Source organism: Cyprinodon tularosa, unplaced genomic scaffold (genome assembly GCF_016077235.1).
Source record: "Cyprinodon tularosa strain WSP-4 unplaced genomic scaffold, ASM1607723v1 ctg60, whole genome shotgun sequence".
Taxonomy (NCBI): Eukaryota; Metazoa; Chordata; class Actinopteri; order Cyprinodontiformes; family Cyprinodontidae; genus Cyprinodon; species Cyprinodon tularosa.
In genome coordinates this window covers 487,428-559,516 of record NW_024039341.1, presented here as the reverse complement: position 1 = coordinate 559,516, position 72,089 = coordinate 487,428, and the positions used below count along the sequence as shown (strand labels likewise).

The following is a 72,089-nucleotide window of genomic DNA, read 5'->3' as shown; positions in this document are numbered from 1 at the left end:
CATTGTTTAAAGCGAATTATAGTAAAATAACCCAAGAAATACAAAAAGATATAGATAGATGGAATACTTTACCATTGGATTTGAACTCGAGAGTCGAAATTATCAAAATGAATGTGCAAGCGAAACTTCTATATCTGTTCCAGGCATTACCGATAGAGGTGAGTCAAACTCAATTTGATATCTGGGACAAGATATTATCAAGATTCATCTGGGGGGGCAAAAAACCAAGAGTTAAATATAAAACGTTACAGCTACCGAAAGACGAAGGGGGTTTGGGCCTACCAAGACTGAGAGAGTACTTCTGGGCAGCACAGCTCAGGCATGTGGTGTGTTGGTGCTCGCCGGACTACTCAGCAAGGTGGAAAGACATGGAGAAAGAGTTTGGAGGATGTCCAATTCAGAGTGTTATTGGAGATGAAGATAGATATGAGAAGATCAAGAATTATAAAGATCCGATCGCTAATTTTACATTGGAAACATGGTTCAAAACATTGAAAAAACACAAAATAAAGAAAGAAATGAAAATACTTAGGTGGATAGCATACGACACAGATTTTAAACCATTAAAATATGATAAAGGATTCAAGCAATGGATAGGGAAAGGGATTACGGGATGGTATACCCTCCAGGAAAATAATGAGCTGTTGAGCTTTCAACAAATGAAGGACAAGTATAATCTAGATAAACATGAGTTCTATAGGTATTTGCAAATGAGAGACTACTACAGGACAGACATCAAATGGGACACTAAGATGGAAAGGAATAGTGTGATTGGAGTGGTACTTAAATCTATTAATGGAACTAAAATGAAAACCATCTCTACACTATATCAAAAACTAATGAATAGGCATTCTACAAAGTATATTAAAGAGAAATGGGAATCAGAGTTTAATATGACAATTACGGATAAAGACTGGATAGATATGTGGAAAACACAACAGACATCTACTAATTTGCGGATATGGAGGGAGTTTGCATGGAAGAACCTTATACGTTTTTTCATCACGCCTAAAATCAAGAATAAATATAGTAATACAAGCGCAGAGTGTTGGAGAAAATGCGGATTGATGAATGCTGATCACTCGCACATATTTTGGAACTGTCCAAAAATTGTTGCATTCTGGAAAAATGTTTATGTATCTGTGAAGAGGATACTGGGGTATGATATCCCTATGAGTAGCATGGTATTCTATCTATGTAATTTTAATAACACCAAGATTAGGGTAAAAGATAGATACCTGACTAAGATTCTGTTAATAGCGGGTAAGAAAGCGATCACGAGGAAGTGGGGGAAAGAGGACCCCCCATGCCAAGAACATTGGACTGAAATTGTGGAAGAAATTTATATTATGGAAAAACTGACACACAGATTGAGACTGCAACAAGCACAAATGGAAAAAAAATGGACAAAATGGACTATATTCAGGACAACAGAGAGCGACAAAAGTGGATAAAGGCCTTTGAAAATGAGAGACAATAAGGTAATAATGAGTACAAGCCCCCGAGCAACAGTTTTGGTTCCTTTTTATTTTGGGTAGAGGTGGATGTGTTGTGTTCAAGTTCACTGTATATGTAAATAAATGTAAAAATTTCAATAAAAAGTTAAATGTTAAAAAAAAAACAGACTGCAAGCTTCAACTTTTTGGGCTTTGTATACATGTATAATTTTCTTTTCCAGTCACTAAAATAACACTTTGGGCCGGATTTATCAAGATCCAATTTTGCGTGCAGTAATTTGCGCTCGCAAACTGGAATTTTGCGTGAGGGGCTGAACCATGGTTTGCGGGTGATTTAACAAGAGTGATTGCGTAACTGGTGGCAGGCGCATAACTGTTGGAGACACCCTATTTAAATGATGGTTTTGCGCGTTTTGTGGTTTGCGGCAAAGTAGTTTGTAGTTTGTACAAACTAGGGCATTAAGAAATTTAAATCTTACAGTGACACCCCCACCCCCTCCAAAACAAAAAAAAAATATATATATATATATATATATTAGGGGTGTAAATAATAATCGTTTTGTATCGATGCATCGATCCAAAAGTCGACGATCCGATGCATCGACATGTACGCAAGATAATCGTTTCATGTTTTTTTTTTTTTCCTCTGGTCTATTTTTATCCATTTGCTCCTGGGCGTAATTCTCCTCCCGTGCTGCGGTGCCGCTAAACCTATTTTGCCCTCCTACCGCGCTTCCTGGTTATACTCTTACAGCAGTGTGTTGCAGTAAGCTTGACACAGACATTTTTAAATTATGCTCAGTATTTAAGCGTTGTCTGAGCTACACACTGTGGGTCTAGATACGGCAGAGGCGGTGAGGAAGTGGGAGCGAGTTTAGTCCGACGACGGAGGGACATGAGGACCAAAAAGAGCGGAGATCCAGCTGGAAAAGGGGTCCCAGCGATCTCGCGCACCTCGCTCTTCTAGCGGGTCAAACTTCACGAGTTGTTTTCCGCAATTTCGGTCATAAAAACAAAACAAGCCGGCCTCCTGTCTGCTGCACTGTTTGCGGTCAGCTACAATCTGGGAGAGGAGCAGCGGAGCGTCTCTCAAGGGGGCGATGAAGTCGACACTCTGGAGCCTTCTTCTTCTTCTTTTTTTTAATGGCGGTTGGCAAACAACTTATAGGTGCATTACCGCCACCTTCCAGAATGGAGTATGGACCAGACAAACTATTATATTCTCCCTAAAATACCCGTTCTTCTTAGAAAGTTAAAAATACTCCCAAAAACTACATCCCCAGATGACCTTTGAAACAATTCCCTTATATCTAGTTTACTTTTATTCCTGTTTAACTCTCTACGCAACATCTCTCTTTCCTGAGTATATTTATTACATTCTAAAAAAATATGTTGGACAGTTTCTCTGGAGCCGAGGTATTGCATTGAACTCATTACACTGATATTGTGCAGTATTTTTGCAGTATTTTTGATGCAACTTTTCTACTTCTGTTATTTGCTGTTGTTTCTAAAGAAAATGCATAATGATATTACAGCTTTCATTGATTTATTTCAAACTTGAAACTTTGTTTAGCCTGTAAGGTGTAAAAAAATAATAATAATGAAAAAAAATTTAACCGATTAATCGTTTAATCGAATCGAATCGAATCGTGGTGTATTCTTGAGTATCGAAAATAATCGAATCGTTGGGTCAGGAAATCGATACTGAATCGAATCGCCATGATGGATGTGATTTACACCCCTAATATATATACATATGTATATATATAAAAAAAAAAACTTTGGCAACCTTTATTCCCTAAGGTGGTATGTGGCTGAATTTCTACTTCACTGCAGTAAAAAAAAAAAAAAAAAAAAGGTGTTTTGTATTGGCTTGTAGAAAAATGCACATACCAAATGGCTCACAAGAAGTGACTGTGGATGAGATTACTGCGCGTACGCATCCCCGCAGCATTGGCATGTTGCTCCACAGGCGCAGGGGGGAGGTCGGGGTTCTCCGGTAGGGCGTCAGGGCGACATGGCATTTAGAACGTCGGACAGCACTTCAGACAGCACTTCTGAAAAACGAGATTGGGAGATCCCAGCTCTCGCTGCAACCGTACGCTGGAATGACCCAGATGCAAAAAAGTGCAATGTTGCAAGGAGTTTTGTGATATCTGGTATTGCGTGGGTCCTCCTTGTGGCTGGCTCCAAATCCATTTGGAGTTCCCCCAACAGCTCCAAAATGGCAATGCTGGATAAATGACATGTTTTGATGATCGTTTCCTTGTTCATTCCAAAAATATTTACAGGGAGTGAAAAAATGTGTTCTCTGCGTCTCCTTGCTTCATTTCGATGTCTCCTTCTTGTGACAATAACCGCTGCCATGTGTGCGCAATTACGCATACAGACAATTTGCACCTTCTTTTGAAACATGTTAAATATAGAGTCAGATACCGTTAGCAAAATTGCTTTCAGGTTTAATAAATCACTTTGCGAGTGCTAAATTAATATATTTACATGTTCTCCTCCCGCAAGACGCACTTTTGCGTGTAAACGCCCCATATTGCATATTCATAGCAGAAAAAGTACTAAATGGATAAGAGGCGCTATTTAGCACGTTTTAAAGACCAAATCCTTTTAGCACGCTGTTGATAGATCAGTTTGTACATTTTTTAGGGTGCGCAGTGAAATAGCTCACGTTTTTATACACGCAAACCTTTGATAGATCCGGCCCTTTATGTATGTCTGTTATCTAAAACAAACTTGGGTGCATATGACATCTTTTGTAAAACATTTAGCACGTTGTTTCACTGACTAGCATATAACAGTTTACATTTTAGGTTAAGATTTTTGTGCTTTTACTGTAGGAATAGATAGGTCTAATCTCACTGTTTTAGCATCAATAGAGGACAAGCAGTTAAGTACATAAATTATACCTCATGCTAGTGTTATGATGCTGTTATTCTCTCTGAAGTTCTCAGCTAATAGTTGCCCTCTAAAAAGATTCTGTCGAGCTGTGGATTTCTGCAGCAGCTACAGAGTTAACATAAAGCCACATCTTGCTATTTCATTTTTCAGGTGGTTAATAGAGGTTGTTTAGAGCTTGGAATATTATCGCATAGCCTGACAAGTAAATGGTTTTGCAAAAAAAACGGGGGAATTATTAACGGCGTATGTGCATATAACCAGTGGTGGAAAGTAACAAAATATGTTTACTTCACTTGAGTACTTATAACTTTCACTCCACTACATTTCAAAGTCAAATATTGTGCTTTCTGCTCCACTACATTTCAAAGAAGCTGCCAGTTCCTTGTTCCTTTTGGCTATGATTAGCTTTGTAATCTGCTGTTGCTGATTTTCTTTCTTAAGATGCAATTTCAACATGAAAGATAGTAGGCCTTAGGCTGTTGTAGAGATTCATATGACATTCCACAAATTCAAAAGTGAGTACTTTAATACCTTAACCTGAGTAGATTATTGACTGAGTAACTTGTAGTGGAGTAATATTTGACTATGAGTATAATATTTTTACTTAAGTACTACTGTTGAGTACTTAGCCCACCACTTGTCTTGATCTTCGCTTATTTCATTCACCTGCCTAGCTCCACCCAATTTCTCATTACTGTTCATCTTATCCACCTGCTCCTGCCTCTATTTAAGCTGCTTGCTCCCAGTCTTCAGTGCCTCTTCGAGCCTTTGGTGAGAGGTCTCTAGAATATCCTGTTGTTGCTCTGATTGCCTGATGAGGTCCTCCTTTGGTTGCTTGCTCCCGTTCTGATTTGTTTGGCTGACCTGTCTTCAGACTCGCTGGATTCTGCCTACTTACAGTATGACCCTGGATCTGTCTCCTGACCTCGACTTGGATTTCCCTTCGGTACCTCTCCAGATCTCTGATCTTTTGGCTTGGACTCCTGTTTACCTCATCGACACCGGCTTTGGCTTCACCTTCTGGAAACTCCTGCCTACCTTCTTCGGCTTGCTTCTGCTCATCAGCAAGCTCAGCAGCCTTCTTGTTTTGGCTCCTGGATCTCTAGGCAGGGTTCTCCACGTGCTGTTGGAAATCTTCCAGCTGGATTCAACTCCCTCTTCTGGGCTCAGACTGAACTTTAAAACAAGGTTAGTGACTCACACGCACATAATCATCGTCTGTCAGATTTACGTTTTCACTAACCTGAGTTTTTCCCTCTACAGAGATTCTGGCCTCTTACGCTCTAGCTGCTGAGTCGCAGATTCAACATTAAATGTTAAACGCTTCCGTGAATCACATCTGTCTGCCTGCTTGAAATTCTGGGTCCTCACTTGTGGTTCCTGACACCACTGCATATTACGCATACTGAAATTCATACTTGCTATAGCTTGAATCATAGCTGACTGGCAGGTTTTCGACCTCTTCGTTGGCAGATTTTCTTATTTCCAATTGTGTCAAAATATTTTGGAAAATTAAGATACCAAAAAGTCATTAACTTTCATGCTTTGATAGCTAATGGCTGCCTCGGCTCCCTAAGTTTATCCCTTGAGAAGAGATAGTAGCCTTGCACTTTATAGTGCCAAAGCATTGTGAACGTTATGCAAATTCCAGTAGTAAAGGTGAAATTAATCTGTTAATCTGCCAATTGTACACTACAGGTATTTTAAAGACTGCTAGAAATATTTTGCTTGATATGTTTAAAGAAAACATCCACTCTGGAGAATAAGCACAGTCTCGTTATTTTTGCATATTTAAACATTTCAGACCAGGATTTCTGATACATTTTCCTTTCTCTCCCCAAATCATTTTTCATCTCTGCTGCTTGAATACTAACTGTTTGTCCAAACAGATATCTCCTGTGAGTGAGTCATTCGACAAATATAAGGAATGACAGTGCTGACTTTCAATTTGGGCTCAGCTGTTTAGCAGTCTCAATGAAACACACAAACATACGAACACAATGACAGCCTTGCTCTCATGTGCGCACCTGTCCGTGGTTCGGACGTTCACAGAAGAATTCTACATCGCATCGGGGAGGAAATTGAATTGCAGTGGGCTAACATGGTGTGACATGAAACCTCGGCTTGAAAATAGGTCATTTCACAGGTTGTACAGTATTTGAACTGCCTGAAGGGTTATTGCACCAATGTATCAGAAGATGAGACCTGCCTCTGTTTGACAGCTATGGGGGATCTGCAGATGGTAAAGAGAAAAATGTAATTATCACCACAATCCAGATCTGTGTGCTTCTGAGAAGGCTGTTAAGTTCCAGGAATTTTCCAAGCCTAAAACCTTCATATTCTTTGTTTTAGAATTGTTATGGAGAAATGCATATAGCCCAGTCTTGGTTGTTGTGATTTAGGTGCACGTTGAGATTCAGTCTAACTGATTTCTTTTGTTTGTTTTTGTTTGTCTTTTTCCTTTGCCACATTTGAATTATTTAAATGACCAAGCTCGATTTAATATCAGCCAAAGATCATTTGTATAAATACCAATTTACACTTTAAATAGCGATGCTATTCATAATTAAGAAACAGTCCCTGCACTTATGTGAAAAAGTAACTTGTACCTATTTATACAAAGCTCAGCTCTGTTTAATTTTAAGGTTTGAATAAACAAAAATAAAAAATCTAATCTTTCATAGGAACATTTTTTAACGGTATGTGGTAGCAACAACACAAGAATGGTGAAAACAACGAATTGTGGTGAAAAGGGTTGGGCATCAATTGTACTTGAACTGTTCCTGTTCCGATTCCAATTCCTTTTTTGATTCTGGCTCCCATTTATTCTCGATTCTGATTCTTTTAAAAAGAAAAGGAAAATGTAAATTAGCTGGTTAACCTGAGTTCTGTTAGAATGGAATAGTTTAAACTTCTCAGAAAAATTTAATTCCTTCTACACCTACATTTGTGTTAACGTTATTATAAATTATCGCATGTTTTTTTTTGCAGCCAGAATATAAATCTAAAACCTATGAACTCTAATATAATCTTATGAATATTCCTTTCAAAAACATTTTGACATAGGGCTTTATGCTTTAAAACCTCATTAAAAGATTTACACGTGTCCAGTTTCTCATGCTGCAGGTTCTTATGTTTTATAAGACAATTTCATTATTTCATTTACCTAATTCTTACTGTTGTGCGGCGCTACATTTTGTGTCTGACCTGAAAAAAAAGAAGCATAGGCATCCTGACTGAGATTATGTCCTAAGTGTCATTTACTGCACCTCAGTTCCACTCAACTTCACATGGAAGTAATGACATTTACTTTTGTGTAGGGTTAGGGTTAGGGTTAGGGTTAGGGTATAGTGGAACAATACAATTTTGTCCTCAGTCATTCAGTTTGTGGGTTCTTGTCATATGAAGGCGATTCCAAATCAAGTAAAATAAACAACGGATAAAGTTACGCATTATATTATTTATAAGTTCGGCAGATCTATGTCAAAGGGCTTCTTATTCTATCCAGAAAGTGTATGAAACGAGATGGAGACATAAAGACGCAAAATAAGTAGAACAAGAAAGAATAAAACAGGCTCCGCTCTCCCTGCAGAAGGTGGACAACAAATTTAGAGGAGGAACAAATTACTTCAGGAAAACCTACATGGCACAACACCGGTGCAGCAGGTGAAGTATTAGCCTCTCTTTCTGCCTTCGGCCATGCATTACATAATCCCAAGGTCAGTGTCGGACCTAGCCGATTGGTCATTTGCTTAATTAACTTTAAACCAAACTTTTGTCGCATCAGTTCTAAAAACATCTTTAGGCGAACCCTTGTTGATCCCCGAAGAACCACTGAACATATTAGCACCTTAAAAGGATTTTTCAATCATTCTGTTTAATTTTAATCGAGTCTATTTACTCATCCCAGCTGCAGCCAATGGTGTCTTACTTTTTAATGAATAACTTGGTTAATGTTAAATTTCCGGTCTTCATCTTTAGTAAAACAAAATACATTGAAGCCCTTTTTAATTAACCTGGGCCATACCAAACATTTATCACAATAATCAGCCCAATTCAAATTAAATGAACCAATTAACAAACACACCATAACAGGTCAGCTGCTACCCGTTCTGATTACTTCTTCTTTTCTATTATGGTGGATTGCAAGTAACGTAAGGCACATATCGCCACCTACTGTACATAAGTGTGTAGCAACATCATAGCTATCAAATTATAGTTTTTATTGTTGTATTCTGAAGATGAATAAGTAATGCTTTCCTTAATATTTAAATATCCTTTATATTTCCTTAATTTGCCAATATTCCTCCAAGATTCCATTCTTTGCCTGTACTTCCAACCATTGTTCTCAATTTCTCCCTTTCATATTCATACGTTTTACAGTTCATCAATAAGTGTTCTACATTTTCTTTCTCTCCACATTCTTCACAATTATCATTATTTTCCCTCCCTATTAAATATAAATTGATTTCTGATAACGAACTTCCTTGTCTGTTTTAAAAGTGGTGCGCTGTGCTCCTCATCTATACGTTAACAGCTGCCAATCAGCTAGCTAACAGCCTGTCTGCTCTGGATTGAACCGGGTAATTGCAACCTTCTCAGCGCACAAGCGCACTGCTCTAACCACTAGGCCAACACACCAAAGGACCCAGCATATAGGCTGAACAGCGTCTCCATTGGTGCTGTGTTCACTTTCAATTTTTTTCAAAGCCATGAAAGTATACCGTGCTCGTCTGCTTGTGGACAAAATACTGTTTTTGAACTGGCCCAGTTTGTTGAAGGCCCAAATTGGTGTTTGGCCCAGCTTTGTTTGGATAGTGTAGCCTGTCCCACTGGATTCCCCAGAGGGCTTCTGGCAAAGTTATCAATATTATTTTTGTCATGCAGGATTGTGGTAGTGGACAGTGTCTGTTGTTCATACTTCTGATTCTCCCCTTGCACCCCAGGGCCTCTGCATGTTACTGTAGTTAAGGACAAATAGACTGATTAGAAACAAAACACCCTCACCCACTTCTGTTCCCTGGTGAACTACATCACATCTCTGCAACTGAAAAACAACCACACTCCAAAATCAAATGTTGGCTATTTCCTTAAGTTAATGGAGAAAGTATTTAGAAATATTGCTTTGAATTGATATCTGATAACATGGTCTAATATCAAAGTGTATCAAAAATTTTTACTTGACAAAAAATTAACAAAAAACGAAATGTGTAAGGGGCCAAACACTTCTTTTTGGCGCTGTTTTCTGTTTACTGAGGAGATTTGTGTGAAAGAAACAGATGGTGAGACCACAGGTACCTAAGCATACAGGAGTGCAAGCACGTAGACAGTCTTTCTCTCAGTGCAACGTTGTTATGAGGTGTTATGTTTGTATGTGGAGGCAAAAAGTGTCAATGGGTGATTTAGCCCCACCGCAGACCAGACTCCTCCTGACGTGTGAGGTGAGTCAATTAGCTGACTGAAGAAAAAACATCCCTGCCCCCTCTCACTCACAGTGTCTCTTCTTGCAACCAACCAGGGAGCCAGTTAGGTAGCAAAAACAGCTCCTGTCTGCTCTGGATAATGGGAGTCACGGGGGGAGGGTTGCTAGTCATGGCTGGGGGTGGGAGGGTAGTGGGGGTGATGAGGTTGGATGTCAAGAATGTGGCTCATGGTCTGCTCTTTTGTGTGCTTTGTATGGGATGAATAGGTCGTGGCAGGCTGGCTTGCTTGCTGGCTACGGTTCTTCGTTGACTTGTGTTTTAAAAAGGCCTGAAGGCCCCAGCCAGACCCTCTTGAAATGAACGAGTCATATAATAAAAATTGCCAGGTGAACAGCTTACTATACAATCACTATATATAGACATAACTATTTCAGGGGGTTATCTCCTGCATGGCTTATCCTTGTCTCAATAGTGCATACACCTTCCTAATCTCTTCCCTCTTTATTTTCTGTCTGTGTGTCCATGTCATCAAGAGCCTCCTATCAGGATAGCTATTGTTTGCTATACTGAAATGGGAGTCTGTTTTTTGTTTTCATTGCTTTCCATATTCCCTTCCTCACTCATCCCCATTGCCCTTTGTATCCTCAGGCAAGTGCAATGGAAATATGCTACAGTCACACTGCTAATTATTTAAAAGTCATCACCTCATTAACAGCACAGGGAGATAATGAATGATTAATAGGTCATTCTTTACTTCATTGTCATGTTCTCCCACTCCCACTTTCTATAATGGCTTCTTGTTTGACAGGTTTTGCTTGCTGTTGTTGTCCATTTAGTTAATGCACCCCCCCAGCAAAGCAGGGCTGTATATGGATGTTCCTGGAGGTAACTTGAAACATAGCTGGCTTTAAGGCAGGAAGTGAGGTGAAGGGAACATGATTAGTGTTTGGAACAGCAAAGTTCCCTTCAGGCTAGTAAATGCTGAAGACTGGTGATGCCTGGAAACGCAGGGAGTGCACTCGTGGTGTGGACTGTAAATGAGTTTCACTGCATTATAATGTATGCTTAAGATGTAGAGGACTCTGGCGTTTGCATAGTTTGCATTAAGTCATCATTAGCAAGCCTGTTATGAAAATATTAAATGGAATCTTAAGTGTTCATTCTGGGCCTCAGCTTTATTCATTTCAATATCTGACAGACTTTCCTCATGAGCTAAGGCCGCATCTCTTTAATGATTTTTAGAAATTCTTTTGACATGATATCTCACAACAAATAAACCCAAATTAAATCATATATTTCAAATAGCTGTAATGGATTTCCTGCTGATAGGGATTAGAGTTATTAGGAAAAGTGGAAGACTCTCATGTGGTAACTGGGGTTGACTCAGAAAGTCTAACAAATTGTTTATTGATTGAGCTCCTGACCTTAAAGTTTTTACAAGAAATGTCAGCAGGGCATTGTAAAGACAAGACCATTTAGACTGTTTTAAGAAAACATTAATTATCTTCAACTTCCTAGTCTTTATAATCTGACATGAAGAGTAAGCAGATTAGACTACATTTAATGTTTTTCTAACGCACAAACTCTGTCCGCCTCCTGTCTTGATGTTGCCCTTTTAAATCCTTAGACACAAAATCAGGCATAACCAATTTGGCAAATGTGCCATGTCTTCATCCGTAGACATGTTTTCATCAACATTTTGAATTTGTTCTTATTTTTAAGTATTGCATTAGAAAACGTGATGGAAACAACAAAATAATTTTTAATTATTAACTTCAAAAGTAAATAAATAGGCTTTTTTACATTTTTCGTAACTAGCATTTACCTTACATGAGTGATCAGCTGATCTCTGTCGGTATCCCGAATGAAACCATTGGAATGGCACTACTCTCTCGACATCTCCAGAAGGCATTTCCATGCTAGTGCACACCGGCATATTGTATGTGGCAGAAAATAGTTAATGTTTGCAGGTGTATTAAAGAGATAAAATGACTAATATAAGGTTAAAAAAAAAGAAAGAAAAATGTTTTAATGTTATGAGGAAAAATTTCATATTATGAGAATTAAGGTGGAACATTTTCAGAATAGTCACAGTTTGCAGAACTATTTCAGTCATGGAGTAATAGCCAGGCTAGATTATTTTAATAGTTTTTATTCTTTACGAGAATTACACCAAAGGGATACCAAATAAACTCTTATTACTATAAAAGAGAGGTTAAAGTCCCTCTGGTACTGTTTAAGTGTCTGGGTCTATCAGCAGATTTGCTACATTCAACATGGCGGAGGCTCTGACTCATCCGTAGCATAGGCAGACCCCATCCAACAAGGCGTCTAGGAATATAATGTCTAAGCTAGTGCACCTCTACTTCCTGTTTATCAGTGCCAAGCATAACCTAAAAGTATGACATTACACTTAGAATCACAACATTAATTTGTTTCAATTAAACGAATCTTACTAATTCGCGTTTTCTTTTTTAGCATCTGAAGTTTGCTAAAAAATTCATGTTAAATTTACATGGAAACATGTCTATATTTATTCTAAAAGGGAAAGTGTCCTTAAACATAAAGTTCCAGAATTTTGATTGAGGCTTCTTAAAAGAGTTAGTAAATCTTATTTCTGTAGGATGATTTCTGTAAAGTTTGATAGGAGGGCTCGCTGAGCTGACAACTAGCGGTGTATAAAGACAAGACAAACAAAACTGAAACTGAAACTCAAAGTGGATCCTGAACAAAAAATTATATATATATTAGAGGTGGGCTGTTTTGCCGTTAATGCCAGACGCTGATCGGGCAATAAAAAAAATATCACCATTAATCTATTCCCACAGTTGGGTTGGGTTGTCTATACTAATGATGACTTTCACCTCAATATTTTAGTGCGGATGTATATCTGGGGGCGAGAACGAATCAGTCTCCCAACCTGTGTTGGCTTACTGTGAAATTACTACATCAAACGTTATGTGCTGACATGGATGCAGCTATAAGCACAGCTCTATCAGCCAAGCTAACCAATCTCTTCGCTCAGTGGATAGCAGCAAGCTGCAAGCCCATCAGCCATTTGCAACCATACTTTAAAATAAGTGAATTAGGCATGTGTTTTAGATCAAATTGCGTTTGTGCTTGGTGTTGGTTCCATCTGACCATCATTGCTGTCAGATCTCTTCCCTTCACACTGACTAAGAACTTTAGCTTACAGCAGGATGCACCCACGTAAGAGATGGAAAGTGTGACGAGTAACATTAGACAGCCATTTTTAAAGCTTGTATTAGTTAAAAAAAACAGGTGTCCTAAAACAGAGGAATCAGGTCTCGGAGCATAAGTTTAAGTAACATATGGACACAATTATCATTCACTCAAAGAGCATTACTTCAAATGTGTTAGCATTCATCTAATATTGTTTATGATTTAAATTTCAGAGTCATAAACCTGTAGTTTGGGTATTTCTAACCTGTGGGGAAAAAAAGATCATTTTTACCTATCTATAATTCAATGGTAAAGCCTTTTTCCCATGTCTTGTAGATTGTGATTTGTTTGTTCAAAAATATTTCATGTGGTTCTTATTTTTGCTATTTGGAAAAATTGATTGACATAACAAAGATTATAGAAGGGTCCAAAGAGGCCACTTTCAACAGAGTGTACCCTCAAGGGTCCCATTTGAGCTTAACAATAATCAATTAAGAAAAGGATTGTTTTCCCATTTTCTGAACACATCTCTCAAAACGTTTTAATTGCGATATCCATGTAATTCTTGGATTTTTTTTATCTCAACAACATATGCATGTGTACAAACACTCCACACTCTTAATTTCTAATGATTTTGACAAGTAAGTTGACTTTCCCATACAGGCAGATTCAGTTTGTGTACACGACAATGAGATTTTAAATTTTTCCACTGAAACGCCTATTTTTGAATTCCAAAAATTATTTTCTCTTTAAAAAAAATTAATGTTCCCATGTTTGTAAAGTCAAAGACTTTTATTCTAACATAAATTAAAGCAGGTTTAGCCATATGCTTTTTATTTCTTTATGTATAATGTTTTTACTAACAAGAATAGGTCACACCAATAAGAGGACAAGTTATTATTATGGTATTTCTTCAGGATATTTGTTTAGGTTGCAACAAGTCTAACAGAGTGGGACTTTTGGGATTTTCCATTCACAAGAAAATAGGTCATAATAGGATATACACTCACCGGCCACTTTATTAGGTACCCCATGCTAGTAACGGGTTGGACCCCCTTTTGCCTTCAGAACTGCCTCAATTCTTCGTGGCATAGATTCAACAAGGTGCTGGAAGCATTCCTCAGGGAGTTTGGTCCATATTGACATGATGGCATCACACAGTTGCCGCAGATTTGTCTGCTGCACATCCATGATGCGAATCTCCCGTTCCACCACATCCCAAAGATGCTCTATTGGATTGAGATCTGGTGACTGTGGAGGCCATTTGAGTACAGTGAACTCATTGTCATGTTCAAGAAACCAGTCTGAGATGATTCCAGCTTTATGACATGGCGCATTATCCTGCTGAAAGTAGCCATCAGAAGTTGGGTACATTGTGGTCATAAAGGAATGGACATGGTCAGCAACAATACTCAGGTAGGCTGTGGCGTTGCAACGATGCTCAATTGGTACCAAGGGGCCCAAAGAGTGCCAAGAAAATATTCCCCACACCATGACACCACCACCACCAGCCTGAACCGTTGATACAAGGCAGGATGGATCCATGCTTTCATGTTGTAGACGCCAAATTCTGACCCTACCATCCGAATGTCGCAGCAGAAATCGAGACTCATCGGACCAGGCAACATTTTTCCAATCTTCTATTGTCCAATTTCGATGAGCTTGTGCAAATTGTAGCCTCAGTTTCCTGTTCTTAGCTGAAAGGAGTGGCACCCGGTGTGGTCTTCTGCTGCTGTAGCCCATCTGCCTCAAAGTTCGACGTACTGTGCGTTCAGAGATGCTCTTCTGCCCACCTTGGTTGTAACAGGTGGTTATTTGAGTCACTGTTGCCCTTCTATCAGCTCGAACCAGTCTGGCCATTCTCCTCTGACCTCTGGCATCAACAAGGCATTTCCGCCCACAGAACTGCCGCTCACTGGATGTTTTTTCTTTTTCGGACCATTCTCTGTAAACCCTAGAGATGGTTGTGCATGAAAATCCCAGTAGATCAGCAGTTTCTGAAATACTCAGACCAGCCCTTCTGGCACCAACAATCATGCCACGTTAAAGTCACTCAAATCACCTTTCTTCCCCATACTGATGCTCGGTTTGAACTGCAGGAGATTGTCTTGACCATGTCTACATGCCTAAATGCACTGAGTTGCCGCCATGTGATTGGCTGCTTAGAAATTAAGTGTTAACGAGCAGTTGGACAGGTGTACCTAATAAAGTGGCCGGTGAGTGTAGGTGTCATTATCAAGCTGTGAGAGATTGAAAAATCCCAGAGAACATCACTCATAAATTATTGTCATGTGTCACAATCAGAGACTGTTGATGAAATACTCCCTCCATGAACCACATTCCAATCATGTCTCTATCCAAACCAAGACCTTCACACAAGGGCTCCCCCACTCATGGCAACTTCTTAGTGAATGGCAGTTACCAAGACCCCCCCCCCAAACACACACATGCCCCCCTTCCATCCAAAGTCCTTCCTCACCTTTTTCAAAACATTAGAATAAAATCTTCCCACACTGCTTTTATCTCAGCCTTGACTCAGATTTAAAGCTCTTTCATTGCTCTGCTGAACAGTTACTGTTGATTGGTGGTTGAGGAAGGACACGAAAGCCCTGGGAGTATTTATAGAGACTCTCTCATTTACCAGAACAATAACAGCCCTCCCCCACACTGACTGGGAGAGAAAGAGAGAGAGAGAGAGAGAGAGAGAAACTAACTTTTAGTTTCAAGAGCAGAAAATGAGTGCACAGTTTCACCAATTCAGTTGAATTATAAGTTATCTGTCAGAGCCGTGGCAAGGATACACAAAATGATAAAAATATGGAAAACAGACTTCATACCTCAGTGATCGTGTGAAACGTGCAGAATGCCCTACAAACTTTGCTTATTCAATTCTGGTCGCAAAAATTTCCCCAGTGACTTAATAAGCAATGTTTCTAAAGAACCACATGCAACCCAGTGATGTAATGAGTTTTATAGGGGTGTGTTGGTGCTGCCCTTTTTCCTTGGTACCAAGTCATGTTGCTCAGCTTTTGGAAATTCATTTATTCCTTTACGATACATTAAGAGAACTTCAAAGTGCTCATCTCAGCTAATGTTGAACAACATGATGTACCATGGAGGGACTTTTTTTTTTCATTACGCTGAATCATTTTAGCTAGTCATAACTATTGCGCTTTTTTATTAATTTTTTATAATAAACAATCTGTTAGATTATGATTGTTCAAACTCCAACTGATAGATGACTAATGTTGCTGTTAGGAATCATAATTGGTCTCTCGCTTCTTCTGTTTAGATGAAATCTCTTACCATCTGAATAAATAAGATTTAGGCTACATTGTGACACTTCAAGAGGTTGTTTATCAAAATAAATACAGATAAATAAACAACCCTTTAAAACCATATCCCTACCATACAAAAGATATGTTTAGCTTTCATTAAATAAAAATTTAATAAAAAATGGAATCACTGTTCTTGTCACTTGTATGGTAATTTTAAGTGTATAAATAACAGCCAACAACTAAAAAACCGATGATACTGGTCAGACACATTAAGAGAATCCAGGAGTTGCATCTTAAGGCTGATTTATACTTCGAAACTATGTCGTCTGCGTAGGTGTTGCAGTGAACAAAAAGACGTCCCCGCCCCCTCCATAGACACTCTGCTGCACCTCTCCCAAATTGTAGGTGAACGCAGACGGAGCCGCAGACAGAAGACCGGCTTGTTTTGTTTGTACGACCGCAATTGCGGAAAACATCTCGTGAAGTTGGACCAGCTAGAAGAACGAGGTGCGCGAGAATGCTGGGACTCTTTTTCCACCTGGATCTCCGCTCTTTTTCACCGTGATGTCCCGCTGTTGTCGGACAAACTCGCCCTCACTTCCTCACCGCCTCGGCGTACAGCGCAGACCACGCTCAAAATTGAGCATATATCGAAAATGTCTGCATCAAGCTCACTGCGACACACTGCCGCGGGGAGTATAACGAGCCCCATTTACACTAGCCTTTTGAAATAGTGCCAAGAATGGTCCAAGCACAGTACCAAGATAACTGTTGATTGTAAATTAAATGCAAGTGAACTGGACCATGCCAGACACAACTGAACTGGGGCTAAATCTAGTACTAGTTCAACAGTAGGGCTCGGCACTGTTTAGTACTCTGATAAAAAAGAGCAAATGAGGAGACTGCATAATCTGTTATTTACAGTCAGCTGACTCATTTTGTGGGTTTTCCTGTGTTTTTTTTATTTGCAATTCACAGATCTCTTCAGCTGTTCACAACACAAACTTCTTCTCAGGTCATAACCAATAAATTACATCATAACAGTGTGGTGCAACCTGGGATAATGCGAGATCGAGGCTCCGAGAGTCAGACGGAGGACGCTATCCAGGCCCATAAGTTACAGAATGTTACAGGCAGCGCCATTATAATTCATGTAATTCCCACCTTGAGAGCTGTAGTACCGTGGACCGCCAATAGGAGGTGAGGAACTGTGCTAGAGTGATGTGTAAATGGTGGTAAGAACCAAGCTCGGCGCGGTTGACTGAATCAAGCTCGGTAGGGATCAGTTTTAGTGGGGTAATGTAAATGGGTTATTAGTAATTCATCAATTTTACAGCATGCAATTACCTCTTTAAGAAAAAGAGTATTGTCTACTTCTTTGTCTTTAAGTCCTATGTCTAGAAAGGTACCGGGAAGGTAGTGATTTGTTTTTTAAAACCTATAAACTAAGGTGTTTCAGACAGTTGATATGTATTACTGTGATAAAATGTGAGCTCTACCCTCAGTCGTAGCCCTGAGCACAGCCGCCTTATTGAATAACTTAATCTGTTTATACTCAGAAGGAAAACAGAATGTCGATTAAGACCATTTTCTAGGCAGCTAAGATTACAGCACAGTTTACAGAATCTTGGATAAAAAGAACTCTACTCCAACCGAAAAATATCTGCGGTTATTTTTGAATGAATTATAATTTGAAATAGCAACATTTAAGCAGGTATTAAATTTTATGTTCATTAAAGCCACATTTATGTAAAACATGTTTGTTCTTTATTAGTTTGATATAATCATTTTTTTTTTTGTAGAAGATCCCCATAATTAACAGAGAAAGGCTTTAATACATATGCCCCTGTGTAGCTGTGAATATACTAAAATAATACAACTTTTCAACATTTTTCTGACTTTGTTTATCTGATTTCAAGCGCTATAGAGCATTGGTGAAGTAGTGGGATGGGCCATTAGGAAAGCAATAGTTTTTAGATGCTCTTTGACCAAAACATTAAGCTCATTGACTGTCTGTGAGAACCATCATGTTCTTCCATTATGCCATTGTTGAGACATCTGCTAAGTTTCTTTTCTTCAACAAACTTTCAGAGTCAGGGAAAATGGTTGTTATCACATCACTTAGCAGACAGTTACCGTGTGCCATCTTCACTTTAATGCACTTCAGCCGAGTTTTTGCTTTAAAGAGATTTTGAGCAAAGGACCTGGTTAGAATAGTGAGAAATACATTTCTAGATTGAGTCTGTAGGCTTTATTGAATTCATGCAGAGAGTTCAAAGAAGTGGATGCTGGTTAATGTGCTTTGGATCATTTCCTAAAATTACACTCTATTAGGACCATCCATTTGATTGTTTGTTAATTAACTTATTAAATGCATTTAAGCACAGAGATAACTTGCTGAGGTTCAAACTGAGTATCATAAATGGGATTCAATGGGTAGCATGGCCAAACCGGTCTAGGTTTATGGATCCACCAATCCACATTTTTCACTGCTAATCCGATCCCAGAATTTGGGTATCTGCCAATGTAGATACCAGAGCTCCTTTTGCTGTTGTTCTCAATATGTTGTCACAGATGCTGAAAATTCTGAACTTTTTTTAAAGCTACAGTGTGTAATAATTACAGGGATATACAGTCAGAAATGTAATATATTATACATAACTATGTTATTTATCATCATCTACGAGCTCAGCCTCTTAACCATAATATTTGCGTTGCCTTAGAATTCGTTATTTATAATTACATAGGAGCGGGTCTCGCAGCCATGGAGGCAGACATCTTTGCGCTACGGCAGCGCAGAGCCAACAAACTAGCGATTGCGAGATCGCCCATTACGCTCGAAAGTAACTACGGCAAGTTGAGAGAGATGAACTGAGACGGTACTGAACACACAGACTAATGAAATACTATCTGTAAAATTATCTATGTAAACAAACCTCATCACTTGAGAAGGTAGGTGATGCGGACGTCGTGGAAGACATTTTGTCCCATAACGCTCGCTGTACTGTTGGGGGGGAGAAGCAGTGGGGGGGAGATGTTCAAGTTGCTGCGGTCTGCAGTCTGGACGTTAGATGTCGCTGAAAATTACACACTGTAGCTTTAAATTCTCATTGTGAAATCCATTCAGACAGTAGATATGACTGTGACCCACAGAAGAGATTAGCTTTTTTACTCAAAATCGAGGATAGAGAAGGATAGATGCTAGCCCTGGTTGGACACCGCCTCTTCCTGCTCTTTCTTTCTAGCTGACTTATCTGATCTACTGCCGTCCTCCTCCCTGTCTTCCTGCCTCTCCACAGCCTTTAGTGCTCTGTTGCCCTGGCAGGTCTCTCTGATCTACTGCTTTGGTCCTCCGCTCTCCTCCTGAGTTAGATCCGGCAAACTGCTGCATCTCCCTTGCTTTGGCCATGATCTATCTGATCTAGAGCTCTCGAACTGATTTCCGGCTTCACCTGTCTAAGCTCCATAATGGCGTCTCACCCTACCTCTGTTGTCCAGGTGATTTGTTCTCCAACCCAGGACAGCAGTGGCTCAAACCGGGTCACGGATAGGCGGAAGTCCCACTGAAAGCAACCGTCAATGTTAAGTATAAACATTCACAGTAACCTGGATTTCCTGACAGGAAACAGATTTCTTCATGAGTGGCGGAAACTGGGCTCTCTTCTGGATATTAGCAACCAGCTAGCAGAACAGCCAAAAAGGCAGACTGGAGACTTTCAAGCACAAAACATTACAGCACAGAGGCAGCCATTGGATTGGAAATGCTTGCGGGTTGAATTGGAATTTTCTTATCTGTAAAATACATAGGTATCCGAGCCCAATACCTATACTGGATCAGATGGGTATTGTTTTGGAGAACTTAGAAATAAAAGGCAGTACATAAAAAAGGCGGATAGGGTTAAGCGGTTAAGGTGATAAAATAGGGTTTAAACTAGCACCATAAGGTGTACCTAAAAAAATCCACAGATGGTGATCAGTTGCATGTCACTAGAATTAGTTTGGTGACTTCAGACAATGGGAAATGTCTTAATTGCTTCGGCACGTTGCACATAGCATGTGGTGGGGCAAAGTTCAATTACTAACGTTATCAAGCTACAAAACTGAAAGTTCTGAATGCTTCAAACCTTTGTGACTTTTATTTATTAAAGAAACACAGAGATATTTAGTGGAAAAGCAGTGCATATTGATTATATCATGTTTGATTGGTAGCTTGGAGCAGAGAGAGAAATTGTGAAAAAAAAAATATTTCCTGTTCCTATCACATCATCAATGTTTGATTTTTTTTTTACATTCTAATTTCCCACAAGCTGTAAGGAATAAATTTTATTTTGTTTTCACATAAAAGTAATTGTTGCATTTTATTAGAAAAAAAGATATGCATAAGACTTTCCAAACACCCTTAATAATGAATATAAGCTTTTTAAAGTTTCTAAATCAAGTCTACCTCTTGTTAGCACATAGATGCTTTATAAGTGTTTCCTCCTTATCTTGTTTCTCAAGCATTTGCCTCAAATAACCACTTCCAACCGAAGCACTCTCACTGCCATAAAATACAGACATTCATCAGATTGGACTTTGTAAAGATTATCCAGTATCTTCCACACAGATAGACACAGTGTCTATGATAGGATCATAAAGACAAGAAAAACATCTCTTTTTAAAAAAGCCATCTTTTGGAAACTGCAAACCCAAAATTTAAAATGTAAACGTAAATGTATATTTCACATGTATGGCTATTATAAAGAAAACACAAATATTACCATTATCACTGACTGAAAATGTGTTACTAAAAAGATGTGAAACAACGCAAGTCTTCATTTTTGCTTCAGAAGATAAAACTATCATGAAACTGTATGGGGCATTTATTTTCAGTTTTACAAAGTTTTATGGAGGTGTCTTTTTGTTGTTTGTCTATTTCTTTCATAAATATAGTCACGTGAAACTCTCTGGTGTCTGTGTTTCTTCTTGCAAACATGGAGCCACACCTACAGTATATGTCCTGACAGAAAGTCAGATATCAAGAGGCTGTAGGCAATGTTTGCGAAATCGCTTCCCCTAAAAACAATGACTACATCCAGAAAAGTGAATCAATCTATGGAGTAAAATCAAAACTGTTAAAACAGTAGGGCTATATATATTTTAAAGACTACAAAATGCAAAATATGAATGATGTATTTTCTACTTTTACTTCCACAATCGTTGCATAGCGAAAGTTCCATAAGCATTCAGCTTTAGACTAGTAAGTAAACAAACCTGTGCTTAACTTTTTTTCACATGGTTGCCTCTGAAAAATATTTTGACCCCCCCAGTTTGAGATACAATAGGAATACTCACTGATATCAAGACTACCTCTAGAAGAGTCAGAAGTTGCACAACATCCATAATATTATGTATTCAATACAGTTGATGCACATGCAAAATGTAGTGAACGTTGCATGGATGTGGTTTATCAGCAATTCTAACAGTTTGTCTTTCATTAAACCAGTAGCAAACATGGCTCTGTGCAACCTCCTTTTATAATAATTAACAATTCCCCACTACTTTTGCAACTACAACGTGCTCAGTTTGGTAGGTGACATTATTCCCAGCTTTGGCATCCAAGACAAATTGAACAGACCATAATTGGTTTAGGCTTATCTTTAAGTAGGAACCCAGCTGAAACTCTGCTCAAGGTTTCCAGACTACCTCTGGTTCACCATGTTAATGTCGGCATTTTCTTTGGAGTCCTTTGTAGACATTAAAAGTAAAGAGGTATTTAATAGTTTTTTTAATTATGAAAAACTTTGAAGTACCTTTTTTTTCCTATTTGATGAGCTCTCCCTCAAACTGATTAAGCCTGAGATTCAAGATTTTTACAATGAACATAGTTTAAAAACATTAAGATTAACAAAACCTTTATATTATGTGCAAAAACATAAACTAAATATGTTGAAGCTTTTTTTGTATCAGGAACCATTTTTATATTATTATAAAAGCTTAAAAACAGCAAAATCTAGACCAGTAAAGCCTGATTAGGGTGTTCTTCTGGGATTGCAGGTTCTTTAAACCAGTTTATAATATCTTATACTGTTTGTGAATCGCAGAGAGGATTTTCTTAGTTCCAGTAAAATATTTCTATTATCTTGTTTCATTCTCATGTCCTGAGTTGGATGAATCATCACTTCTTACCAAAACTGATGCAATAAATTGACTCATTTAAATGAAATAACTTTTTGATGCTATTCTTGACTCAAATAATTTTTAATCAAGCAAACCAAAAACTTTGATTCATTTCAATGTGTTTTTGTTTGCACTACCTGGTTGGGTGATTTTCTCAGAAGCGTCTCCACACCTGGGAGTGGCTTACAACATAGACAATGTCACCCAATGACAAACCTCTGCCTGTGGCTGCTTGTTTATGGACAAATTACCCTGACAATGGACTGGCTTGCTTAAACCAAAAGTGCTTTTATTCATTTGCAACAACAGGAGAGGGGTCATTGTCCTGAATGGAGCAATAAAGACATGAGTGCATGTGAGATATTGACGTGTAGACAGACCAAAATTTACACATAACCACACATGCTAAGACATGCCGAAAAACACATGTATGCATCCAGAGCCATGTAAAATGCATGATTGAGGCAAATGAACATCCAGGAGTGGCTGTGGTTACACTGCAGCCTGCAGCTTGAGTGGCTTAGAATAGCACAGAGGCTACATTCCTCTGCCCTCCCTCTGCAGCCAGCCAGCAGACTGCTGGGTCACATGTACTAACAGGAATCTCATGGATCTTAGAGATGGAGTGTGAATACACACACGAGGGTAACACGCTCACAACAAAAACACGTGTAATAAGGAGGTTAAGCTATCTATCTATCTATCTATCTATCTATCTATCTATCTATCTATCTATCTATCTATCTATCTATCTATCTATCTATCTATCTATCTATCTATCTATCTATCTATCTATCTATCTATCTATCTATCTAGAAACAACAGAATGAAAAAAACAACAAACAAATGTATTGTCCCACAATGGTTCTGCTTTTTGCAGCCACAAAAAGATTATAAAAAAATATGAAACTGTATTGCTGAATATTAAAAGAAACCTGAATTATTAGTTTTTAGGCATGTACTTAAAAAGGTCAAGAGTGGTGTGATGTCAGGAGGCAATTTGTTTGTTATACAGCCATTGGGTCCAGTGACTGAGAACGCCTGTTCACTCCAGTGTTTGGACCTAACTAAGAACTTTTAACCAGAGCTGGTTTGTGCACCTTACGCCCCTAGCTGTGTACTGAACATACAAGAGCAGAGGGGCAGGACTATTAAGAACTTCATGAAACCCTTTGAAATGTTGCGGAATTGTTGCATCAATTCCACATCATCATTCAGATCAACATGTTGCATTCTAACCAGTGTAAAACAGGCCTTTAATCATCAAGGTTGATGAGTAAGCTACTCTCTGTGTCATTTTTTTAAATTTTTTTGTAACATGACCAATCCTGGGAAGCTTCACTACTGTTCCTCTTGTTTTCTCCAGTTGTGGGTAATGACTCCAAATATGGTTCGTCAAGTCTTAAAAACTATTTTGAAACCCTTTCCAAAATACTTCTTTAGCTTTGTTTTGAGTTATGTCTGGAAATTCAATGGTAATATATATATATATATATTTTATGCAGGTCCAGCGGATTCCATAACAGTCTCTTCCCCACTGCCATTAGACTGCTAAATGTTGTGTAAAAAGGGTTATTTTATTTATATATTTAAAAAAAATTATGTTAGAGCTGTAAATATACAGTCATATATTTATTTTACTATTTTTATGTAGTTATTAATGTTTTTCAAGGTCCCACTTTAAAAAATGAAATTGTCTAGAGCTTTTTTCAAAGAAATTTCTTTTTGTTTACATTTGTGTATACAAATTGACAAAATAAATCTAAGTCTATCTATCTATCTATCTATCTATCTATCTATCTATCTATCTATCTATCTATCTATCTATCTATCTATCTATCTATCTATCTATCTATCTATCTATCTATCTATCTATCTATCTATCTATCTATCTATCTTCTAAAGGGAAAGAGTGAGGTGGAGGGTATTTAAATTAACCAATGTTTCCTTAACTCTCCAACGGCCCCTTTTTTCTCTCTACGCCCATGCACAATTATATCAAGTAGGGCCAATAGGAACAAAGAAGCGACAGCGCCGAGGCTCCACCTCCCCTCTGACTTGCCTTCCTCTGAGCTTTTTAGATGTACATAATCCCTGAGTTGACCCAGAAAATAGGCAGTCGTTTCAAGATCTGATGCGCTAGTCTTTTGTGCGCACCGTTCCCTACTTTGAGCATGAAGTGTAACCCCGAGGAAACCGTCCTGTAATCCGGAGGAGCTTCGCCTCGCACAGGGAAACTCAAGTCGCGCAACTTTGAGAAAACGCAGCGGACACTGGTGAGCGATACATGTTTATTTTATTTTTTAAGAATCTGTTTATTTGTTGTGAGGAAATGTGGATTTTTGATTTCGCTCTTTGATGGTTTCAGGGACTCGTGTTCCATTGTTTGTATTCCCTTGTTTCAAAGTCGCTTATAACAAAACGGAAATATAGACTCTTTATTTTGAATAAAAAAACATTGAAACAGATTTAGTGCGTGGGAAATGGGATAAATAAACAATAATATCCCAGGGAAATATAAGCACTATTTTAACTGTTATTGCACGCCTCGTTTGGTTTTGTGGTGATTCAGCTGTTAGATGTGTTGCACGATGTCAGTGTTCTTTGTTGCAACCTTACGTGCGGGAAAATCTAACAGATCCCCCCCCCCCCCCACCACCACCACCACCAGCTGTCGTGCATATAGGTGGGATTTAAGAAGCGGTGTTTAAGGTTTAGGATTTTCCTCCATTTGAAAACGCGCCCAGCCTATGTTAACCTGTAATTTTAAACCTGGGCGTTATTTGCTTTGGCACAAAGGGGGAAAGCGTTTTTTTTTTTTTTTTTTTTTTTGAGAATCAAGCGCACCACCAGGGTTTTTCTGTGCTCCTCCGTAACCAGGCAAATATCCAAGCACATGTTTTGTTCCGCTATGATGTCCCCCATTAAAGGAAACGCACTAAATTAATTTCTGAAGGAGTTTTCTTTTTTTCCCCTTAGTCTCACATAAGATTAAAACATCCAGTCTTGCAACATTGTTTATGTTCACTAGATGGCATCACATCTAAGTCCTAAACCTGTTATGAGACAGTTTTGCTCTTCCTAAATGACACTGTTTTATGTCCATACGCAGGAGGCATGGCAGATCATATGATGATGCCCATGAATCACAGCTCAGCAGGCACTGGTCTCCACGGTTACAGGATGGGCATGAATGGCGGCCTGCAGGCAGGTCACCAACAGCACGCCAACCAGCAGGGTATGAGGGCGCTTCCCAATGGCCAGATGATGCACTATGGAGGCAACCAGGCCAGCATGGAGGCTGCCATGAGGCAACGGCAGAGCATGGTGGGCGGGCCCATGAACGGACAGCTCAACGGGGCCCAGATAGGTCATCACCAGATGACCTCTGGTAACATGATGTACAATGGACAGCCTCAGCAGCAACAGCAGCAGCATCACCACCCTCAGCAGCAACAGCAGCATCACATGCATTCACAGCAGCATCAGCATCAACAGCAGGCGCCACATCAGCAGCAGCAGCAGCAACAACAGTTCATGAATGGAGGGTTAACGTCTCAGCAGCTCATGGCCAGCATGCAGCTGCAGAAGCTAAACACCCAGTACCATGGACACCCACTGGGACCTATGGGTGGGAACCACATGGGGCCTACAAACCAGTACCGCATGAACCCAGCTCAACTGGCTAGCATGCAGCACATGGCTGGGCCCGCGTTAGCCCTGAACGGAATGGACGCGGACATGATTGACGAGGACGTCCTGACATCACTGGTTATGGAACTGGGCTTGGACCGGGTCCAGGAGCTACCAGAACTCTACCTGGGCCAGAATGAGTTTGATTTTATCTCAGACTTTGTGAGCAAGCAGCAACCAAGCACTGTCAGCTGCTGAAAGGATCTTTGTTTGCAATGGCCACACTTGGAGGAGGAGGAGTTAGCATTGTCCAGGAAGAATGGAGAGAGGCAGTTTGTTTGGTTATGATTTTATGAGCAAAGAACCGTACAACTAAAGTTGTGGAGCTGGGTGTGCAGGAGAGGATTCTGGATATCCACAGCTTGTGTTTAGGTTGTGGTTGGAGATGGTTTCTCATCCTGGACATGAATGTAACAAAGAAATCCTTAAAGCCACTGAACAATACTATGACACTATGTAGCCTCTAAGTCTGGACTCTGTGACAGTTTACCAGTAAAAAAAAAAAGGTGTATTTATTTATTCCTATCTGAGAAAACTGATAAATAGAAGAGTCGCCTTCGCTGTTTTGGGATCCAATTGGTTTTTATGATATTTTCTTGAAAACATGTTTGTGGAGGAATATGAAGATTTTGGATCTCTGCCCCTGAACTTTTCCTGTTCTGTTTGGCTTAATATTGAAATTAGCTCATTAAACAAAGCAATGCTCATTTTCTGTTTAATCACAGAAGTGATAAAGTGGTTCATTAGAATGCACACTTTCAAGAAAACTGGTTAATGTTTGGTAAAGTGTGGCCTTTTAAAGATGTAATGTTCTCAAAACAAAATCTACTGCTTGTACTGTATGAAGCTGTATAACTCCAACATGTCCACACTATTTGTGTTCTATTGGAGATGTAGAACCGCCTTAATCATGCAGATTTTTATTTATTGGTTGTTTATATTGTTCCAATACTTTTTTTTTTTTTTTTCTTTTTGTTTTGGGGGGTGGTTTTTGTGAAGGGGGTTTTTGACGATCAATAAAAATGGCCTGGATAGAAGTGTGGCCTGCATTTTAATTCATTACATAACTCTTCCCTCAGACAGCAAAAATCAAGGGGAGTATGGGAGTTTGAGATTTATCACTTGTCTTGGCCTCAAAATCTACCAGATCCACTTTGCATGTAACTTGGTGACAGCCACAACAAAAATATGTTTACAGTTGATGGTGGTTAAAAACTAAATGTGAACCTAAATTACAATATCTCCAAATTGAATTTAGTCTTTCCCAAGTCCAACTCTTAAGTGAAAATGGAGTACTTGCCACAAGCACTAGTTTCTCTACACTCCCTGAAGGATTGGTGCACTTGAACTACTTGTCTTTTTACCTGCTGTGCTATTTGACTCCACATTATACATTGTTAATTTTGCTTTCTGGTAGGATTCTTTAAAAAAGGCAATCATTTGGCTCATAATGCTAAGAGCCAATGTTGGGTTGTTTTGTTTCTTTGCAATGAGTGAGCCTAAGTGGCCAGTTATTAGCAGCGGTACTTGTACTACTGTTTCAAAACTACAGTTCTAGAATGTAGACGGTTCGCTGTTACTATCTTGAGCTTTTTCAGCTCAACCAAAACAATTTTCTATAATTCAAGACCGGAAAATTAAGTGGGAGGGTGATGTCTGTAGTAAATCTATTTCGGTCATGTTTTTTTTACATTTTTGTTCTATAATTTCAGCTAAGGACTTGGATTCCTTTTATGGCCAAAGTATATAATTTTGTATTGTCTTATATGTCAAAGGATAATACATTCATACGCACTAAAGGTTATAGGGCTTTTGAAAGGGAAATGGGCCAACAACAAAGATCTTGCAATGCACTTTCCACTGGTCACGAGGTACTTCTTCAGATTTTGTTGTCCTGTTAAGCAAAACCTAACAGAATGTTTTGTTGCTTTTAAAGCTTAATCTTATCGCAATTGGAAAAAGCAAACAGTTCCAGCACATGTCCTGATATATTTTAGCAAATTCCAGGCATTTACATTTGTTTTGATAAGATAGAAGGGCTTCTGTTTTTCTGGCAAGCTTCCCAAGGGACCTTTTGTAGATGGCCTCCAGTGGTTGTTAGACTTGGTGAAGAACTGCAGCTAAAGTTTTCAAGAGTAGGCTTTGTTTTATGTGGCGTTTTTCTTTCTCTTTATACCTTCCTTACCATCCTGAAATGTTGAAAGACAGCCAGTCTAATTGTCAAGGGCTTTGAAAAATGTGGAGCATTCATTTTATATATCAAAGTGGAAGGACAGCACTGTTAGTGATGCTGCTAACAGATTTACCTTCATCTAATGGAATATCAGGTTAAAAAAAAATTCAATATTTGCCACTGAATATAACCTTGAGGAGTTATATTGTGAGGAGTTGGTAATTATTTTTCCTCTATATTTAGCAAGAATGAAGATGTATCTGAGTTGAATTTCTCACTGGACATGTTGGGCAATTATACCCAGATTGGATTTACCTTTATTTGAACAGTAACTCTGCTGATGGCATCATAAAGTAGGTGATGTGATAAAACAAAATTAGTTTTGTTAAGAGTTTCAGCAACGGAAAAGCAAACTGAAAAAGTTTAAGAGATTTATTATTGAAAATGGTATTGCAAACAGCTCTAGCCTACTCAAAACGAATAGTTAAAAGAGTCTATTGGCTCTAAGATGTAGGTGAACACAAAGTTTTCACTGTTTTAAAGCAGCAGCCAATAAGCCTGCTGTCCAATTGCAATCTCAGACACACAACCATTCTGGTATAATTGCATTCATTGTAAAATGAGGTTAAAGAGACTTTGTGTAGTAGCGGAGCTGCTGGAATGGTTTTGTGACTCCAGGCTGTGAAAATGCTTGATTGAGGTCATGTTGGGAATGTCATCAGCATGGTTAGCTTTTTCCACACTGTCAACAGAGGCATCTTTAGCGGCGTCGTGAGTAACAAGAGGGGAAATGAGAGCAGCTTTGTAAAAATAGTGCTAGCTGATTGCTCAATTTTTTAAACTCAACTCGCCTGTTAAAGCAAACCCCTTGGCTCAATTATCCACTTGTGCTGATAGCTGGAGGGCTCGGTTTGAAAAGTGGTATCGCTGATGACAGACAGTGAGATGTGTTTGACTAAGTGGAGGGTTTGATTTAAGTAAAATGAACATGTTTCTTTCTTTAGTCAGACATTGACAAGAGAATGGCTCATAAGTAGGCCAACAGTCTTGGCACATTGCTCATTGACAGTTGCAAGCTCTTTACCCAGTGCCAATCTGGTGAGATTGTCCTTTGGTTTGCTGGCACACGTAATACTCTGGCTCCTTGTGTATCTCATAATTGTATGTTATTCTTGAGCTCTTTGTTTTGCCCCAATTAAATGCTGAGCTTTTGTATCTTGGTTGTAACTCCATGGGCAAAAACTGTTAACTACGTTGAACAACCCTGTTTGCTTTCCCAATCCCTTGTTATGACTGCTACTTGCTTCACCGAGGCCAGTCTAGACGCAGGCTAAGCAGGGTGGGACGCATACAGTTACTTGTATCTTTCTTTTTCAACCCACCCACAGCAACTGCTCCATACATCAGCGTTTCTTCCTGTGGTTGCTTGCTGCTGTCTCTGTATAAGTCAGAAACCCAAAAGCCACATACTTACAGAAATACTCAATGAAAGAAAGACGTACAATAAGAAAGGGAGAGGAGAGAAAATGTAAGAGCTTATTAGAAATTAGCTAGAGGGGTTTTTTTTTTTCATCTCTGCTACCTGGGGATTTTTTTTTTCTCTGGGTTTTTCCCACAAAATCTCTAGGACTCCAGACAAAGTACTTCTCTGAACGTCTTCACAATGCAGTTTAACATCAATCTTTCTCTCAACCTCAACAACTGAGCATTTTCTGTAGCTGTGTATCAAGTACTGCTCAGTTTTTCTCTTTTCCAGGCTGTGGTCCAGCTGGTGCCAAGCCTGAGCTCACGTTAATCTCCAGCCCTGGCGCCAATGACGGATAGGTGGTCATTTACTGTTGTCACGCATGGCCAGGTCTCCCACATGTCCACACACACACTGAATCTGGGCACAACCTGATCAAACAGGCTAACAGGGACACCTCAGTATCAGTGTGTATCCAGGAGAGAAGAGAAAAGATTTATGTCACATCTCAGCTCACTGAGATCCCTCCTTTTACCTGAGGTGTTAGAGATAGGCTTACTTCAATACACCTCTAAATGAGGGATGAAAGAGCATTTAGATTGTGTAAAGTGATTTCTTAACAGTCAGTGTGATTCAACTTAGCAACCGCTTTCATTATATTTCCCCAACACCAATCGGAGAATTACTTTAAAGGGGTAAATACAAAGGAAATTTGAGCTATATCAAAGAGATATTATGCTTTGTTATTAAGATAAAAAAGGTGACCACAGCACGTGTTCGATCTTCCCTACTTTACCATGGAAGCTAAGAGGTCTTTTTTTTTCTCTGTTTAAAGATCTTTTCATTAACCTTGTCTGCGTGTTTGAGTTGGCAGGGGGTAAATAAACAGCAGCTCCCTCTGGACAGGCAGGGTTCATAGAGTGGACATGTTGCTCAAGCCGTACTTCCTGATTTTCTAGCTGAACAGTCACCTTGTGTGTCTCCTTGACATTTGCTCAGATTGTTGGGGTCTTGCCTTTTCTTCCCTGAAAAGGATGCAGTGATCTGTTTTTAATCCATTATCGCACATGAAGGCTCTGTATCTTATCATCTCAAGACGTGCAGTGCAACAAAAACATGTTTGTACACTTACAGATTTTTCTTTTTTGTAACACTAAAATAGTTCAAATCATCTTGCAATTTGCACCAAAAAGATGAGCAGAATATATCAAAATACTGTTTACAAGTATTACTTTAGTTATTTAGGGATTAAATGATAAAATCCCATCCAGCCCAAGTTTCTGCATGTGAACACCCTTTTTTAATTGAGTGTGCTTAAGATCATTGATCAACTCGCTTCTGAGCTTTAAGTCAAGTTGATGAACAAACATTTTTTTCCATTATTTATAGTGAGTTGTGCTAGAACTGAACCTCTGCTGAGCTAAATGAGGGGATTGAGCCTTTAGATTCAGGGGTGTTAGAGAAGAGATGCATCTAAAGGTTACAGGATGGTAGCTCTAGAGGCCTAGATTGAAGCACCCTGTGTTAGATAGTGTATAACCACGAACATTGAGCTTAGATAAAGAAAATTAGACCCAGAGTTATCTAAAACTAGGTTTTTGGCGTTTTTGTTCTTCTTAGACCTCCCAGATGAGTCGATGGTTATTTATTTAAATAGTTTTGGTAGAACACTCATGCAAAGGAATATTTACTTCTAAAAAGAAGGACTTTTTGTCTCCTGTTTTCTTCATTTTATTCACATCAGGACAGGCTGTGTTTCTTTTTCTGATATTGCAGACAACTTCTTGCTGCTAGATAGGTTTTAGAATTGTTCAAATCTTTTGGACAGACACCAATTAGGTCAAGTTTTAAAAAATATTACAAAAAATGTGTTTTATCAAAGGAAATTGATGATATAACATGAAGACAGTTACTTTTTTACTGGGTATTTTGGATAGCTAATATTTTTCTTTAATTTTCTTTCTTTTGATTCAGTTTTTTGATTGCATTTCCTAACTGTGAAGGTCTAAGGTGCTTATTACTTTTTCACTCCACTGTAAACCCAGTTATTTCTCAGGGATATTTAAGGTTCTTGAGCCTTGGCAGTTAAATAAACAACTGATTGTTGCATGTTGGGGCAGATGACATAGATGTTGCCTAGTGACTGGGAGCTCCTCCTCCAACCCCCGTACCGAAATGTGGGGTTGAGCGTATTGTCAGCTCTTTGAAGTCTAAGGGAGGTGGTGTAAATAATTTATTTGCCTTCGCAACAGCTGACACTTCTGAGTCTGGCTGGCTAAAGCATCAAGGTGTCCTAGCAATGTTAAAGGTGGTAAAGATTAAATACTTGAACCTTTTAAAATAAGATGGCTAAAACAGTTCCGGAGCTGCAGTTTCGCAACAGCGACAGAAAGGATATTTAGCCTGTTGCTACAGATATTACAAAACACAAGGAGCCTGATTGTGATCAGAGTCATTCAACCACTAAAAAAATCTCAAATCTTCTTTTTTAGAAGAGAGTAGTCTCTTTGTATTGCAAAATGAACATATAACGCCTTTCAGAAACACAAGTCTTTTATTTAGCCATCTTAAAACCAGTCTTTATTTGTATTCTGTTTGTTTATTTTCAATTCAGTTTATTTACATAGGGCCAAGCCTATAGCAGCATAACTATAGAGATAGCTCAGGATAACCCAAGCTAACTATAAGCTTTATCAAAAAGGAAAGTTTTAGGCCTACCCTTTAAAGTAGACAGGGTGTCTGCCTCACAGACTGAAACTGGTAGTTGGTTCCACAGGAAAGAAGCCTTAAAACTGAAAGATCTGCCGCCCATTCTACTTTTAGAAATTCTAGGAACCACAAGTAAAGCTGCTGATTAAGAGCAAAGTGCTCTGTTAGGGACATAAGAAACAATCATATCTCTGATATAAGATGGAGCTTGGTCATTTAAGGCTTTATATGTGAGAAGGAGGATTTTAAATTCTATTCTGGATTTAAAAGGAAGCCAATGAAGAGAAGCCAGGATAGGAGAGATGTGATCTCTCTTTTTAATTTTCTTTAGAATTCTGGCTGCAGCATTTTAAATGATTGACTAACATAAAGCTCAACTGCAAAGAAATAATCATTTGAATTTCCTTTTCTTTCTTTAAAAAAAATATATAAATCTGATATGTGGTGTACATTTGCATTCAATCCCCCTGAGTCAATAATTTCTAGAATCGCATATCTCTGATCACAGCTGCTAGTCTTTTGGGGCATGTCCCTTCTAGCTCTCTAAATTTGGATGCCTAGGTTTTTGCCCAACAGCTCAAGACCAATCAAACTGGATAGGAAGCATCTGCTGACATTAGTTTTGAAGTACAGCCTGAAATCAATAATAGAATTTAAGTTAGGAATTTGAATGGCCAATTGTGACTGACAATTATGTCCTGATCATTAACCTTCTTCCGTAGTTGACTCTGTATCCTAAGGATAGTTGCCCTGATGAACGCTTAACATCCTTCCACCTAAAGTTAATTCCAGCTTCTGGTTTTCTTCCAAAACTTCCTTGTATTAAACTCCATCCAGCCTTTCATCAGCTCTGATCAACTTTCCCATTTTTGAAAGGAAAAGCATCATGCTGCCACCACCCTGCTTAGCAATTAAGATGATATTTTCAGGTTGATGTACTTTTTTTCAATTTTATTTGACCCAAAATGATTTTTTTTTAAAGTGAGCATCAATAATTAATGTTACTGATGTCATATTAATAAGTAAGCTCCATATCTCTGTCTTTCCACACTCTGTACGTATTTTTGCTTGAGCTCCAGCACTGCCAGTTAAAAAATATAATTTTGATGATGTCTCTATGTGTATATAAACTTTAAAGTACTCGACACAAAACTAAATGCAGTATGCAAAATATGCAACAAGAGAATCGCAGATGGAGATGAAACAATTTGCAACTTAATCTGAACTGAAGATGAAGAATGAACAGCAGGTAATTTTGTTTGCTGGGATGAGATAGCCGACTTTAGCTAGCTTAATTCATTATCAAATTAAAGTTGCACTGGTTGTGATAAATACAGATTTAAAAACAACACATATTCATGTTTTTTTTACATTTGATATATAATTACTTTTTTTCATCATTGAAAGGACTTGGAAATTTAAAGTTTCAGAGTTGGGTCTTGACTTGAGTTCATGTCTTGACTTAAAAGTCGACTATGAGTTGACTCCCATTAGTTGAGATTTGACTGGCGACTTAATGACAAAGACTTGAGATTTGCATAAAGATGAAGTGGTTCTACCTCTGGGCCATATGTAAGATTATCTGAAAACAAGGCTGAATGCAAAAGAAGCAACATCTTAAAGATACTTATGAGTAAAACATTTTCAGAAGGTACGAACACTTCTGCAAGACAATATGTTTCATCAGACGGTAATAGGGAAGTTCAAACTGTTGTGTTCATGTCCTGTACTCTCTGGAAAAATTGCATTTGACCTCTTTAAAGCCAGCTGGGAAATTATTTAGGCCGACTCTGGGGAGGAAGATTCATAGGGATCAAATGGAAACGAGCAGTATTAGCACAGTTTATGTTCTGTACACAGTGTCTTTGTGAGCAGGGCTTAAAGCCTGCTTGCTAATCTGGTGGTGACAGTGGCGAGCACATGCTACCAAAGGCCGACTACTGAGCGATGGGGGGTGGAGTTACAATGAGCAGCTCTTACAAGGCTTGTTGAATGTTAACCTGCAGGCAAAATTGATGATGTAACATCAATGTGTCTATTACAAGGGAGAGGCATGTTTCACATGATGCTGTTGTCTATTCACATTTCAGAAAACTTTAGAAATGAGTAGTTTCACCAATTTATATTTGCTTTTTAAGATTTCTTTTTTTTGCAGGGGGACTGTCTCTGCATCTGAACATAGAAACAGGTCTGCTCTGGTTTGTGAACAATAGGTTTCTGGGCTTATATAATTTACACAATTTACTCAACTAGTGCTTCTCTAAAAAACAAACTGAGAGCCACTCCTTTAGAGCATAAAAAGTCTTAGTGTCTTAGGTATTGAAACAAATAAACAAAGGATTAGTCAAGACTTTTGTAATGTACTTTGTGGCCTCTAGAAAAAATCCCTGGTGCGAAAAAAAAAAAAGAAAACTACATTATCAGACACGTCTTTTTATAATAATTTTCTAAACAAATAAAAAATCTGTTTAAGGACAGAGTTCAGACCCACCTTACTTTAGAAAAATATCTCATACAAAAGAAAACAAATCATAGAAAAATGTTTGGTCCCTTATATTTTTCTCCAGTTCGAGTTCTTTTGCCACACATCAATTTTCTAAAATTACAAAGTAGGACAAATATAAACTTTGGATATACAAAAGGCAGTCTAAAATTATGACTTCATTTAATATGCGAAAATAAAAAATGATTACACCCCTTGTTCAATCATAATTTGCGATTCTCCCCTAATTTTAAAATGGATGGTGGAAAGGCTGAGTTAAAACTCAGGAACCACACCCAGATATTAGTTCTGCCAGAGCTGCAGAATCAAGAAATGACCTAAATAAGAACCTGTCTGACAATGACAGTTAAGAAATCTCTAAGAACAAATGCATCAAGCTACAATCAAAGGAAATTTCAGAAGACAATAAGAAAAATGTCTTTGACAATAATTGTGCTACAAAGGATAACAAAACTGTTTCTACGAATTTAAGATAACCAAAAACTCAGACATACACACACAAAAGATAAAAAACATGAAACCTTAGGAGTGGCCAGCCTATCAGAATTACTCCAGGAACTGGCAACCACGGAGAATTTCAAAGATTCAATTCAATAATACTTTATTAATCCCTGGGAAATTCAGGTAATAAACATTGCTAACGCAAAAAAGAAAACAGTTCCTTACATTACCGAAAAACATCCAAGTAAAATATAAGAAAATCTTTTATTTGGACTAACAGGACAAAAATGAAACATTGTGAAAGCTGAGAAAGTCTAATATATAATCCTAAATATGAAAGAAAACATTCCAGTCAAACATGGTGATGGTAGATTGATGATCTGGGGTTGCTTTGCTGCTGTTTGAAGACCTGGGGAACTGGCTGTAAAAAACAATACATTCTACAATCTAACAGAAAATCTGAGGTAGAATCTGCACTTGGGTTATACAATTTCTTTCTTTGAGTGGTTCAGAACAAACTTAAATTCCTGCACAGACATCTAAGATTGGTGTATTGCCAATTATCTCAAATGCTCGATGACAGCTGTTGCCTCCATATGTGGCCCAACCAATCAGGTTTATGTTGCATTTATGTTTAGATTGTATTTTCACCCTTAGTAAATGCAATAATATGGGTTTTCCCCACATCATTTTGGATAGGAAAAATAATTACATGTAATGAAAACAGCAAAACCTGCAACGGCATGAAAACTACTTTTTAAATAAAGAGAATAGAACAACAAAACAAAGAGGGAAATAGAAATAATAAGAATATGTCAACCAAGATTTTACCAAATAAAAGTTACTATATAATCAAACAAAAAGAAAAGATTGATAAAGGACTGAAAAAACTTGATCGCCTTCCTGTGTTTGCGTCCATAAAAATTTTATGGAATTTCTTCTCAACCAGAGATAGGCTTTTGAAATGAGCTTCTTGTTTTTGAACCTTTGTTTCTAATGGTCTGCAGAAAACAAGTCAGACCTGATGAGGAGAAAGTATGGCAACCTCTTTGCCACAATGCAACACCTAAAGTAAAGCCCTGAGAAAGTCGTTTATCTTTGTCACAGCTATGCGTGAACTGCAAGCCCGCAAGACTTCCTTTTATACAAAGCGAAACTGTTTTGATGTTTCATATACTGTCTGACAGTTAGGCAATGACTGTGGTGGATGGAGGAGCTCTGTAGAACATTAATGGTAAATACTAAGGGCAGGATTTCCCCAAGTATCACAATATCTCACAGTAAAAAACTAAAGAAATGAGAGTGGCAGCTGACCAAAGAAAAAAAATCCCTCTTTAATGTTCGGAACTAAACAGAAACCTGACTTTGCATTCTTCACAAAAACAACAAGCACCACAAGGAGCTGTTACTTCTATAAAAAGCACAAGACACTGGCTACTATTACACATCAGCGGGCGCGTGCATCAACCACGAGCGCTGGGCTCGTCACATGTACCAGAGCATAACAAATGCAGCACAGATTGTGTGTGTGTGTCATATGCTCAAGGATACACAGACATGCATTCATGCTTCTGACAGTAACAACCTTGGTCACTGTTTTCAGCATTGTGTGGTGCACCTTCCTGTTTTGACTCAGCGGGTGTGGTTGAATTCTTCTGTTAGCAGAGTTGCTTCACTGGAAGTTATACTTTGGACCACATGCTCAGTGATCTAGTCATTTATGGACAAAACCGACCTTCCAGTTGTCAGTTTGCTTTTAAAAGGATGATGGGTGGAGCTTACTTTGTTTTCACATCATGAACCCAGTTCGCCTCACGTACCTTTCACAAGTCTTACGCCTTTGAAACCTTTTGATATTTGGCCACATTACAACAAGTAAACTGTAAACAAAAGGAATGCCTACAAATCGGAAAAGGCAGGCGTGCTGTTGTTTTCAGCCACCCTCAGTCATTTCTTCAGTAGAATTTTGCATTCCTGGGTTTTCCCCATCTACATAATTCTGCCTTGTCTTCTTTTCATAATGTAATTCAAGCATAGATTGGACAAATGCCATCTGTGATGAGGAAATTGCCAGCCTTCCCACATATTCTGAGTTAAGGGCTGGTTATTCTCCCGCTGCAGTGTGTAGCAGTGTGCTAGTCGCAGGTATGACTCAGATATTTTTGACTTATGCTCAATATTGAAGCGTGGTCAGTGCTATGTTTATTCCACACCACAACGCAAAAGGGGAAAATCACAAACCAGCTGTGGGTCTAGATACGGCCGAGGTGGTGAGGAAATGGTGGCAAGTTTGTGCGACGGAGGGACATGAGGGCGAAAAAGAGAGGGGATCCAGGTGGCAAAAGGGTCCCAGCGTTCTCGTGCACCTCGCTCCTCTAGCTGGTCCAGCTTCACGAGTTGTTTTCCACAATGGCAGTCATACAAACAAAACAAGCCAGTAAGGTACCAAACAGGAAATACGCATGAGTAGAGTGGATGTAGGTTTGACCAATCAGAGGCCTCCTTTCTGCGGTCCCCTATAATTTGGGAGAGGTGCAGCAGAGTGTCTGCGGAAGGGGCGGGACGTCTCTGCGTTCATTGCGACACCTACGCAGACGGCCTAATTTCAAAGTATAAATCAGCCTTTAGGTTAAGGTCTGGACTTTGATGGCAGTTCCAAAACAAGTATCCCTGCAGTATGATACTGCCTCCACCATGTGCGACCGACAGTTTTGATGTTTTTATGGTAATTTACAGCGTTAGCTTTGAGTCCCTCTATGGTAAAGACTTTAGCAACTTAGTCTTCGACTAATTTGGGGATCTGTGGTAGAATTGCACTTGTGTCAAGACAGATATCTGGTGTAAATACTCTGAAAGTTATAAAGACTTGCTGTGGCGACACCTGGGCCAAAATGACACAATATGCAGCTTTAGCTTTCCATCCCACATAGCATTAGCAAGGCTCAAAAATTGGATTATTTGCCCTAATTAGAGCATCATAGTATAATTTCCCTTCACATTTCTGTTGGTTTCATTCTGTTACTATTTCATATTTCTACAGAATAGAACCAATAATTGTCCTGTTGACATTCATAAACCTGAGATGTTGATCTCTGCAGCTCAGTCAGAGCTAACACTAGCTCTAGGAGTATTTATCTTCTTCCCAACCTTGCTATTGAAGTTCGACAGCCATGATGGAGCAGAAGAGAATCTAAGGAATATTAAAATCTACTTTATTTACACATTACTTCTATAGAATGAACTGTAGGTCAGGGTAATGGGAGCTGAATACAAACACACTAAATAAAATCTCAGAAGCAATCCTTTTGCAATTGTAACAGGAAATGTAATGTTTCAAGAGTTAGGAATACTTTTAAAAACAATGTACTATATGTTGCTACCAGTTTAAAGCAATTAAGTCTTATAGGCCATTTAATCAGAGGATAATCAATAGAACTAAGCAGGGTTGTAAACACCCAAGTTTGCTAAGGGTATATAAAAGATAATTGGAAAACCCACCCAGAATCAGCGTAACAAGCAATTAAACAATTTAAATGAGTCGTGAATCTATCATGAATACCAATTAGGGAGCATGATTGCTTATGTCTGCCCTTTTCTTATTTTTTAGAAGAATGGCTTGATTGATCAAAGGGGGGAAAACAATCTAGTTGAGCTTAAATCTGATTTCCTTCATGTAGAGTGGCCTGAGAAGTTAGGTCTGCTGTAGGAGACATCCCAGAGATACAAGACAGAGAAGCTCACAGGCCAGAGTTGATTAGTTTAATTCAGAATGAACCATCGCAGTGGAGTCCACCAACATACAGTTTAAGGCCATTAATGCTGCTATGCATAGAAATATGCTAAAAACTGTTAGTTCAAGTTGATAGACCTACTATACAAACATAAAATGTTATATCTTTAAAATTGAGGAAATGAAAAGCTCATTATCCCGTTTTTATTTTCATCTTTTTAACAAGAGTAGATGGGGTCTGCGTGGTCATAAACCCTTTAAACTTAAAATCTTCAGTTGAATTAAAGAAAACATTCACAGGGATGGGCAGCCGGATTGTAAGATTAGTATGAAATAAGTGGATTTTTTAAAAGCAGTACCTTAGACTCAAATTATGTTCTCCATCTTGAAACAAGCCTAAGGGGGTGCTTTAAATAGCAAAGAATTAATGAAACAACATAGTTGCAATCTAAGTGAAGCACTGATAATGGAGAAAACTGCACGAAACAGTTACATGGAAAAAATATCAGATCAAGCTGAGATTACCAGATGGAGAGATGGCCACCCAAGGTAGAACAAAACAGAGTAAAAAAGCATGACTTAGGATATAGGTAAATAGCTCTGTACCGCCCTCTGTTGGTAAGTCAGGTGGTTACAGTCATTTAAAATTCAACTGACTGGATAAAAACTACCTGACAATAAGAAATAATTATGAAACCAGCCATAGATGTTAACATATACTTTAATTTAAATAATTGAACATTTTATGACAACAATCTGTTAACACAAGTTTATAAACAATCAACTACATATTCTGTTGGAATTGCAACGCAAACGGAAAACAAAGCGTAATTATAAATTCATGAACATGCCGAGTATGACGCAGCTCTTCCCAAAGGGAGCACTGATGAAGTATAAAATGTAAAAAAGTACAAATAACACAGCATATGCAGCAAATATTTAGAAAAGAGATTAAAACTGCAAATCTGGAATAAAAGTTGATTGTTCTTTAATAAAATGAACCCCCGCCCCAAAAGATTTATCTTATAAATGCAAAAGTTGTGCCTCAAACTGAGACTAGTAGAAAACTCCCAATTATTGGGATGCATTTAGTGTTTTCTATTCTACTTTTAGGGTTTTCTTTTTATGATCCAACAATTAATATTGAAAAATACAATATAGAAGTAGAAAATATGAAAATGTACAGATTTAATTGTAATGTCTTGAAAACGGGCTAAAAGGCCCTTCAGCATTTAAAACGTAGCCGTGTGAGATTTCAAGTCAAACTGAAATGATTAAAAATTGAGAGGAAATGAATCTGTCTTCTTGACTGTCAATACAGAAATGGGAAAAAAAAAGGTAGACCCTTCCAGATTCCATAACTTTCAGAGAGAACAGTAATCCAATGCACTTTATTATCTACATCAGCCATGACTTCAGAGGAGCTTCTTTAGCCGCTCATCAGTCCAATAGTTATATTTTTGTTTCCAAACAATTTAAAGCTCAGTCTTTTACAGTTAATGACAAAAACACCAAAGGTATATGGCTTATCTGGAAGGGTTCCCAGAAGAAAGCTTCTGCTTTCTAAAAAAAAAAAAAAAAAAAAAAAAAAAACACTGCAGCACATCTGGAACAAAACAACTTTGGACAGATGTGGCTAAAGTGTATTTATTTGAGGTATTTGGCCATCATGCATGGTGCCATGTATGGTAAAAAACGACAAATAGCATACAAGCAAAACCACATCATACCAACTGTGGTTCTACAGGCTCCCAAATGAAAGGTTGGACTTCGCCTATGTTCACAGAAATGGATTTTCAGCCAACAGCTGTATGTATCCCGTGCTGCCTGTAAGCTAGATTGTGCTACACAAAATACACATTCCTCATTAGATGAGGGAAAAAAAGGAGAACATGGGACCATATATATGATGGTCAGAAGTAAATTGCTACATGTAAACGGTCAGTATATGTCCTTTCTGATGTGCATGGTATACTGACACTGGAAAAGGGAGATGGGGTAATAGGGGAGCCTTTTTAAAGGCTGCAGCTGATACGGCCTCTTTAAGCTCGTTTAAGCTTGTCGATGTGGAAGGTGAGTTTGAGCGCGGGCCCAAGCTTCAGACCCATGTATTTCATCATAACATCACTGCGCAGTAACAGAAGGGCTTTACCATCAATCTCCTGTAACGCAGAGAGAAAACCATTCATTAGTACCACAGAGATGCTTTTTATTTCTACTAGAAGAAAAATGGGAGTGCAGATCTTCTGTATTAAGGAGTATAAGAGATACCTACATGTTTTCTGAAAAGGTCAGCATGTGGAGCCAGAACTGGGTCACTATCTCGAATATACTGCATGACTTCCTCAACAGTCCAAAGGTTTGGATCCTGACCGCTGGGTCTGGGACTCTCCCGGAAACTGCCTGAACCTAAGAAAGAAAGAAAAAGGCGTAGATTAAGAAAACAAAACAAAGTTGATCAGCTTTCGTGTCAAAAGTCAAATTTGAACAATAATTATGAAATTCTTGGGTAAAGTATCCCTCTTGAAATAAACCAGCTATATGTTATACTAGAAGAAGAAAGGAGGGATGAAGACAGACAGATAAACCCCAAATCGACGTCTTTTACCTTGATACATGTTCATTTCTGTATATTTCAGTATCCAGGAAATACATTGATTTTATTCATTTGATTTTAATAGGTAAAACTCATCCTATACGGATTAACTATGTGTAAAGAGATATACAACTAAATTTATTATACATAAAAAAAGGGAACTGATCAGCCTCATTAGTCAAAAGTACCTTTAAATTAAAAGAAAATGTATTAAACATGCTTTTCCTTAAGCCCACAGTTCTGTATCCATTCTTTTATGTTAAACTTAAATGTTATTAAAATAAGAAAAAGGGAGATTCTAATAAATGAAAGAAAAACAAGGTTTGGAAACACCAGTCGATTGTTTTACTGAATGAATCAAGTTATTGAACTACATGAATTTTAAATGTTTTTATTTATTAAAACTGTATCCATGTATGTTTATTTCTTTTAAATCTGGTGATAACAGCTAAAACTAAATCATTTTACAGATCACTGAATGCTGAATAAGAAAAAAAAGTACAGTGAACCTTTGCTATAAAGCGGTTCAACTTTCACGACCTCAATGTTTCATGGATTTGCATTGTGTTGTGTTCTGCATTCTGATTGGCTAAACAGTCTCCACGCTTCTTCTCCAACTGTGTGTCAATAATGTTACGGTTTAATATTTTAATATACATGTACGTAAAACAGATTGCCAAATTTAAGTTTGCAAATTTTCTCCAAAACCCATAATGTCAACAAATTATTATAATTGATTTATGATCAATATTATATGAGGAAATGCATAAGATAATGAATTTCACAATGTTAAACAGGCTGAATGTTGTTTGCTTGTTTTTTTCACCTGCAGAGCTGTTATGATGAAGCAGTTTGGAGGGAGATCTAAGGCCAGGCGTCAGTCCTGGACAGTTTGGAGAAAGTGGGATTTTCTTTAAGTGCTCCGATCCTGAAACGCTATTCTCACCTGAGGAGGAAAAAAACAAAAAGAATTTAAAAATAAGAAAAAGGCCTGAAAGCTGTAGAGTCAATAAGACTACGGAGAGTTTTTCACAGTGATATTGGTCCAACATTCAGGGGTTTAAGTGTGTGCTATAGCCTTAAGTAAAAGAGCAGGACCTTTTAAGGAGTTATTACCCTTATAGAGAAAACTCTTCAAATATTCCATTAGCTTAATTAAAGTCTAAGGAAATTGAAAGATGATTAAATGATTAACCTCCTGCTCTAAAATGTAATACCACTCTTTCCCAAGCTATGAGCTACAGTTTAACTACCTCCTTTTTATATATGATCATTTCAAGTTTTACTAGACCAGCCAAAGCAGTCATTTTTTAATTAAAATCTTTACATAAATGCAGAGCACTGAGAATTCGGTGCCATTTAATATGTACAAAACCTACTTATCTGAGACGTTCCATCCATTGAGAATATAAAAAATCTCAAGTACAAAGGCAGGAAACCACTCTAGAATGATTGGAAAGAAATAGGTATACCACTGAGCCATATTAAATGCTAAACGGACTGAACTGATATTGCTTTTTTCTTTTACTTGCAATCATTTTGTATACAGGAAACATGAGGTTTTCAATCTGTATTTAGAAATACAAAACAAAATCAATGACCAAGTCAATTTAACCTACATGTAAAAGATTGAATGAAAGCATCTACTTCCTATAGAGAGAAAGGTTCAATATAAATAATACATATCTGGAAAAAAAAAGCCAACAGAACCGAAAGAACCAAACTTTGTCCTTATTTTAAAAGCATTAACAGCAGCTTCAAATCACAGTCTAGAAGTGCAAAATTATAGTATATAACATATAATTACATCCATAAAAAAAACTCAGTTTTATCAATATAAGTAATAACAGTGCATTAGATGGGCTGGCACATGAAACATACAAAGAAAGTCCCCTGCTTGACTAAATAACAATAATAATAGGTAGTGCATACCATCAGCAGATAGCCTTGGGAGCTTAGCTAGTTTCTGAGACAGAGGTCCGTTGACGTCCTGATGGAAGCGCTTTGTGCCTTTGCCTGGGCCAGCGGTCAGGGAGTCACCGAAACCTCTCCTCTCTGAAATCAGCACATATGGAGGAGCAAAGATCAACAGCTAAGGCAGAGGCTATCATTGCACAATAGAAGCCCTGATAAAGACACAATTAAGCTGACCAGATGTTATTTTTTGCCGGTGAAGTGTAAAAACATTGGCCGAATGGGTCAGCGTCTCCCCAATTAGTGAACAATGCTGGTAGAGCAATGTCAATAACAAGCAGGGAAGGCCAGAGAGAAAAAGCTTTTAGAAAGTCTGTGATCTAATAAGGTAGAATTCCTTTGCTATTCTTGTTTCACTGATAAATGCTCTAAGAGTCAAAGCACAGATACATAACATGGGGCAGATGTTTGTACAGTTGTGAGGCTTTAAATCAGTAATATTTGTGTCCTGTAATATTGTGTCGTGCATGTGTGGATGGCATCTGGATATCATGTTTTATTATAGTTCATCATATTATAATTCATCTGTCTGTGTGTTCCACAAAGCAAAGCAGGAAAAACAAGTGGAACCAGTTTAACTGCTTTAATTTACTAATATTTTCATTACAATCAGTAAAACACAAGCTTTCAAACAAAAGCAAATCTACAATGCTGTGAAATACAAACTGGGGAAAAAAGCTGATGATGAGAAGCAAACGAACCCTAATCGGTGTTGCTGCCAAATGATTTTATACCTATGAAGCTAAATTATTTTTGGTCAAAGGAGCATGACTGATTTTCAGAACCGAGGATCTGCAAAGTAAAGCTAAACAGATGTTTTACTAATTTCTGTCAAGCAGATCGCAAGCAGATCTTGTTCACTTTTTACTTTCTGCCTACAACTGTCAGCAGTTCTGAAATGTTCAAATTAGAGATGCACCGATCCAGCTTTTTTCATCCGATACCTCAGCTTAGCGCATCGGCCGATACCGCCCCGGTTCCACTGTTGAAAACATTAGCCATATATCTAAGCATATGATTGAAGGCTTTCGCCTTTACATAAACATTGTTACACAATCTATATATTTCTGTCACCATAGAGTTGCTGGTCAGTGTTTTCTGTCCCAGTAAGTTGTGTTACACAAAGCTGTTATAATGCTATTACATTTATTTCTAACAAAACAGTTTTTTATTGTACGAATGGCTACAAAAAGTCTGAAACCAGAAGGACACCCGAGTCTTCTGAGGATCTTTGCACAAAAAGGAAATTGCAGAAACGGAAGGTTAATGGTTGCTTACTCTTCCGCTTTTTGATAGGGGCTGATAAACATGTTCTGTATGTGGTTTCAATTAGTGGTGTTGATAATTAGAAGAAGAGTTGTACTCCTAACCTGTTTTCTTATCCTTCAAATTTTACCATTTTAACTTCTTATCTATAAAATTCACTCTCTGGTTGAAGGTTTCAGATATTTTTATAAAGTCTAGATGTCAAAACCCCAAAAAAGAGAGCCAATACAGAGAGAAAAGCAGATCTGACCTGCAGAGTATGACTGACTGTCATAGTGAACGCCTCCTCGTGCCACAGGCTGGCTGCCGAACAAAGCGTCGCAGTGAAGGTTGTGACAGAGTTTTTCCAAGAAACGGAGGACGTATGTGACGCTACTGACAGTGGGGAGGGTCAGAGTGTGCTGCTGCTGGTCAAAGAATGCTGGAAAATACAACCAGGTGGATAAAACAATGTAGTTAACAACCCATTCTCTTTACACTTTATTAACATTAAATTGACTTTTATACTCCAAACATGACCCAGTTAAGCCTCAAGAAGCAGATCTGTTCTACAAGTTAAATGTTTCAATGTGCTTGGGAATGGAACACTGAATAAAAAAACAAACAAAAAAACAATAAAGCTCCAAAACAAAAACTGAAAAGAGTGAAAATATTTCCCTTTCCTGGTCCAGCTCTCACCTGAAATGACCTCTCCTCCCTGTCCCGACTTGAGACAGGAGAAAACTGTAGCCTGGTTGTGAGCGGAGTCCACACAAGCCTGAACACACTGCTGCAGCACCGAGGAGGCCCGACCCGGACCGAAGTGGTCTGGGAGCTGCTGGACGCGCCGCAGATCTAGATGGGGTCCCATGTTACCGTACTTATTTAGATACACACAAACTTTAAGAGAGAGAGAAAAAAAACAAAAACAAAGATCTTGATGATTATTAAATCATAAAAAAAAAAAAGAAAAATTATTTTCCTGTTGAGATGGATGAATTATAGAACATTTACACCACCTGGGAGTTGTTGGCTGTAAATTATTTGTTTAAATAACACTTGTTAGGCTACATTCACACTGCAGGCCTAAATGCTCTATTCTGATTTTTTTTATGAAATCCGACATTTTCAAATATATGCGACCTGTATGTGATCTCCAGTGTGAACTGCATTCATACAACGTAAGCGTAGAGGTCACAATGGCGTCACAAGCAAGCGTGCTCTGTGTTTACGAAAGTAAACATGGATGGCAGTGCTGGAGCTCGTCTAGCGATCTTTCCCAACCTTAAAAACTCAATCTTTTCAAGATGGTTTAACATAAACACTACTCTCCGCATTATCGTCCACCATGGTTGTTATTTTCTTAGCACTTCTGCATAGCAAGACCCAGAATAAGGACCTTTGTCAGGTATTAATGGCGTACCGGTAGGATAAATGCGACCTGGCCGTTTTGAAATGATCAGATTCGTATCGGATTCAGGACCACTTAGCCAAGTGGCCTGATTGGAAAACATCTGATCTGTGTTGTTCAGACTGCCATGAAAAGATCAGATCCAGGTCGCATATGAGCAAAAAAAAAAAAAAAAAATTAGAATGGGGTCACTTCAGGCTGCTGTGTGAGCATAGCTTTAGAGCAGGGTACTTTATTACTTTTGAAGGCTGAGCATGCTGCTATTAAGCCACTTATCTCCCCTGTAGTTTCTAGAGAAACCCCAACGTTTCCAAATAAAGTTTGGTGGGAGCTGGCAGTAGCGCTACAAAATGCTGCGGTGAACATTTCATTTGGGACATAAAAATTCTGCATGTTCAGGTATAAAAAAACAACTTGGTATTTTTTTGTTACATCTGTAAACCAAAGCTCAAGGCTGTACCGGATATTTTCACTTGATCAACAGCACAATACCACCTAGTAATACACAACCAAAATCAGGGCTGAAGGATTTTGCCAAAAATATCAAAATATTTATTATTTTCAACCAAAATTGAAATTTTACTTCCAATTTCCTTTGCACTAACCACAAGCATGTAGATGTGTCACTCTAAGGTTTTAGTTTTTTATTACCTTGAATGTTTGCTTGTCCAGAGTCCAGTTTTACAGGACTTTACTGTAACCTTTGTTTGGAAAGTGCTTACTTCTACTTGCATGCATAGATCTGCCACTAGCTTCGAGTTCCTTTTTTTCTTTTTTGTTATAAGCAGGGCAACAACTTAACTTACTCCTGTCCCTCAATGAAAACAAAAAACCCCAAAACTTCAGAATTGCTTCCCAAAGGCAACAGAGGCAATGCCTTGGTTTGCTACTAAGGTAACAGGTTAACCAGCTGCATCTGCTTCCAGTGTTAGACTCTTAAATTTCAAGGCCGACCCTCTGAAGTGAAGGCTTCTAGATGGCTTAAAAGGCGCAGTATGTTTTATGAGATAAGCTGAGCATGTCCATCAACTCTTGTCTATTTAACATCCTAGATTTCACATTATAGAATACCAAGAAAAATCTCCCCTCTGAATGTAAGACAGGTTTAAAAACAGGTTATGGATGCAGCTAAAACAACAGCTAGGAAGACAACAGATGCAGAGTGAAAGAAATATCTTCATCTGGGGTATGATTAGCACAACATAAGATATGTAGTTATGAACTAATAATCCCCCCCAAAAATATCAAGTTAATATCAGGAACTGAAGCGTATCTGAAATATACAATATTAATAAACAAAAAACTAAATGACAATTATTAGCCTTATATTTTCAGTCATTACCACTGTTTTACCTGTAGGAGCTTGCAGTGCAGAGTTGGGGATGGTGGCATTATCTTGGGGTACAGTACTGGTGTCAGGCTCTGGAGTGCTGCTGGTGGGAGACGTTGGGACAGGATTGGGTAGCACACGAGGTTTTCTCTGTTTAAGATAACAAATATTACACCATTTGAGTCACCTATTAGAACTTTTATTTGCAAAATGTTTTCTATCACAAGTGACTGCCTCATGATCTCACTTTTAAATAGCTATAAAACAACCATCTATAATATTGGATCTTTGTGATCTAAAGATCTAATTTAAAAATGAACACCTTGCTGCCGGGCTTGGGCCCTCTTTTCTTTGGGATCTTGATTGATTCAGCCTGGGCCTCCTGCAGAGCAATCCTCTGTGCCCAACTGGCAAGAAATCCTCTTCTGGTTCTCCCTGGTCCTGTCACTGGCCGTCCAGGTCCGGTCAGGGCCTCCCCAAACCAGCCATCTCTCTTTCCCCATCCCAGCTGCAAATACAGAACAAAGGTCAGGGCCCCAACTTAACTACTCCCGTCCCTTAATGAAAGAAAAGCCCCAAAACTTCAGAGTTGCATAACAAAGGCAACCGAAGCAATACCTGGTGTTGCTACTAAGACAAAACAGGTTAAGCAGCTGCATCCAGAAGCTGTTTTTACTGTCTTACATTGAGGGGGCTGAGATTCTTTGGTATAAATCTAGGACATTAAATAGACGAGACTTAATGGACATGCTCAGCTTATCTCAATAAAACTGTTGCTGCTTAAAAGCCGTCCAAAAGCCTTTACTTCAGAGGGTCGGCTGACAAATTAAGAGTCTAAAACAGGAAGCAGATCTTTACATTTTAAAGCTGCCAGTCAGGAAGAGAAATCCCCAAACTTTACCAGATATTTAAAATGAATAATGCAATATAGCAACAAGTAAAACCTTTAAAAAAAGTTTTTTTTTTTTTATAAAGTCCCAAAAAATAAACCACAAATGTATTGAAATCACCTTTTTGTCTTTTTTTTTTTTAACAAAATAAAAGTTCCACAAATAACAGGCCATTATTTCATTGTATGATCTACATCCAATCAACAGTAAGGTCTTAATATTGAACAATAATGTTTAATAATGTTTAATGGACCCTGAGAGTGGTTTGAGTGGCAGAAACATGTCACAATATCTTCATGCATTAATAGATCACTACTACTGTACTGCCCACCTCCTGCCTACCTTACTGCCCGGCTTAGGTCCTCGTTTCTTGGGGATTTTAATGGGCTCCAAATCCTTCCCTGGCTGGATGCTTTGTGATACCAAAGCAGAAGCTTTCTGACTCCAGGAGCCGGTGATTTTTGTTTTCCTGCGCCCGGGCTTACGGCCTCTCTGACCAGGAGGCCTCCCCACCGTCGGGGTGGGATTCATCGCTGGGTTTTCTACACTACCCTCTGTCAGAGGACCAAGGCTCTTTGGCAGCACAGCTGAAAAGACAGAGATTGATAAACAACGTATGGTTAATATAAAAATCATTGCAATATAATAAATCCCATCAAAAGGAGTTTAAAAACCATCTTTAGCTGAATATATTAAGAGATCCATGACTCAAAGATTTATAAACCCCCCAAACTCTTCAGTTTAATCGCAGCAATTAACCCTGAACATAAAGCCCGCCACACATAAAACCGGATGCAACTGACATCTCACACACAGATGGTCTTTGTGTTTTTCTGAATTAAGGAGCAGCCAAGGAGCCATTTGAGACACAGCAGTCACATACAGGTGCTGGTCATAAAATTAGAATATCATGAAAAAGTAGATTGATTTCAGTAATTCCATTTAAAAAGTGAAACTTGTATATTATATTCATACATTACATACAAACTCATATATTTCAGATGTTTATTTTGTTTAATTTTGATGATTACAAATGACAACAAATGAAAATCTCAAATTCATCATATCAGAAAATTAGAATATTGTGAAAAGGTTCAAAATTGATGGCCCCTGGTGCCACACTCTAATCAGCTAATTAACTCAAACCACCTGCAAAAGCCTTTAAATGGTCTTTCAGTCTAGTTCTATAGGCTACACAATCATGGGGAAGACTGCTGACTTGACAGTTGTCCAAAAGACGACCATCGACACCTTGCACAAGGAGGGCAAGACACAAAAGGTCATCGCTAAAGAGGCTGGCTGTTCACAGAGCTCAGTGTCCAAGCACATTAATAGAGAGGCGAAGGGAAGGAAAAGATGTGGTCGAAAAAAGTGTACAAGCAAGAGAGATAACCGCACCCTGGAGAGGATTGTGAAACAAAACCCATTCAAAAATGTGGGGGAGATTCACAAAGAGTGGACTGCAGCTGGAGTGAGTGCTTCAAGAACCACCACACACAGACGTATGAAAGACATGGGTTTCTGCTGTCGCATTCCTTGTGTCAAGCCACTCTTGAACCACAGACAGCGTCAGAAGCGTCTTGCTTGGGCTAAAGAGAAACAGGACCAAAGTCATGTTCTCTGATGAAAGTAAATTTTGCATTTCCTTTGGAAATCAAGGTCCCAGAGTCTGGAGGAAAAGAAGAGAGGCACTTCATCCACGTTGCTTGAAGTCCAGTGTAAAGTTTCCACAGTCAGTGATGGTTTGGGGTGCCATGTCATCTGCTGGTGTTGGTCCATTGTGTTTTCTGAGGTCCAGGGTCAACGCAGCCACATACCAGGAAGTTTTAGAGCACTTCATGCTTCCTGCAGCTGACCAACTTTTTGGAGATGCAGATTTCATTTTCCAACAGGACTTGGCACCTGCACACAGTGCCAAAGCTATCAGTACCTGGTTGAAGGACCATGGTATCCCTGTTCTTAATTGGCCAGCAAACTCTCCTGACCTTAACCCCATAGAAAATCTATGGGGTATTGTGAAGAAGAAGATGCAATACACCAGACCCAACAATTCAGAAGAGCTAAAAGCCACTATTAGAGCAACCTGGGCTATCATAACACCTGAGCAGTGCCACAGACTGATCGACTCCATGCCACGCCGCATTGCTGCAGTAATACAGGCCAAAGGAGGCCCAACTAAATACTGAGTGCTGTACATGCTCATACTTTTCATGTTCATACTTTTCAGTTGGCCAACATTTCTATAAATCCTTTGTTTTTATTGGTCTTCAGTAATATTCTAATTTTCTGATATGATGAATTTGAGATTTTCATTTGTTGTCATTTGTAATCATCAACATTAAACAAAATAAACATCTGAAATATATGAGTTTGTATGTAATGTATGAATATAATATACAAGTTTCACTTTTTAAATGGAATTACTGAAATCAATCTACTTTTTCATGATATTCTAATTTTATGACCAGCACCTGTATTCATTTGAAAAACGTACAAACATGTGCTTTGTTACTAAAACATTCAGAGATGATCCAAGAAGCCAGCTTATGGGTCGTCAATAGAGGCTTTGAAGCCAATCCCCTGGGAATTTCTGCAGGACATTAGTGGATGTAAGACAAAGGCAGCTAAAGTCCCATATAACTGTATGTAGAGTAGAGCCCGACAGAATAAAACTTCAGCCGGGCACGATTCTGTTCCCCTGCCCTCCGTTCCTGAGGGCTGTGCTGCTCTGCGCTGCCCCTACCCTCAGTGAGCTCTCTTTCCACCGCCCCTCCCTGCAAAATCTCTTTGTGAAATAAAAATCATTTTAAAAGAAAACTAAGATTATCACATTGTGTCCCATAACACTTCATGCAGGTTGGACTGGGGCTCATAAATTCAGAAGTTAATGTTTTCATTACATCAATTTTTAAAAGGATCAAACTTATGTATTTAGTTTTAATCCTGTCCGTATGTTTTAAAAGCTGCAGCATTGCCACATTAACCTAGTTTAGCCTCTTGTGTTCAGTGGAGGAGGGAACTTTTCAGCTGCATGTAAATATGGCAAATTTATATTTCTAAGGTGTTCTGGTGAATAAGTCTTAAAGATTAATCAGATAAAAAAAATAAATAAATAAATAAATAAAAAAACACCTCCCATTAGCTTACCGTATATGTTATCTCTTTAAGCTTTATGCAGCCACTTGCTTTCATTTTTAAATGCTCAACCGTAAAGTGAAATCTAATTAGCAAAATACAATGCAAAATAATGTATATATATCAATTTCACAGGCAGAGGGGAATATTTAGGTGTGGAGCCACTTCACGAGGGATGTAACTGCAGTGTTAAAGTTATTAATGGCTCCAGCATCAGCTAGTTAAAAAAAAAAAAAAAAAAAAATCTGAGGCAATACCTTAATCAGCACCACAAAAATATATTGTATTTATAGTCTTATGTGACATTGCTCAAATTAAACTTGCTTATATTAATTCCATAGTTCTATTTTCATTTTATTTGTCTTGAATTACATTTTATGTTATGAGAAGTTGAGTTGGACTAAAGTTGAACAGCACATATCCCATGTATGTCCATGTGTTTTTTTTTACATTCTGGCTGATATATGTCTGATATCAGTCAGTATATCAGATATCAGTTTTTAAAGCCTCCAATATCGATATTGGCCTTCAAAATTCCACATCAGTTGGGCTCTTGTTTATAGTTCTTCTTTCTTCTCTGTAATATCGGTTTCTTGGACTGTGAAGAACTGATAAAAATAGACAATATGATTAATCTGACATAAAAAACAAAGATATAACAGCTGTGCATCTCCAATCTAAAAAAAAATAAAAAATAGATCTGTCTGCCTTCCTTCTAGATCATTCTCCATGTACGTAATGCATCACTACTCTAGGTGGTGTTGTCGTTTTCAAAGCACCTGATCCTGTTCAGCAGTGCAGCACAAAAGGTCAAGTAAAAGTAAACTCAGTCAGACTTCCTCTCCTGAGGCCGTCTCAGAAATGACCTTGCACAAAGTCCACTTGAAACTGGACGCTTCTTGTCATGGAGAGTCAAAAGGTAAAGCACGTAGAAAAGAGCAACACGTTACATCAGGACGCTCTGGTGATCTTTGAAGCTCCACTTTTTTCATGAAGAGTCACAGCAAATGAACAAATCAGTGCGCGGCTGTTTAATAGGTCTGGAAAGTGAAAAAAAAAAAAGTAGGACCAGCATAAATTAAAAAAATAAAATACCAAAAAGTTTTAAATTTCAACTCAATCAATCATCTGCCTCTAGCAGAGAATAATTAAAGAGGAAAAGGTTTCCCATTTTGACCAGAAGTCAGAGAGTTGGGGGCATTTGGGCCTCATTTATCAAAACCTCGGAAAGATTCAAGAGCGAAAAATTTCACTTGTGATTTATGACATGTTGCATGTGGCGGCTGTTTCTAATACAAATTAAGATCCTGCAAATATTGTACATGTGATTTTAATGTCATACATGACAAAAAGACACATTTTAACAGGTATAACTGATAAGTTCTGATGGAGGTTCTGTCTGTTGACAGCTTTGAAACCCCACTACACTACAGAGCATCATATCGAGCATCACTGTTAGGTGCTATACTTTATACCCTTAGAGGTCTAGCTTCACAGTGACCCTAAACTGTGTGGCCTCCTGCCTGCAAAGGACCAAGACCTGCAGGTTGTCATTCTGGAATGCACTTCTAGATTTTTCTATACTATAATCAAATTTTTTGCAAAAATAAAATCACCTCCAAATGGGCATTTTTTTCCCATTTGCTGTTATTTGTTTTAAATCACAAAAAGGTTTTTAAGTCATCATTGCGATGATCAGTTGTGCATAATGTCATTTAAAAAAATAAACAGTTTAGTGATAAAACTACATTTAATGCCATTGGTGTCCTGAAATAGTACGAGTCATGATCCAGAAGATCCAGAGGAATACCATCGCAATCAGTCAATATTGTAAAAAATATTTCCTGTTTTAGGAGCCTAAAGGCTTCTTTTTACTATCCTCCATCTTATCGGCAGTCTACTATATAATTGAGGCTATTGTAATGAGACATCTTTGTTTAGTGCTAAGGAACTTTTTAACAAAATAGCTTCTGGGGCTTTACGACATCAGTACAATAAAATTGCAATATGGGTAATAATTGCAATAACTTTTTTTCCCCCTTTGTCTGAGCTTTAGCTCTCAGCCAGTAAGATACATTTTAAATGTAGGTGTAAGGAACAGTAAATCCAGATACATAATTGGCTTGCAGAGTTCATGGCATATAGAATATTATAGCCTATTAAATATTGCATCTAAGCAGATCTTTAGGATTGCGAGAATGCATATAATGAAATTATAATTGTGACTGTAGCTCATATTACTGTGCATTGCAGTTCTATGAGCAACATATAATCTGAAATCAGGAACTGCTGAACATCATTTTGCCCTAGTATGAACTCAAACTGCAGACATGGTTCGATTTCACTGCTGTTAATGCAAACCTGTGTACACAATATGATAGTTACCATGGGATAAAAATAGATTTATCTGGAAAGGAGAATGAAAATGACCTTACATTAAAATTTCCCCTTTATCCAGTTAATAAATGCAGACAAGGAAACATAAAGAAGAGTTCTACATTAGAAAAACACCCACCATTCAGTATTTCTGAAAAATAAAAAATCTGTACAAAAAAGCTGTTTTTCAAATATAGCCCCCATATGGTGGTTATCCTGCCAAGCTGTTTTTATTTACATCTCAGCAACGTGTTTTAATAGAAAGTGCTGCATCTGGTTTCATCCAGCGGGACAACTTTGTTGTAATTTCATAATAAGTGTGTCAACCATCTTAATGCCCCTCAAAGATTCTTTTTCCCTGTGTTACCAGCAGGATTTGTATTTGCTCATATATTAGATATTGGAATAAGAATTTTTTACTTTGATGGTTCTATCTGCTGCTTACAGGCAGTCATATTAAAAAAAATAGGTTTTTGTCACCAGATAAGCATTTAACACAGGGCTCAGTAAAACCAATTTTGTGAAATTAAAATGATATCAATTTGTTGGGATGAAGGAAAATCTAAAATTAAAATAAGAATTGGATACATATATACACCTTTATATTTTCTGCAAAAATCTTCATTGACTCTGCTGGTTGCTCTGTAAAACCTCGAACTCAATGCTGTTCCTGACATTTTGAATTGAAAAAGCTTCCTGGATGGGAAGCAAAACGTCTTCAACCTTGGAAACAAAAAATCCAGTGGATTGTTGTTTTAACTTTTTTTGGAATGACTATGACCTGGAAGACTGAGAATCCTACCTAGCTGCTAACTAAGGAATCGATTTTCTGTATAAACAGTAGGCTCTATTGAGGAAATCCTTATATTGGTTAGCACTCGGCTAACATAGTGTACAGCACTGTAGCTAAGCTACTTTAGCTAACACAGAAGCAGAACATTCATTGCAAATTGTGACTACAAGCTAAAGCATTTGAAAGAAAAATCACAGTTAACTTTTAGGCGAGCAGTAGCTGATGTATTGCTAAAAAAAAAATGTTCTGCCTTTGCAGTCTTTTTATTAAACAACAAATACAAATGAAACGTCATGTGAAAACGTTTGTGGGATAACTCTAGATGATATATCCATTTTACAGCCACGGCTCTAGTCGGTGCCAACTACTCTTGTTAATCTAACTCCCTCTTGCTGCTTCTTCTTTTTACTAAGCTGTAAGGTCCAGTTACAGATCATGTGACTCTTTTGATGTGAAAAAAAAAGCATTTCCATTGCAGCTTTGCAAAGCATAAGAATTTCGCTACAACCTAAAAACCACCCAGTCGAAGCGTAAAACTTTGTATCCAAAATTGGGAGTTTTTACAAAATTGCAATGCTTTCATTTAGCAAATGTATTTTCATAAATACAATTCGCAGTTTGACGGCTAAAGAAAATACACCTAGTGCGCCTGTGGCAATAATCTTTTAATAACATGTCAGCTTGCAACATGTCATTTATGCACAGCTGCTATAATGAGTTGCAGAAGCTCTGCCTTAAACATTAGACACAAAAAGAACAGACACAACAAAAAAAAAACTTCCCATTGATGAGCATTAGATAACTACAGTCAATTTGCTTATTAGCTGTTAGTATGAGATATTTCCTGTTAGCTCGCTCTTCCTACGGATAATTTCCTCATCTTTCATGTCGAAATTTTAAAACAGCCTCTTGAAAATAAAAGCAATTGCATAATAACGTTAATAACCTTAAAGGACAAAGAGCTTTGGTATCAAACAGTATTAGTAAAAGTAGATATTCGGATTCAGGTATTGAGTTAGGAAGTAAAAATGTGATAGATGCATTCCGAGTAACAGATGGATACAAAAGAAAATTCCTAACTTACGATCGCCTTGAATTTCTAGGACTTTAATTACCAGCAAAAACAAAAGCTTCAGTCAACTGTGACAATGGATTGAAAATAATCTCCAACTTCTCTCCGTGAACTCACTCTTCCTTTGATGATGGCAGAATTTAAATCAGAGCCTCGACACATAAAAGAGCCCACATTTAACGCTTAAGACGAGCTAAACAAATTGTGCACTTTACCATCAGACTTGGCAAAACTTCAAGAATGTGTGCTTTGCATACAGAAACAACCAAAGAGAGACAAAAACGAAGGAAACGAGGAATAGTAAAGATTTCTGCCAAAGAATGCACCTATGGGCCTAAACACATGCAATTAAACACACTACACAAACAAAAATGCACCGACATTCAGCCTGGATCGACCACAGGCAGATTCAGGAGGGATATAGCTACATTCATTAGCACAAGTCTTGGCCTGTGGGTCTGTATTTAATAAACGCTTTTACACAGCAGCACCAATCAATGCAAAGGCCGTCTGCAGGCTGCTGCTTTTCAGGAGGGACCAGCAGCAAGAGAGGAAGAAAATCACCTGATTGATCCCCGAATGAGCAAATTCCTGGTAACATGTTTAAAGGTGTAAAGAGCTTGAGGTTACAATGAATTGTACGTTTTAAATACAGCCGAATGAATGCATAACAAGAAACCTCTTGTCTAGCTCCTCCTTCAAGAGCTTTGAGTTCATCGAGTTCACAGTGACTCCACTGCCAGCATCAGATTACAGGAACATCACTTCTATAAAATAAGAGTTTTATTTTTCACCATTACTTCAGTTGTAGTTTCATTAAATTAACTCACCGCGCTGCTCAAACCAAGCCTGAAAAAGATGTGTCTGTCTGCTCTGATGTCCTCAGATTCACCCTCTCTGGATGCCCGATCCTCTTTTCCCTCTCCTCCTCATTGCTCCTCCTTCCTCTGCTTCGTTTTCTCTCCTCCCACCATCTACTAACAATGTAAACAATCCATATTTCAAGGCGTTCGCATGTCTTTTCTCTTTGCCTCCAACTCCTCTTGTGGGGGGAAACTCTTTCCTAGGTGTTTAATCAGACTGCGGTTGCCAGAGTGCTAGAGAGGCCTGTGGAGGGGCTTGTTTCAAACCACGTCAGCTGGGTGGCTGCCAGACCTTCATAAAACAGAGGAGGGCTGCCTTCAGATTTCACTCCTTCACATGCGGCAGCCTCTACAGGTGAGAAAGGCTCACCCCGTTACAGACAAATCTGGTGTCCCTCCTTCCTTTTGAAGTTTCCCACACGATAAACCGCTTTATGATTGTTTCAAGTCTATGCTGAATATCATGCCTTGAGCTATAAAAAGCCAACATGGCTGCCACTTCTAAAATATTACTGCTTTGAAAAGCCAGGGAATTACCTCATTATACAAGTAATTTATCATGAAGTCCAATGTCATAGGTGCCGCACCGCTTTTCCTCTTTCAGGTGAAAAGCAGAGCCAAAGCCAGGCTTCACAATATAGCAAGGTCATGTGATGAAAAAAATGGAAAGGTAGAATTTCAGTTCAAGGTACTCCTGGTTTTAAGTTTGGATCAGTGAGGCAAAGGATTTCAGAAAGCTGTGTATGAACAAGTTAAAGACAAGTCAGGATATCTGTGCCTCTTCCCAGGAGTGTTAGCATGCTTTCTGTTAACAATTACAGACATTGTTAGATCACAGAACTTTACGGAAGAACAAAGATACTGTATAAGGACATGTAAGGGGATGCACATGCCTCACATGGGCTTACTAAAGGGACTATTTTTCCAGCCAAAGCTTACTGAATTCTATTGACTGTTTTTTTTTGGGGGTTCAACAACAACACAAAAGGCAAAAGCATATCTCTGAGGAGCTTTTCTACTGTAAAAAGCTCATTAAAAAAACTAGATTTTCAGTGAAGTGACATTAAACCTTTTAGACAACTTGAGCCAATGCCAGTTGCTATGATAGTTGCTAATGCACACAGTGCTCTGTTCTGCCCCAGCATATGAATCAAGACAGGAACATATCAATCACAGTGGGACATTAAACATGAGCAAATATAATACAGTAAGAGAACTGTATGACTGAATCAAAGGTGCATATTTCCCTACTATATTAACAACTATGCTGTTAGTTTATCTGGTCTTAAAAGGAACGTGACTTATTTATGTCCCTGTAAAATAATATGGAGGGCCGACACTGATGCATAAATTTCCCAATATATAAACTGTAAGTATATTTGCCTATAGTGAAACAAGGAATGAGCATAAACATTTTAAAATACCTAAAAGACATGAATTTGCTCAAGAAATAACCGTGCCCTTAATAAAAAGAAAGAAATAAGTGAAAAAAATGTTGCAGCAGTATGAAGGTACTGGATTGCTCCCAAGCCAGATGTTGGCTAACGGTTTTAGCACCACAGCAGGGAATTGCATTCTATCTAGTATGAAGAACACCCTATTTGAAAAACGACAATATCAGCTTGCAAACCTTTGTTGCCTGTTTTGGTGAAAACCACCTACTTTCCCTGCTAGGCTGGGTTCTTTGACAAATCACTGTTGCCCCACCATGTGTCATTTTTGGAAAGTGTCCTTAGGCCTTTTAGTCCCCTGTCCTGTCTGGAGGGTGTGTCAGGAGATGCTGAGTGAAAGCTAAGCAGCTAGTCCAACGAGCGATATGCATCAGCTTTTCTATCGCCTAATGTCCAGTCCTGAGCATGAGTGTGTGTAATTGTTAGGGGTGGGGCTCTTAACTGATGTGGTGGGTACCATGCACTGCAAACATTAAAAAGTTACCCTTTAGTCACAACCAAAAATTACTGCAGGGCCATATTGCTGTAACTTGGCTACATCTCCTCGCCTATACAGGTGATCGGCTCAGCTTTTACAATCAGTGGGTAAAATTACAGATTTATTAAAGGCAATCCTACGACACAGTACATTTCAACTAATGCAAAACAACAACTAAGCACAGCTTAGTACAGTGAAGATCACAATCTTTGACCTTTCTAATGCATTTAATGAAAATCCGCCTGACTTATTTTGTCAGAATCTCCAGAAAATTGAGGTGAAACCCTTTACATTTATATAGAAGAGAGTTGGCCTAGTGGTTAGAGAATTGCGCTTGTGCTCTGAGAAGGTTGCAAGTACCTGATCCCCACAGCCTCCACTCAGGGTTCCTGAGCAAAACCCTTAACCCCACACTGCTCCCTGGGCGCCACACAACTGCAGCTTACTGCTCCCCAAGGGGATGGGTCAAATGCAGAGAGTTCATTTCAATGCTCTGTACTTATGACAGTGTAATGACAATAAAAGCTGGGGAAAAAACCCAATCATCTGGATCAAAGAACACCTGAAAAACAAATAGTTTGTAATCTGTCTAACTAGGTAATCATCAACACAGGGAACAAGACTCTCCTCTAGGGCTGCAACTAACAATTATACTTATTGATTAATCTAAAGATCTTTATCTGTAGATAATTTTTCCGATTAATTGATTAATAATCGGATAAAGATTTAAACCAGATGAAAGCAAAACTTTCCCACTTGAGTTCTGGATAGAGCATACTGATAGAATAAAGGTTTTTTTTTTCATTTTAAATGTGAAATATTTATATATTACTGCTGCTCTAAATAGGTTGCTCTATCAGCTAAGGCATATTTTAGAGTCTCCATTATCATCCATTCAATGATTAATCAATTACTAAAATAGTTGAGGATTATTAGTTGAGGAAATAATCGATTAATCACGATTAATCTGATTAACTGTTTCAGCCCTACTCTCATCATTAACACACTGGGTCTTTTTCTCATTTTATACCAATGACCTTCCACAAATGTATTTCAGTCATTCAAATACCTCGCTGCATGCTAATTATATTATTTTTTGTCTGTTCAGAGTCAAAACATGTAAATCTTTAAGCAAATAATTTGTTGCAACAAAATCCTTTAGCAGTTGTTAAAAAAAAATGTTTTTCAGCCCACTCAGCTAGAAGAGATTTAGTTCCATCAAAAACAAACTTTTCTGTATTTTCAATGTATAAATATTGTGTCATTGTCACTTGACCTACAGTGACTAATTAGGAGACCCTGACTTGAAATGGGCCTATAGAAATACTTCACATTTACCTTTTACCAGGGGTGTAAATAATAATCGTTTTGTATCGATGCATCAAATCCAACAGCCGACGATCCGATGCATCGACATGTCCGCAACAGTATCGATTCATTTTTTTAATTTCTTTCTCCAGTCTATTTTTATCCATTTGCTCCTGGATGTAATTCTGACTCCCGTGCTGCGGTGGCACTTAACCTATTTTTTCCTCCTACCTTGCTTTCTTTAGCCACAACCCTCTTTCCACACACACACTTGTGTAAACACAGAGGCATTATTATTCCTCAGTGAATGAGGTTTTCATAGGCCTAGGTAGAGTACAACTTTGCTACTTCTGTTATTTGCAGATGTTTCTCAAATAAAATGCATGACGATATTACAGCTTTCATTGATTTATTTCAAATTTTAAACATTGTCTAGCCTGTAAGGTAAAAAAAAGACCAATTAATCGAATTGAATCGTATCGTGGTGTATTCTTGAGTATCAAGAATAATCTAATCGTTGGGTCAGGAAATTGATAGTGGATCGAATCGCCATGATGGGTGTGATTTACACCCCTACCTTTTACTAAATAACCCCCCCCCCAAGTTTATCAAATAATAATAATAATACAAAATTAAACCCGACTCTTTTATTTTTGCTAGTCTGATTATTTATGGAGGACCATGGTTCCAAGATGAAAGTCTTCCATATAAATATCTTATTATTTATCTCCTTAACTCTGAAAACAAAGAAAAGAAAAGCTCCTTAATAGTTGAGGTCCAAACCTTTTGTGCCAGGTGGCTGAAGGTTGTCTCCAGTCAGGGCGCACCAGCCAACAGGAAATATGTCCCGCGAATCGTAGCGACAGTAGTAATCAAAGGCCCCGCGCCATCCGTCGAAGGTGACCAGCACCTCGACGCCGCGCAGCGCACCAACTGTAGCCGGACAGATGAAGTGTGGATTTTTCCGATCCACCGCCTCCAGCTTCATTCCCACCTGGAAGGAGTTCTGCTCTGGGGAGGGAGGCTCCTGCTAGGAAGGAGAGAAACACAGACAGGGTCAGATAGAGGATATAAAGTCCAGACCATAATGTATCCACTGATCTGAGATCTCAACTCTTATTGAGAAATTTGACCTTTCTATGGACATTTGTTTTATTTTTTATTTTTTAAATGGCAACTTATGTAGGAAGATAAAAAAAATGCCAATTATTGTCTTACTTTCCTACTGAGTATTTAGTAATTCTACATTGGAGGCAGAAGGAAAGCAATGATGAAAGAGAAATGATAGAAAACAGGATTTTACTGATATCAGAAATAGAAAAAAAGTACAGAATTTATGTTTTTATTCTGTTTAACATCTTATATTAATAATCAGTAGCGGCATTGGTGCTAGGGTTATTAAACTTGATGTCAATCTCAGTTTTGACTCCAACATTTCCAAAGAGCTGCCAATATTTCCAAATCAAGTAGATTCCATAACAGAGATAATAAAACTTGCTCTCTCTTGCTTTCCTGCAGCCTCAATAAACCATAGATGTTTTTTAACATGCCGCAGCAAATGCAGGTGCTTCTGAAACCCAAAACATTTCTCTCCATTAATCTTAAATATGTTTGTTATGTGTGTAGTATTCAGTGATTTGAAACATAGTTTTCTAGATCTTCTGACTACCAGTTAGAACTTATCAACATTAAAATGGTCTAATTCCAGTTAGCAGCATCTCCCATCTCTACTTTTAAAACAAGAGATCATGATGAATAAGAAATAACTTTAGCTTGTGCTTCACAATGTTTCTCCTGACTATTTAGAATTTTGAGCTTTGTACAGATACCTTGTGGAAAATGCGAGAGGGAGCCATTTCAGCACCATTTAGCGTTTTCAGCAGAAACATGGGCCAGGAAGACGCATTTAGACGGAAACCTGAAAGAGAAAATGGTTTTAAAGATTGAACGACATCTGCACTGCCTCATTCGATCAATGAATGGCAAACAAGGCCGATAAGAGGCCGAATTAAATTAATAATCAGAAAACCGGGTGAGTTTTAACAAAAGATTGCTTTCTTTTGTACTTTATTCAGCCTGTAAAGAGACAAATATTTCACCTGCTTCAGTTGGTTTCAAGACACTGGTCACAGATTTAATTTTTTTTTTTTTATTTTAAAACCTGAAGGTTTAGTTAATAGGAAGAAGAAAAAAATGATCTACTAATTAAAAGTATCACTGCACAGCAGAAACAAATAGACTAAAGAAGATTGTGGGTTTTTTTCTAAGTCTATACAGAAAGGATTGTGCAGGCTTGTTCATAAACAGAACCATAATGCAGTTACTGACATCTAGAGGACAAACCATAAAAGCCCTGAAAAAGGAAAGGACTTTGTACTTTTACCTAAGGGTGGCTGTAACATCCCTCCGCTCTTTTCACAGCTGCCAATTGGCTGGATCTCAGAGGAATCAACCAGGCGCCAAAAGTCGTTCTTATTGTCCGACCCGTCCAAGCGTAGCCGCAGCCTTGATCCTGTTAGGCCGACGACAGTTGCGATGCAAGTGGACGTGGTGTTCCTCGGATCCTGGGCCTCCAGCTTCATCCCCACTTTAAACTCATTAACTGGAGGCGTTAGACTCTGCATGGTGGTAAGAGACCAGTAAGTTCAGAAGCACAGAAACTTTTCAGAAAAAGTACAAATATTACTATAAAGTTGCGAAATGAGGTCACCTGTTTGAAACATGAAGATGGAGCAGCGGTAGCACCCGTTTCTTTCAAGTATTTCTCCCAGCTGAAGTGCCCTGCTGCAGAACAAAATGCAAATATAAGAGTAAATCTACTGGGCATCCAACAAAAAAAAATACAATATAAAAAACTGAAGCTTCTAGTTAAAATAACATTCATCCGTATAAATATTTATAGAACACGTTATTAGTACCTTGGTACTGTGAAGGCACCCGAGAGGGCCGTCCACTCCGAGCATGCTTGATGATTCGGGCATCTTTCCATTCTATCGCTGCAAAGCAATGATTGCAAAACAAGCTATTTACTAACTGAAGGATAATTTTTAAACATGCTGCTTCTTTATCTAAAATATATAACAAAATTCTACTGAAAATGCATCAGCATGAAAGAAGAAATGCTGCAGCTTACAGTTATCAGACTCCTACCTTTTTGTGGCACAGGTTTCCTCATGCTCCAACAATTCAGACCAGCTAACAACACAGCAGTGCTCTCCACTGTACAGACAAAACGATAAAGCACAACCCACATCATCTAAAGTGGTACTTTAAATAAAAAATAAATAAACCAAATTAAAGTTATGAAACAAAAAAAGAAAATAGAAGAAGTTGTTTCTGTTACAGACATAAAACACTCTCAGCTGCTTTAACCCAGAAACCAACTAAAAGCAAAGAAACATCACAAGAATGACAACTATATTATCATTTAAACATTTCCATTTATAGAAATTAGTATAAGATCACTTTTAGCGGCAAATAACCTGATAAAATGACCAATAATTATTAATTAAACACTTTTTAAATTTAACAGCAACTTTGACTAATATCATTACTGCATCTGTAAATCAAGCATCAGTTCTTTTCATTTCTGGAAGCCAGGGCATCTGGTTTTGAATCCAGCAAACCTTCACCTTAGGGACAGGTCAAGAGGTTTATAAGAAATTTTGCAGCCTTCTGTAACCTCAGTAACGCACCAATGTGCCAATGTATCAGAAATAAAACAGAATACAATTCAACTTTATTGTCATTACACTGTCACAAGTACAAAGCAAAGAAATGTAGTTTGCATCTATCCAGAAGTTATATACAGGGTATAAATATTTATTTACATGTGTACAGAGACCATGTATGTGTTGATTATTAATGGTATATATAAAAAGAGTAATTGTAAGAGGCTATAAGACAAATAAATATGAAAAATACATACAAATTATACAGGAAAGTTAGGATAAATATATATATATATATCATACATAATGGCAGATTATATACAGCTATAGCGGAGAAGTGCGTGCAAGTGGTGTTGTATCTATTATATATATAAAAGGTAAAAGTACATATAATAGAGTCGTCGGCTGCTAAAGTTAATACGTGGATATAAAAATATTAAAATGCAATAAAATAATCAAATTAATACCAGCTTTTAATCTCCCAAATCTATCAATTAGCTTGTAGAAAATGTAATCTCTGAGATTTTACTACAAAGGAACCGATGTGGTGTCTTGAATCAGATCATATAAACTGTCTTACCCTAAAACTTCATAACCGTTGGTCTGCGCTTCGCTTCCCGTTTCAATAGAAGTGCGCCTTTTTTCCACCTCGAAGGGGGATGGCGTCCGACTTAAAGCGACCCGCTCCCTGGAAGCGACAGGAAGATCAGAATCGGTCCTCCGCAGCAGACTCTCACTCCTCTACCTTCAGTCTAACCCTGAGCTTCTTTCTGCTGCTTTTCTCCGTCCGCTCCGCTTCTATAGGGCAGCTATAACGCGGCTGTCACAGCTTTCATTCCCACACATGTATCCAGATATGCTCAGAACACAAAGCCAAACACATGGAAACCTTCCCCTTCGTTTTATGACCTAATTTTACATCTTACTTTTTTATTTAGCGGCAAAAATATATGCTGAGAGCTCGTTCTTACAATTACGGTACTGTTCTTATTAAAAAAACAACAGCGAGTGAAAAACATGCATGCAGTTGGTGGACGCGCATCCTGCAGGATACGCTAAGCACATGCACACAGACATGCCCACTGCCAGGAAAAACAGTCCTAGCATGCTAGCTCTCTGGCCCTATTGCAAATATTAGCATTAGCTAAATAGGAGCCCAGCGGGACCGCCGACTTCATCCAACGGTAATCGGGACCAGAGCTAAGCGGAACCTGAAGCGGGACGCACATCAATTACTCTGAGGAAGTTTACCTTGCTTTGAAACGTGAGAATGGTTTTCAAACGTAGATTTTTAGCGCTTGTCCGCCTTTTTTTTTCAACTAGATGAGGAGGGGGTATTTTGCCAGCATTTCTACTTGGACAGGCAGACAAACAAGCGGACGGAGACATGTACATGAAGTGCAAAACAGCGCCCTCTGGCGGCATCTGGTTGTTATTACAACCTTAAGGACTTGTCTTGAATAACAATGTAATTCCATAGTTTTCAATTAACTAATGTTGATGTGACATTATACGGATTCATATAACATTTATGGTGTAAAAAGTAATGTTTTTTTAGTTGTGTTTTGTGTAAAAGATATAGTGCCTTGTAAAATAACTCTTGAACTTTACTGTTTTTGCATCATTGAAAGCTCATATCCATGCATTCCCTTAGCAAAAAGTAGTATACTTGAAGTAAATTCTATTAAGAATACTTAAGTATAAGTTTAGAAAGTATATTGAACAATGTACTTTTAGTGTAGGCCTACTTGAAGTATTACTTTAGTAATACTTCTTCGAACTAAATTGGGACATTTTTAAGTTTAGTAAAGTATACTTAAAGTATACTTTAGTAAACAATAAAGCAAACAATAGTATAGTCAAGTACACTTGACTATACTATTGTTAAGTATATGAAATATAGTTTAGAATAAGTAAACTCTAAGTGCACTGCCTTATTTTAAGTATGAAAGCAGTGCACTTTTAGTATAAATAATAAACTACTTTTTGCTTAGGGTTTACAAGGTGTTTTAAATGATGCATAGCACTTTACTCATATTAGCACCATGAATTTCACCTCTTATTCTAAAATGCCTAATTAAAATCTGGGGTAACCTACCGCCTTCAAAGGGACCTACTAAATAGAACCCACCTGTGTGCAACTTATCTCAGGAGAAATAGAGATGTTTAGTGGGGCATCAGAGGTTTGTAAGTGGACACTAATAAATAAACATCATCATAAAGACTAGGGGTAAAAAACTGGCCAGTAATAAAGTTGTCCCAAAAGGCTGCAAATGACTCCAAACAGTGAATGGGGTTTAAAACAGCCACAACTAAAATGGATTAGTCAAGATAAAAGGTTAAAGTTTAGACCTAAACCTACCGATAGCCTGTATCATGATTTTAGAACTGTTTTTTTTACAAAAAATGTCCAATTAATCTGAGTCAAATGTCTCCAAAGGGCACGAAACTAAATGCAATTTTTTTTATTTTATTTTTTATAAAAACATATTGAAGCAGTTTGTCATTTTCCTTCCACTTTACAATATAGCACATTTTGACCTGTGGTATGTAAGCACACGGCTCCAATTACTTTTTAATAATGATTGTATCTCTTAATGTTCCTTTCAGATGCTGATATTTTAGAACTTATTTATTTCCTCATGTACTTGTATATTACTCGTAGCCTTAATCCTTTGTTTTCACGAGTCAATATGACACAGCAACGTTATTCATGCTTTCTTCTGTGGGAACTCCAACTCCTAAAAATAAAACATTTATTCTAAATACTTAATAATCAATCTTCATAATAGTTCAAATGTTACAAATGTAGGCAAAGCAAGCAATGCAATTTCCTATTAAGACAAACAGTGTGTTACTTATGATACATGAAACACTGCCTCTCCTCATACATTTCTTTCTGTTGTTTCCATCCAGTATGGTATGAAACCTTTTTGTAACGCATGCTTTAAAACATTAACATTTACTCTATATTTTTCCTGTTAAACAAAGTATTACAACATTGTTTTATACATTTGCTTATTAAATGATTAGAACATAATATTAAAAGGGTGAAATTTGCGCTTACAGCAGTGCAGACACCCACTCTATTTCAGTTTAAACTGTGCTCTATTTTTGCGTTTTAAATTAAAAATGTAGGACATTGTGCTTGAGCTTAATATGAAGAAAAATATGATCATTTACACACAAAGCAGGGTTAGTAATGTCTGTACAGTTACTTTGAGAACACACCTACTATGAGGACAAAGACATGTAAAGTATCACTCTGTGAAACCATACGAAGCTTTAAAGGAATATGACCTTAAAATACAGTAATAAATGCAACGCTCTGCAAATCCAAATCATCTTAAAATATGTTCAAGATAAACTGCAAATGTGTGAAAATTAAAAGTACGCTCCATTTGGTAATATCATGCCAATTATGTGAGGATAGCAACTGTAACTATGTGATTTAGAGAGACACCCAGCAGTTCAATTGTGTGTAATGGTCACCTGGCAGCACAGCTAATGCCCATTTCAGCCTACGCTGGGCAGGCCATGGCCTGTTGGCCCCCTGCACACACAGGCAATTATGTTTGGTTTCACACGGTGAAAAGGGTTAATTGGCAGCACCCACGTGCCTGCTTGGACCTGTTTCACGCTTGTCAGCCTTCATCACATCAAAGGAAGCTCCAATTCACCGGGTGCCAATATTAGAACATGGTCAGAAACAGTCACACGCAAACCTCATGGCCTTGCCCTGTTACTGGAATCCATGTTTCTTATTGTAAGACTCTTATTTGTGAAGAAAAATTACAGGCACACATGTACAATAATAAAGTTTTCAAATACATATATTTTTATAGGAACAAATATGCAAAAAGTCAAACAAAAAACAATCAACAACCAACGACTAAACGCACTGGAATTAAGGAATATTTTGGTGTTGATAACACATTACTGTGTAAGCTGTTGCTTAAACAAAGATCCTCCAAATCAAAACTGTTTCTTTCCATAAAAGAATATACACTAGGGGTCAGTGTTGTCTTTTTATAAAGCAAGGCTAAATGATTCTGGCACTTAAGTTTCCTCTCATCATGAGGCCTCTCAATCTGACCACAATGCACTTCATGCATCTCCAGTTTATCATAATGGTCTGTCATTATTAACACTTCTACATTTTGCTTGATTTTGAATGTGCATTTAGGCTGGAGAAGTTTTCATTTGCCCTTTATAATGTGAAGCTACAGTCCTGGATCAGATCAGAGTGGAGCCTCTCTAATTTTGTGACTGCAAGTATGAGTTCCGATTTCTGTATTAGAAAAACAGCTGGAAGTTTTAAAGTTATTATGCAATTTAGCTTGCGTCAGACATGACACTGGCAGTGTTTTAAACGCATACGCCTGTTCTTTATAAAAATCATTTTATTTAGGTATAGCACACACTTTAATGTTAGTGCAATTTGTTTTTTTTTTACTTTTTTTATCCATCCATCCATCCATCCATCCATCCATCCATCCATCCATCCATCCATCCATCCATCCATCCATCCATCCATCCATCCATCCATCCATCCATCCATCCATCCATCCAGTACCTTTTGATTTACAGATGTAAATGTTTCGTAGACAGCTTTGGTTAGAATGTTTTTGCTCCAGTTTCATGTAAAGCATTTGCAATAGAGCTGCAATACACTGACGAGGCACACAGACAGTCCTTACATGGTCTTGCAAATCTATATCCACACCTTTTTTGCACATTTTCTAATTTTTTATGTAATCATGATTCAAACTATACAAAAAGTGTTTAGTTTAAGAAAAATAATAAAAGGTTTTGGTTGAAAAAATAGGAATTTCAGAAAATGCTGCCATTTGTTTGTCATCGGTCCAATTAAATACTTTGTAGAACCACAGTTTTCAAAAGTTAAATTTGCAAGTCTTTTTTTGGAATCTTTAAATATCTAGAGACTAAATGTTTGGTCCATTTATTTTTACAAAGTAGCTTAAGCTCAGTGAAACTGAAGATAGTGGACCTGTGAATAGCACTTTGAACGAATGCTAGTGTTTTATGTTCCCTGTGTGATTTTTGTCATTTTGACAGGTTCCTTCTTTTGAATTGTACACACACACATTTTGCATGCTTTTAAAAATGCATGTGAATTTCAGTTTATTAGTATAGTGCCTAAACATATGAGGAAATGAAAGAAGAAAGGGTCTGCATAAAAGAAAAACAAACAAATCCCCCAAAAACCATTAACAAACTACACTTTTCAGGAGTTCTATTTGGGTAAAATATTTTAAAACCATAAAAAAAAAAATATGCCTCATAGATGAATTGTCAATACTCTTGTCAGATATTTTATCAACTGATTGGGTGCCATAAAATTCTTTCTTCACTGACTCTCTGAAAAGAGTTAGTGTTTTATCTGCATAGAATCTCTTTCATGCTCTTTTCCAGTTATCACACTAAACAAATTTGGCTTTCATAGCTGGCAAAATGTTTTGGATTTACAGACATCTTGCTGAAGGTGTCCACCAGCCAAAGGCACGGCTCCATCCTCGCAGCCTGTTTCTGCACTTACAGACAGAGCGGCGAAGTCTTCCCCTTACTGTGCCTTCTTGTCACTTTCAGCACTTTGGCACGACACAACAAAGTCACCCTTCTTTCACACAAACGCTTAGACACTCACGGACACTGTGAGCAGCACGCTGTGTGTGTTCCTTTGCAACTGAGCCTCGGAGGGGATCCTGCTCTCGTCGTTTTCCACGGACGAGGACATGCATGTGTGCACACACAGTTATAATATGCACATCCCAATCTCTTCTAGCATCCTGGGAGGGACATGCAAGAGAAAGAGCAAGAGCATATGTTGGATCGACGCTTGTTGAGGGGGGAGGGATATTTCTCTTTGGATGTTGTCTTACAAGCTCTGACGGCACAGAGCAGAAAGAAGGCATTTTTTCGTCCAATTTATTAATCCTTTTAGGCAATGTTCTCTGTTCAGAAATGCAAATTGAATCAATCTGAGGCTGACTTTAAGACTTTTCAAGTGGGATTTAATTAGAAACCAGGGCCTGCAGTTTTTAATGAGAGAGGGGGTGGAGAGATGGAGAAAGAGAGAAAGAGCGAGGCATGGGGAGGGAGAGTGGGTTGCGGTTTTGATCTGGGGGTCCTGCTGGAGAAAGGATACACAAACACCCTAAACATAGACACAAACCAACATACATGCACGCACGCACAAATGCATCCCGTGGAGCAAAGTATGAGGCGGATGCTCGCTGTTTAGTTTTTCTTCACTTCCTTCATCTCGATCCTTGTGAGAGATCAACCAGGGACCTCGTTACTTTTGTGCACATCTCATAAACTCTAATAAACCTTGTCTATATGAGCACTGATGAAGTGTAGCTGTATGCTTACGTTAACAGCAAACAGTTTACAGGTGGAGAGGCATGAATATAAGCACAACAGAAATGAAAAAGGAAGGCATGCTGAAGGACAGTCCATGCTTTAAAGCTTTCTGCAGCTCGCTGATTGACTGGGATGCTGAATGAGATGTAACCCACTGCACTTTGTTATGTGTGATATTTACCTGCAACAGTTTAGCCCTCATTTATAACTGCTGAAAGCAAAGAAGCTGCACTCTTACAAATGGACAAAATGTTATCAGGCCATGGCTTCTTTATGAAATGACCAGGCTTTTAAAGATGCTTTCCAACAAAGAGGCACTTCCAAGCAGCCCCTCTATAAAGTCCACATGAACTTAGATACAGTGTTTAACAACATCTAGTGATCTGTGTGAATATTATGTCACCTAAACAGTGTTGCTTATGTTCCTAATCTTGTTTTCATATGAGGTCTTTCCCAGAAGTTGTGCATAATTGATTCTGGTAATTAAAATGGTTTTATTCTTAATCCTGAAATGTATTATATTTCTAAAACTTTCAAAAAAATTCAATAAATTTCAATAAGATATATTTGCTTACATGCAAACTCCATGCAGAAAGTACCTGGGCCCGGAATCAAACCCTAAACGCTACCCACTGCTCCACTGTGCAGCCCCATGTATGTAATCATTAAATCAAATGATCAAATCAATCAAATGCCTTCTGAAGTTGGGTTATTGATAAATAGTGTCTCCTATCAGTACAAAAACAGTTATTATGTGAAAGCCGAATAGGTTTTTATATCATTACTGAAATAGAACAATATCACTAGCTGTGAATATTTGACAGGGCACTCTTCAATCCATCATCTTATAAAATGATTTGTTACATCTGCAAATATACAAAGACATGGCTAAGAGTTTAAAAATATGAATAATAAAAGAGTGATGATTTTGATGATTATCAGAGGCAGGGTGGATCAGAAACTACCTCTTGATTTCTCCTTATTCACTGATCTTCTTAAAGTGTGTGTTGCTGTCAGTTATCTAGGACATTATATTACTGATGGCCTGATTGATAACATGAGCATTTATAGACATAATGGGTAAATGTATAGAGTCTGATATGCTTGAGGAAACGTTAGCGATGTTTGGTCTCAGTGAATGTAGCACTTTTTAAAGCCTGTTTTCTTTTGAACACCGCCCACTTGTGGAGGCGCTTCAAGCAAAGCAGTATGTGGAAACTGACGTCAGATATTCTCTGATTTTGTTAGATTCTGTATTTACCTTAAGTGCAGATGTAACAGTAGACTAGCTAACTGGTAATATAGCTATCATATCACTATTATCACACACCTATCACCCCAAGTCAGGTTTAAGTCTAAAATGTGGAACTATTGGTGTTTTAGCCCTTTTATTAATTTGTGACTTCTATTTGTATTCCTTATTCTATTTAATAATTGTTCTTGTATCTTTTTATATGGACCAACTTGTGTCTTTAATAAAACGGATTATTATAATAATTGTTATTTGGGCTGCAGAGAGCCCCAAATATTCAGGGATTCCTGTTTGCTGTGATAGGCAGAAACTTTGCTTTTATTCTCTCTAAATGGTTCTTGCAGACAGCTCTCTGCTTCAATGGAAAGCTTTTCTCCTAATTTATCAGACATTTTACTGCCACTTGGCTAAGATATGCTGCCTCTGATACATTTTGGGAAAATCTGGCACTGTAAAAAGGGGTGTGGTGTAGGGGATGTGGTTTAAAAGCTCATACTCTCTAAAGTCTCTCCCCTCTTTTCTCTTTCCCATTTCTGTTTCTTGTCAAACTGAGGTTAAGGCTATAGAGATTTGAATGTCTTTTTTTCTCAGGGAGTGTGTGAAATCCTAATGTCTTATTCTTGTGCATAAAATTACTGTTTCTTCACATTTAGTAACATGACAGGCCTGTGACCTTTCACATTTTAGAAATAACTTGTCGCTGACCAACTGTTTTTTTTTCTTAAAATCAGAT

The 72,089-nt window shown here is 38.1% G+C and overlaps 2 protein-coding genes across 4 annotated transcripts; one reads left to right on the top strand and one right to left on the bottom strand.

Annotated features, from left to right (window-relative positions):
• Positions 1-24,477: 24,477 nt before the first annotated feature.
• cited4b (Cbp/p300-interacting transactivator, with Glu/Asp-rich carboxy-terminal domain, 4b) lies at positions 24,478-27,140 on the top strand. The gene is made up of 2 exons (XM_038307136.1): positions 24,478-24,686; positions 25,523-27,140. The coding sequence occupies exon 2, from the start codon at positions 25,528-25,530 to the stop codon at positions 26,299-26,301; it is 774 nt and encodes a 257-aa protein (XP_038163064.1). The 5' UTR covers positions 24,478-24,686; positions 25,523-25,527; the 3' UTR covers positions 26,302-27,140.
• A 12,687-nt stretch (positions 27,141-39,827) lies between these two features.
• Positions 39,828-65,115, bottom strand: LOC119797874 (polycomb protein SCMH1). Of its 3 annotated transcripts, none has more exons than XM_038307112.1 (17): positions 64,969-65,115; positions 64,298-64,515; positions 63,197-63,265; positions 62,965-63,042; positions 62,757-62,830; positions 62,430-62,664; positions 61,876-61,964; positions 60,830-61,076; positions 48,913-49,157; positions 48,003-48,188; positions 47,704-47,830; positions 45,639-45,839; positions 45,211-45,381; positions 43,653-43,775; positions 42,547-42,666; positions 41,400-41,533; positions 39,828-41,286 (listed from the first exon to the last, which is right to left on the bottom strand). In XM_038307112.1, exons 3-17 carry the CDS (start codon positions 63,219-63,221, stop codon positions 41,167-41,169), a joined length of 2,175 nt encoding a protein of 724 aa, XP_038163040.1. In that variant the 5' UTR covers positions 63,222-63,265; positions 64,298-64,515; positions 64,969-65,115; the 3' UTR covers positions 39,828-41,166. The 3 variants fall into 3 exon arrangements, with proteins under 3 accessions (XP_038163040.1, XP_038163042.1, XP_038163041.1); XM_038307114.1 differs by having other exon boundaries at positions 60,830-61,073; XM_038307113.1 differs by having other exon boundaries at positions 64,298-64,405.
• Positions 65,116-72,089: the final 6,974 nt, after the last annotated feature.

Excerpts from the sequence above, each read along its gene's own strand:
- LOC119797874 (XM_038307112.1), bottom strand. The coding sequence starts at position 63,221 with ATGAGGAAACCTGTGCCACAAAAAG. Across the intron at positions 61,965-62,429 it reads GATGTTACAGCCACCCTTAG|GTTTCCGTCTAAATGCGTCT; the intron begins GTAAAAGTACAA and ends TTTCTCTTTCAG. Across the intron at positions 49,158-60,829 it reads TCAGCCACCTGGCACAAAAG|CTGTGCTGCCAAAGAGCCTT; the intron begins GTTTGGACCTCA and ends CTGTCTTTTCAG.
- cited4b (XM_038307136.1), top strand. The coding sequence starts at position 25,528 with ATGGCAGATCATATGATGATGCCCATGAATCACAGCTCAGCAGGCACT.